The 72,089-nt window shown below is 45.4% G+C and overlaps 1 protein-coding gene across 1 annotated transcript; it reads right to left on the bottom strand.

Annotated features, from left to right (window-relative positions):
- Window positions 1-22,859: 22,859 nt before the first annotated feature.
- LOC146356817 (uncharacterized) lies at window positions 22,860-44,937 on the bottom strand. The gene is made up of 3 exons (XM_084833646.1): window positions 44,400-44,937; window positions 39,615-39,724; window positions 22,860-26,713 (listed from the first exon to the last, which is right to left on the bottom strand). Exon 3 carries the CDS (start codon window positions 26,213-26,215, stop codon window positions 24,842-24,844), a length of 1,374 nt encoding a protein of 457 aa, XP_084689772.1. The 5' UTR covers window positions 26,216-26,713; window positions 39,615-39,724; window positions 44,400-44,937; the 3' UTR covers window positions 22,860-24,841.
- Between the last annotated feature and the right edge of the window lie 27,152 nt (window positions 44,938-72,089).

The raw sequence follows: 72,089 nt of genomic DNA, 5'->3' as shown, positions 1-72,089 counted from the left end.
AGAATACCTCTGGATTAGATGGACCCTTGGTCTGATCCAACTTGGCTCTTATATTCTTAATGCATGGACCTATCGCACACTATGCATTTGCCTAATCCCCTTTTAAACCATCCAAGTCAGTGGACATCATCATGTACAGCATTGTTGCAGCACATTCCAGAGGTCAATTATGTACTGTGTTTCTCTGTTCTGTTCTAAATTTCCTGCCAATCAGTTTCCCTCAGTGACCATGAGCTCTCGTTTGAGAGACGGAGGAACAAAGCACAACACCAAGCTCTCTGTCCACTTTCTGTGCACCATGCAGCATCATTACACTTCATGAGTTTAATTAAAAGAATGTTCCTGGAAAATAACAGAGGCTGTGGAGGGACAGATCTATGCAAGGGGAAAAGATCCATGAGAGTGACTGTCAGGGTTCCCCTTATGACCTGGACCCCCTGAGCAGCCCCTTAAAGCTCTCTGGCCTCCTTAAGAGTCCCACCTTCCGTCTTTTACCTTCCCCTTTCCTAGAACATAGGGTTTAGGCTGTAGACATGGGGTGATTGCCACTCTAGACCCAGGGTTTAACCACAACAGTTTACTGGTAAATTAAAGCAAGCAAATCACAACTAAAGGCATTTACACAATAGGGCTGAGCGATACAAAAGGCATTAAGAGAAAATAAAAGTTACAAAATGCAAGTTCCTTTACCCTAGCTGCAGTTAGATTTCTCCAGGCTGCTTCTTCTTGCTCCCTCCTCATGCTCTGATCTTCCTGACTCTGCTCATACTGCTCTGGTCTTTCTGACTCTCTTTTTTTATACCCTCCTTCCCCAAAACCAAAAGTACTGCTTCAAACCTGAATAAATGAAACTTAACTGGGGAAATGAAAGTGAAACTTAATGGGGAACATGAAACTACTCCTCTCAGGAATACCTCCTCTCAGGGATACCCCCTCCCAGCAAAAAACTCCAGGCCTCTAAGCCTGACCCTTTTTCCCTTTGCCTCTGTAGGCCTCAAACCTTCACAGTGACCTTCCTGGGGTCATTGGTAGAATGGGCACAAGGCTGGAGCTGTTCCAGGGCTGAGTCCTGGCACAGAAAACTGGGTCTGGCAACTGCAGCACATTAAAGGTTTCTGCTCTGGGTTTGCCACTTGAAGGTCTGTGGTGCCCATATGCAAGCTTTGCTATTGCCATACAGACACACACAGAGCCACCAAACAGACAAAATGGCAACATTCCATGTCAGACTTCATCAAAGTACATTTTGCACTCCACGCTGAGTTTTCTGTTTCATCAAAGCAAGCAGTATGTTGTTTGTGAGACATACACTACTTGTATGTCTCTCTCTCTCCCCCACCATCCACTATATGTTTAGGTGTGATTATGGTAAAACTAACATTTACTGATAAGTGCTCAATTCTACCAGAGCCATAAGTAACCTTCTCTGAGTGTGAGCCTCTTCCACTCAGACTGTTGGATCCAAACTGACAAATGGCTTTGCTATCAGATAAGCCTTTAGAGGGGTCGGTGAAACTGTGTACCTACCTTTGCACTCAAGTAGAACCACTCCAAATTCCAGTGGCAGCCTCAAAGCTTCAAAGCAATCAGTCCCAGTAGATTTGGTCTGCTCACGTGATGGAAGGTGCATCAAAAAGTTCAACATGTCTCTGCGCTTTGGTGGAATTAGGCCAGATAAGATGTTGCAGCACTGTGGTGATGTCCATCCTTCTCCTCGATAACATTTAACCCAAGCAGACTTGGGGGTGGCTGAAGGTGGATATAAATATTGCAATAAATGAGACAAATGGACATTTAATGCAACGTATCTGTATCCTGGCAACATCACATGGTGAACTTTCCCACCTCTGGACAGTGGCAGCCAATGATGTGAAGTGGGGCATGAAACTGCATATCATCATCACACCGGTTTTAAAATCTTGACACTGACTGCCAATTTGTTTCCGGGCAAAATATAAAGTGCTGGTTCTTGCCTTTAAGGCCTTACATGTTCTAGGTCCAAGGGACCTTAGGGAGCGCCTTCCCCCCTACATCCCAGTCTGCCCCTAAGGTCCTCTGGGGGCTCTCTGCTGCAGCTGCCTCATGTGAGACTGGCAGCCACACGCAAGAGGCTCTTTTCCTTCCTCAGTTGTGGAACTACCTGACGGTTGAAATGCACCTGCTGACCTCGTTGAAGGTTTTAAAGTGGGAATTACAGGCTCTATTATGCCGGCAGAGCTTCCCTTTTGAGAACTCTCATTCCTCCTTGTCGATTGTTATAGACTGTTTCTATGCTGTACTGTTTTTATGGAAGGGTTTCTTGTTAAATTGTTTTTAAATTTGTACGCCGCCTAGAGTGTTTTGTACATAGGCAGGCTGTAAATTGAATGTAAGAAGGAGGAGGAGGAGGATGTTGGGACATTAACAAGACCATAGAGTATAGGATGTAGAACATGTAATGTGACTAATGGGAGTTGCAGTCCTAAACATGACAGATGGGGTCTATACCATTCCAGTCTCTCTCCTTTGAGTCACAGAGTGTCAGGGCCAGGCCATGTTTACTGACAGACAGCCATGCTCATATCTAGACCGGGAAGGTGCATTTTCCAGCCCAGTAACATGGGGTTTATTGAAGGTGCAAATATTTGTGTAGCCTATTGCGTGAAGGTGCAAATATTTGCATAGCCTATCGTGTGAAAAAGCAGGGACGCAAATAGCGTCCAGTACATTATTTGCAGCCATAAAGGTCTTTTGTTGTTGTTGTTCAGTCGTTCAGTTGTGTCCGACTCTTCTTGACCCCATGAACCATAGCACAGCAGGCCTTCCTGTCCTGCGCTCTCTCCCGGAGCATGCTCAAGTTCATATGCATTGCATCGGTGATGCTATCTAGCCATCTCATCCTCTGCCGTCCCCTTCTCCTTTTGCCTTCAGTCTTTCCCAGCATCAGGGTCTTTTCTAGAGAGTTTTCTCTTCGCATTACGTGGCCAAAATATTTGAGCTTCAGCTTCAGTATCTCTCCTTCCAATGAGCACTCAGGGTTGATTTCCTTTAGGATGGACTGATTTGACCTCCTTGCAGTCCAGGGGACTCGTAAGAGTCTTCTCCAGCACCATAGTTCAAAAGCATCAATTCTTCGGCGTTCAGCCTTCCTTAGAGTCCAGCTCTCACAGCCATACATTACTACTGGGAAAACCATAGCTTTGATTAGACGGACTTTTGTCGGCAAGGTGATGTCTCTTCTTCTTACTATGCTGTCTAGGTTTGCCATAGCTTTCCTCCCAAGGAGCAAGCGTCTTTTAATTTCATGGCTACAGTCACCGTCTGCGGTGATCTTGGAACCCAAGAAAGTAAAATCTGTCACTGCTTCCATTTCTTCCCCTTCTATATGCCAGGAAGTGATGGGGCCAGATGCCATGATCTTCATTTTTTTAATGGTCAGTTTCAAACCAGCTTTTGCACTCTCCTCTTTCACCCTCAACAAGAGGCTCTTTAGATCCTCTTCGCTTTCTGCCATTAGGGTGGTATCGTCTGCATATTGGAGGTTGTTGATAATTCTCCCAGCAGTCTTAATTCCGACCTGTGATTCATCCAACCTGGCATTTCTCATGATGTACTCTACATATAAGTTAAATAAGCTGGGTGACAATATGCAGCCTTGTCGTACTCCTTTCCCAATTTTGAACCTCTCGGTTGTTCCATGTCTGGTTCTTACTGTTGCTTCTTGACCCTCGTACAGGTTTCTCAGGAGACAGGTAAGGTGTTCTGGTACTCCCATCACTTTAAGAATTTGCCACAGTTTGTTGTGATCCACACAATCAAAGGCTTTAGCGTAGTCAATGAAGCAGAAATAGATGTTTTTCTGGAATTCTCTTGCTTTCTCCATGATGCAGCAAATGTTGGCGATTTGATCTCTAGTTCCTCTGCCTCTTTGAAACCCAGCTTGTACTTCCGGTAGTTCTCGGTTCGCATACTGCTGAAGCCTAACTTGTAGGATTTTGAGCATCACCTTGCTGGCATGTGAAATGAGTGCAATTGTGCAGTAGTTTGAACACTCTTTGGCGTTGCCCTTCTTTGGAATTGGAATGTAAACTGACCTTTTCCAGTCTTGCAGCCTTTGTTGAGTGTTCCAAATTTGTTGGCATATTTAATGCAGCACTTTAACAGCATCATCTTTCAGAATTTTAAATAGCTCAGCTGGAATACTGTCATCTCCGCTAGCTTTGTTGTTACTAATGCTTCCTAAGGCCCACTTGACTTTACTCTCGAGGATGTCCGGCTCAAGTTCAGTGACCGCACTATCATGGCTATCAGGGACATTCAGATCTTTCCTGTATAGTTCTTCTGGGTATTCTTTCCTCCTCTTCTTAATCTCATCTGCTTCTGTTAGGTCCCTGCCTTCTTTGTCCTTTATCATGCCCGTCTTTGCACAAAATGTTCCCTTGAGATCTCCGATTTTCTTGAAGAGATCTCTAGTCTTCCCCATTCTGTTGTTTTCCTCCATTTCTTTGCATTGTTCATTTAAGAAGGCCTTCTTGTCTCTCCTTGCTATTCTCTGGAACTCTGCATTCAGTTGGATACATCTTCCCCTTTCTTCCTTGCTTTTCGCTTTCCTTCTTTCCTCAGCTACTTGTAAAGCCTCATCAGACAGCCACTTTGCTTTCTTGCATTTCTTTTTCTTTGGGATGGATTGAGTTGCTGCCTCCTGAACAATGTTACGGACCTCCGTCCATAGTTCCTCAGGCACTCTGTCTATCAGGTCTAATCCCTGAAATCTATTCCTCACCTCCACTGTATATTCATATGGGATATGATTTAGGTCATACCTGAATGGTTTAGTGGTTTTTCCTACGTTCTTCAATTTAAGCCGAGATTTTGCAACAAGAAGCTCATGATCTGAGCCACAGTCAGCTCCAGGTCTTGTTTTTACTGTCTGTATAGAGCTTCTCCATCTTTGGCTGCAAAGGACATAATCAATCTGGTTTCGATATTGACCATCTGGTGATGTCCATGTGTAGAGTCGTCTCTTGTGCTGTTGGAAAAGAGTGTTTGCTATGATCAGCGTGTTCTCCTGGCAAAACTCTATTAGCTTTTGTCCTGCTTCATTTTGTACACCAAGGCCATGCCTGCCTGTTATCCCAATGATTTCTTGACTTCCTACTTTAGCATTCCAATCCCCTATGATGAAGAGGACATCTTTTTTTGGTGTTAGTTCTAGAAGGTGTTGTAGGTCTTCATAGAACCGATCAACCTCAGCTTCTTCGGCATCAGTGGTTGGGGCATAGACTTGAATTACTGTGATGTTGAATGGTTTGCCTTGGATTCGTACTGAGATCATTCTATCGTTTTTAAGATTGTACCCCAGTACTGCTTTTCCCACCCTTTTGTTGACTATGAGTGCTACTCCATTTCTTCTAAGGGATTCTTGCCCACAATAGTAGATATGATGGTCACCTGAATTAAATTCACCCATGCCTGTCCATTTTAGTTCGCTGATTCCCAAGATGTCGATGTTCAATCTTGCCATCTCATGTTTGACCACCTCCAGCTTACCTTGATTCATTGATCTGACATTCCAGGTTCCTAAACAATATTGTTCTTTACAGCATCAGACTTTCTTTTCACCACCAGACACATCCACAGCTGAGTGTCCTTTCAGCTTTGGCCCAGCCACTTCAATCTTTCTGGCGCTACTTGGAAATACCCTCTGCTCTTCCCCAGTAGTATATTGGACACCTTCCGACCTGAGGGGCTCATCTTCCGGCGTCATCTCTTTTAGCCTTGTGATAGGTTCCATGGGGTTTTCTTGGCAAGAATACTGGAGTGGGTTGCCATTTCCTTCTCCAGTGGACCACATTTTGTCAGAACTCTCTGCCATGACCTGTCCGTCTTGGGTGGCCCTGCATGGCATAGCTTATGGCTTCACTGAGTTACACAAGCCCCTTCACCACAACAAGGCAGTGATCCATGAAGGGGATAAAGGTCTTAGTTTAAGCCAAACACAGCCATTTACAGCTGCATTTACCTTAATCTAAGACTTCTACGGCTGCAAATGGCGTACTGGACGCCATTTGCGTCCGCAGTCAATACCCCTCAGCCAGCGATACGGCAATGGCGGCCATATTGCTGGCGCTTCGGAGCCGGCTGGCGGCTCTGCAATATCGTCTCGGAGTGGAGCTGGCTGGCCAGGATTCCGGGGGGAGGAACGGATCACCTCCCTGGAAGGGAGGATTCCTGGCTGGAAAGACAGGTATGGAATCCGCCCATCCCTACCCCAAACTTGCAAAAATCTGTTAGCCAAAGCTACAGCGATGCAAAACAGAACAAACAACAGAAAGAACTGACTGAACACAAAAGTCCTTCCCCTTGGAGTTCAGTCACTTTATTAAAAAATTCACTGACTCCCCTGAACTTTCCTTGCTTTCTGATTGGCCTTTTTCTCTATTTTCAGTTGTCAGCTAGAAATTTGGTTCTGGATTGATGAAAGACATATTGAGTGGGTGGAGACCTGCAAAATCAGTGCTTCTTTTCATAGTTTTAGGCAGCTGATGTTACCTAGGGCCTTTTCAGGGTATACAGGAACATTCCAGACTCATGGAGCTGCTAGCTGTGAGAAGTAACAAGCATTGCAACTTCTTCACATAGTGGCTTATTGTTCCACAACTTCACCACTGCTCTGTCAGCATGATTGCCTGCATCTCAGACTCCAGGAAGCACAGGTCTCTGCCCTCAAGGAAAGACAGACCTGCTTGTGAATCAAAGTTTCATCCCATTCCATTCCAGGGCTTCCTTCTAAGCCCTCTGTTCCCAGCACTTGAGGAAAGAGTGAGTGTTGTACACAAATAACAGATAACCAACCTGACATCTTACATCACCTCAATAATAAAAACAAAATCTCTAAAGATATTTCACGCAAAAGTAAGGATACCTTTGCGGATTGGCTGAGTTCCTGGCTTCCCTCTACTGCTTGGGTAAGAAAACTAGTCATTGCAATTATTATTATACTTGTGTTGGTAATTGCCATTTCATGCTTTGTGCAATGTTGTATAAGCCTTGTTTCTCCATTATATAAGCGCTGTCAACTTCCTACAGGCCAGGATGTGGCCGTGCCTGTAAACGAGTCTCCCCCTATTGAAATGTCCAGCTATCCAGTCCATCGCTTAAAACTTAAAGAATTCTCTTCATGACCAAGAATGTTCAAAGAGCACTATTTGGATCAAAGGGAGGGTTGTGGAAAGAATCCTTTAACCTCACCCCTAATGTGTTGTGTATACAACATAGTATAGTCCAGGGCTAGCCTGCTTTGCAAGGCTACCAGGCACTAGGGATGTCAGAGAATTCCACCACAGAATCCGTGGCGGAATGGCCTACCGCCCCCTGCCCCCCCGCGGAATCCTCCCGGGACAGAGCTTGCCCGGGATGGAGGCAGCGGCGGTGGCTCCAGCAGCAGTGGCAGCGGCAGCAGCTCTGCCTGGTCTCCCGGCCGGCCACTGCTGGGCTGCTGCAGCTGCAAATGGCAGCTGTCGTAGCGGCCACCATTTGCGTCTTGCAAGCAGCTGTGATATGGCAAAGAGCAGGGATGCAAATGGCGGCCGCTATGCCATTTGCACCCCTGCTCTTTGCTGTGATAGGCTACGTAAGTATTTACGTAGCCTATCACAGTAAAGGCGGCCACACAAATGGCGTGGTGCAAATTTGCATTGCTGCCTTTACCGTGATAGGCTACATAAATACTTACGTAGCCTATCACGGCAAAGAGCAGGGGTGCAAATGGCGTAGCAGCCACCATTTGCATCCCTGCTTTAGCCGGGCTACCTACGCAGGACGCCATTTGCGTCTGCACCAGCCCGGCAGCAGCTGGAGGCCTTGGTCCATGGCCACAGAGCGGAGCCGACCAGGCAGGATTTCGGGGGGGGGGGGACTGGATTGCCTCCACCCCAGTCGAGGATTCCGGGGGGAGGAACGGATCTCCTCCCCTCCACCCAACAGATGCCCCAACCGGACCCAGGTAAGGGATTCATACATCCCTACCAGGCACACATCTTTTTTTTTTTTTTTGGTCCTCTTCATCTTAGGGGATTGGAATGCTAAAGTAGGAAGTCAAGAAATCACCGGGATAACAGGCAGGCATGGCCTTGGTGTACAAAATGAAGCAGGACAAAAGCTAATAGAGTTTTGCCAAGAGAACATGCTGATCATAGCAAACACTCTTTTCCAGCAGCACAAGAGGCGACTCTACACATGGACGTCACCAGATGGTCAATATCGAAATCAGATTGATTATGTCCTTTGCAGCCAAAGATGGAGAAGCTCCATACAGTCAGTAAAAACAAGACCTGGAGCTGACTGTGGCTCAGATCATGAGCTGCTTCTTGCAAAATTTCGGCTGAAATTGAAGAACGTCGGGAAAACCACTAAACCGTTCAGGTATGACCTAAATCATATCCCTTATGAATATACAGTGGAGGTGAGGAATAGATTTCAGGGATTAGACCTGATAGACAGAGTGCCTGAGGAACTATGGACGGAGGTCCGTAACATTGTTCAGGAGGCAGCAACTCAATCCATCCCAAAGAAAAAGAAATGCAAGAAAGCCAAGTGGCTGTCTGATGAGGCTTTACAAGTAGCTCACGAAAGAAGGGAAGCGAAAAACAAGGGAGAAAGGGGAAGATATATCCAACTGAATGCAGAGTTCCAGAGAATAGCAAGGAGAGACAAGAAGGCCTTCTTAAATGAACAATGCAAAGAAATGGAGGAAAACAACAGAATGGGAAAGACTAGAGATCTCTTCAAGAAAATTGGAGATCTCAAGGGAACGTTTTGTGCAAAGACGGGCATGATAAAGGACAAAGAAGGCAGGGACCTAACAGAAGCAGAGGAGATTAAGAAGAGGTGGCAAGAATACCCAGAAGAACTATACAGGAAAGATCTGAATGTCCCTGATAGCCATGATAGTGCGGTCACTGAACTTGAGCCGGACATCCTAGAGAGTGAAGTCAAGTGGGCCTTAGGAAGCATTAGTAACAACAAAGCTAGCGGAGATGACAGTATTCCAGCTGAGCTATTTAAAATCCTAAAAGATGGTGCTGTTAAAGTGCTGCATTCAATATGCCAACAAATCTGGAACACTCAACAGTGGCCACAAGACTGGAAAAGGTCAGTTTACATTCCAATTCCAAAGAAGGGCAACGCCAAAGAGTGTTCAAACTACCGCACAATTGCGCTCATTTCACATGCCAGCAAGGTGATGCTCAAAATCCTACAAGCTAGGCTTCAGCAGTATGCGAACCGAGAACTACCGGAAGTACAAGCTGGGTTTAGAAGAGGCAGAGGAACTAGAGATCAAATCGCCAACATTTGCTGCATCATGGAGAAAGCAAGAGAATTCCAGAAAAACATCTATTTCTGCTTCATTGACTACGCTAAAGCCTTTGATTGTGTGGATCACAACAAACTGTGGCAAATTCTTAAAGTGATGGGAGTACCAGACCACCTTACCTGTCTCCTGAGAAACCTGTACCAGGGTCAAGAAGCAACAGTAAGAACCAGACATGGAACAACCGATTGGTTCAAAATTGGGAAAGGAGTACGACAAGGCTGCATATTGTCACCCAGCTTATTTAACTTATATGCAGAGTACATCATGAGAAATGCTGGGTTGGATGAATCAGAGGTCGGAATTAAGATTGCTGGGAGAATTATCAATAACCTCCGATATGCAGACGATACCACCCTAATGGCAGAAAGTGAAGAGGATCTAAAGAGCCTCTTGTTGAGGGTGAAAGAGGAGAGTGCAAAAGCTGGTTTGAAACTGACCATTAAAAAAACTGAGATCATGGCATCTGGCCCCATCACTTCCTGGCATATAGAAGGGGAAGAAATGGAAGCAGTGACAGATTTTACTTTCTTGGGCTCCAAGATCACCGCAGACGGTGACTGTAGCCATGAAATTAAAAGACGCTTGCTCCTTGGGAGGAAAGCTATGGCCAACCTAGACAGCATAGTAAGAAGCAGAGACATCACCTTGCCGAGAAAGCTCCGTCTAATCAAAGCTATGGTTTTCCCAGTAGTAATGTATGGCTGTGAGAGCTGGACTATAAGGAAGGCTGAGCGCCGAAGAATTGATGCTTTCGAACTGTGGTGCTGGAGAAGACTCTTACGAGTCCCCTGGACTGCAAGGAGGTCAAATCAGTCCATCCTAAAGGAAATCAACCCTGAGTGCTCATTGGAAGGACAGATAATGAAGCTGAAGCTCAAATATTTTGGCCACCTAATGCGAAGAGAAAACTCCCTGGAAAAGACCCTGATGCTGGGAAAGACTGAAGGCAAAAGGAGAAGGGGACGGCAGAGGATGAGATGGCTAGATAGCATCACGGATGCAATGCATATGAACTTGAGCACGCTCCGGGAGAGAGCGCAGGACAGGAAGGCCTGGCGTGCTATGGTCCATGGGGTCACAAAGAGTCGGACACGACTGAACGACTGAACAACAACCAGGCACACCTCTGTTAGTTCACTGGAGAGGGATTTGGTAATTGCAACACTTTCATTAATCAACTGAGTGAGGGATTCAGATAGAGCACGGATGTCGGCATAATTCTTTGCAACTCCATACGCAGGTATGAGGCCATGACCGAACCCAGCCCAACTGCGTTTATTGTGTTGGCAGCCTTGGGGAAGGTCTGTGACAATTTTGCATACCTGGCACAACAAAAGTCCTGGGGCATATCGCCATGGAGCACTCAAAAATGGGAGCGCAAGCGCTGTAGTGTGCCCACATAGCCATCAAACTCCCACTGGCAGCCCCAGAGTGGAGATGGTGTCATTCTGCGTAAAGGGATTAAAGAGGTTATGAGAAACAGTTGGTCAACAAATCTCTTCTTAACAAATTTACAGGACTATGGTCCATTAGTATAAAAGCATGGTCTGTTTTAAAGGGCCCTGCAGACACCATGACTTCTTTACTAAGGGGTTGGTAATTTGGAATCCTATCAGTTCCCATCACCCGCTCTCGGCAGCCTGAGAGGAGAAGTTCTTTGGTATTTAACATAAAAAAACAACTGCTGCCAGTATCAACTAGACAAGAGTACTCATTTTTTTTCCTAATCTTTATGTTCAAGAACAGGGCATTCAATTTCAGTTTCCAACTGTTGGGTGTCCGGGCAGGGTTTTTTGGCTTTTATGTGGAAATCTCCCTGGGACTGTCATTGCCTACTTTCTTCTCCTTCTGCACTTGCTCACCTTTCAAACTCTTTTTCTTTCAGTCTGAGGTAGGGATGTACGAAAGTCACTTACCTTTTCGTGGATTGATTCGTGGGGGGGGGAGGTGCTCCGTCCCTCCCACCGGAATCCTCAACGGGGGGAGGCGATCTGGTCCTCCCCCCCGGAATCCTGCCCGGCTGGCTCCGCAGAGCAGCCAGCCAGGGACGTCCACAGCCGGAGTTCCGGCCACGGACTGGCTGGTGCAGATGCAAATGGCGGCTGCCATAGCGGCCGCCATTTGCATCCAGCCAGGTTGCTATGATAGGCTGCATAAGTATTTATGTAGCCTATCACGGCAGGCAAAAAAAAAAAACGGCATACGCAAATGGTGGCGGCTACGGCAGCCGCCATTTGCGTTCCCTATTCTTTGCCATTTTAGCTACGTAAATATTTACGTAGGCTAAAATGGCGGGGGGAAAAGGAACGCAAATAGTGCCCACTAGGCTATTTGCGTTCCCCTTTTTTTTCGCCGTAGTAGCCTACGTAAATATTTACGTAGGCTAAAACGGTGAAAAATAGGGAACGCAAATGGCGGCTGCTGTAGCCACCGCTATTTGCGTACACCGTTTTTTTTTTTGCTTGGCTTGCCATGATAGGCTACGTAAATGCTTACGTAGTGTATCATGGCAAAGACCAGAATGCAAGTGACGGCTGTGGCAGCCGGTCAAAAGACCAGCAGCCGGAGCCGCCGCCGGAGCCGCCGCCAGAGCCGCTGCCGTCTGGAACATCCGCCCCAGGTAAGCTTTGTCCCAGGGGGAATCCACGGGGGGGTGGGGGGTGGCAGGCCATTCCGCCACGGATTTCAGGGGGCCGAATGCCAGTGCATTTGGCCTCACTGAAATCTGTGGCGGAATTCTCCGCCATCCCTTGTCTGAGGGGACACTCACGCTTCCAATGTCCTGCTTGTTTACAGAAATTACAGATGTTGTGGGCATTTTGAGGCAGCTGCCAGGGCCCCTGTGACTGGCCTCCTCGGCTTCTTCCTCACCCACATCCTCTCCCTCGCGTCTTGTAAAATCTTCCCTCAGAAATTGCTGCGGCCTGCATTTTCACACTATCTACTGACTCTTTCTTTCTTTCTTTCTTTCTTTCTTTCTTTCTTTCTTTCTTTCTTTCTTCCTTCCTTCCTTCCTTCCTTCCTTCCTTCCTTCCTTTTCTCTCTCATCTTTACCATTAAAAACACGTGCTGCCAAACTCAGAACGTTTGACACAGACTTCCCTTGCCATCCTGGAACATGACGAGTAAAGTGCTCTTTAATGTCTTGAGGATTAAATGGGGCATGATTGTAAGTGACAAATAAGCCAGTTCTGGTGGGGTCACCAAGAGCTCCATCTCCACCTGGGACAGCGGGGGTTAAAATTGTTATAGTGGAACCCAAAAGGGGATACAAACCAGGCAGGGCAGAGCAGAGGTGGATAAATAACCAGGTGGAGCCGTTAGGGGAACTAAGGCTCTCTGGGGCAAAAACCTTTCCCCCTTGGCTCCGTTTATAAGCCTCATTTGCCCACAGATACCAATAATCTATCTGGCCAGGAAATTTTATCTCTAAGACTAGTCTCAAATCTCTTAAAACTTGTTGGTTAAAGGATCCAATATTTGGCCAAGTGTGAGATGTTGCTGGCCACTCTTCCATACAAAGATGACTCATCTTTGACTTTTTAAAAGTAATCAAAAAGATGACTTTTTAGACAAGCCAGCAATACCAGACAGAGTATTCCATATTTTCAACACTGCATCCAGAGGTGACCCCGAAGGAACATTGATTTCCCATATCAACAGGTTAATAACTTCTAATACACGTATTTAAAACCACAGTATCTTAATATGAATAACAATTAGAGCCATTAACGGAATACTCACTGTGCACAACCAGAACCAGACCAGAATCCACTTACCTTTTAAAAAAGACCTGGCCTTATCGAAGTCCCTCTATCCCCAAACTCCTCCAAGTAACCCGAAGGTGAACTCACCTAGTGCCGGCTGGGTGTTGGTGAGGCTGGGGGGACAGAAGGAGCAACGAGCTACGCCAGTCCTGCCACGGTCACAAAATTGTGGTGAGGGGCGGGGAGGCCCCTCGGTTCGTTGGCTAGCTGATGGTCCAATAAATCAACTACACACCGGTAAGCTTCTGGATCAGACATGTGTTTATTACAAGGCTGGCAGGCACTCTGGCAGCAGAGAGGGGCAGGTTTTTATACAACAAAATACATCACATATAGGGAAGAACTCTAGCCATGCTCTACTAGACACATTTCTTGGATCCCTTGGAGGCATATACACACTGTTATCTGGAAAGGAGCTGCATGTTCCTCCCTGGACAGGGTAGACGTTTGCCAGCTACTGATACTGAGCTGCTGCATGGAGTATAATGCTTATCGATGACTCCCTGGGGAGAAACCTACACTCCCTAGCAATTCCCAGAGAATAGCAGAGGCTATAATCTGCTTCTAACAGACTGTGGTGCCAAAACAGGGTAAGCATGTGAACAAACATGAAGTTACTCTGATTAAGACTTAACATAAGCACAAGCATCTGTTGAACACTTTAGGAGATGCCAACGGCATTCTTATGACTGAGTTGCCATTCTGGGGTATACACAACAAATTAGGGGTGAGGTTAAAGGATTCTTTCCACAGGGGAGACATGGCTGCTAGAAATGCATTAAAACTAATGTCTATTATACCCACAGACTGTCCCAAGGAAGGAGGTGGCCAATCCAGTTCCATTAATTTTTGATCACCCTAACAGGAGTGTTTTCCTGCTGCACTTACAAGGCCTCTGTTGCCAAGGAGACACTGTTATGTTCAATGTCAGATGACAGATCTCTGATGGGAAACGACTGTGCACTGCCATTTATTCAGCCTAACCTGACATCTAGCCAGCATCTTTCCAATAAATTTTTACTTTAAAGTCATTACTTATGATATCCAGCATCACCAAGAAAATTATAAATCTTGCCCAAAGCCAGCCATAATGACAATAACAGTTATTTATTTTTCCTCTCAGGGATATGTTGGTCCTTCGGCCAGGCAGCAGTCAGAAAAGAATGGGTTTTACTCTGAAACAGGAGGGTATCTTTGTTAAGAACATAATGAGAGCCCTGATGCTGGATCAGACCAAAGGTCATAAGAACAGAAGAAGAGCCATGTTGGATCAGGCCAAGGGTCCATCTTGTCCAGCATTCTGTTCACACAGTGGCTAACCAGCTGTCGACCAGGAACCCTCAAGCAGGGCATGAGTGTAACAGAACCCTCCTGCCCATGTTCCCTAGCAGCTGGTGTTCCTAGGCATACTACCTCCAATACTTAAGGTAATATATAGCCATCGTAACTAGTAGCCACTGTATTGTACATGAATTTGTCCAATCCCCTTTTCAAGCCATCCAAGTTTATGGCCATCACTACATCTTGTGGTAGTGAATTCCACAGCTTAACTATGCACTGTGTAAGGAGGTACAGACTTTGTTAAATCTGCTCTATCTGTGTTTTGCAGATTGTCAGGTGTCTTTTGTTCCATTGGCCACTCTGTCACATTCCTCTGTCCTCTTCCTTTGCAATCAACACACTCCAGGAGTGTGTTGGTGACTTTATTGGTTAACAACTAGCTTCATTACAAATGCAAATTCTAGGAAACTCTCAGACTGCAATGAACCAGCTAATCCACACATCTATGAATTTCAATACAGGATATGAAGTGGAAGTGAGGAAAGTTTCCAGCAGTCTGGGCAAGAACTTCATGGCCAGACTAGCTTCACAGGGATGCCCCTCCCTTAGGGTGGCTCCTTCCTGCATTGGCTATCACGAGTGGCCAACCTGGTGGAGGATCTTAGCTCTGCCCCTAACTTTTCCCACTTCACTCTGCGATGGACTCTCGCATCCCTCAAGTCATGCCCTTGTCCCCCCTCCTCCTGCAAAACTTGCATTCTTGTGGTGGAAGAATGGGGGAACCATTCAGCCTGTGCCATCTGTGTGTCAAGGTCCTGGGAAGAAAGTCTCGCTGTATCTGGGCTCACTGGGGAGGTTGCCTGGATGTTCCCATTCTGATTCTGTTCTGGATGTTCCCATTCTGATTCTGAATCTGAGCTGCCAGACATCTCCACATGCTCAGATTCATTCCTGACATCCTCATTGATGGAACTGGTATGGGTTTTTTTAAGGGATGCATGAGAATTTAATTTCTGTTTGCAAATCCACACTTGCACTAATGAACATTTGTGCAAATCCCCACCCCCCAGGTTTAAAAAAAAAATGGTCCGCAAGTCCATGGAATCCGTGTGACTCAGAAGAAGCCAGTACACTGTGGAATTTCGCAGGACAGATTTAGGGATGAGTGAACTTCCCTGGTTCGGGTCATGCGCCGCTTGCTGTACCCCCACTGGCCAACCACCCCTGCTCACCGCATGCGGCGAGTTGCCAGACGGTCTGCGAGTGGCCAGTGAGTGGCACGCAGCCATCCGATCCCTCGACGAGCCTCCATGTAAACCTGCAATCGTTCATAAATGGTCACTTTAAGGCAGCCTTTTGTGTAAAATAACAAGATCCCTGCACTTTCCCAGCTCAGAGCCATGGCCTGGATTTCTCACTGGGCCTTGAGCCCCAGCTGTATACTGACAACATCCCTAGTTGGTTTCATAGAAATCCAAACTGCTTTGAATCTGTTGCAGATTTCTCCAGTATCCCTAGTGCTGTGTGAAGACATCCTTCCTCTCCTCTGTCCTGAACCTGCCACCAATCGGTTTCTAAGAATGTTGCAGGCATCCACTATGGGGGTGGAGTCTGATGGCCTCCCCACCGCTCGGCTCCCCAGATTCCCATTCATGGACCGCATGGCCCATTCATGCCTGTAATGTTCCATAGATGGGCCTTTTCGGCCGCAATCCATGCAACATTCCCTTCCTGGAATGCCTAAGCCCCCTTATTGTACAAGATGGCAGTTCAGGGAAGGAGCAGGTGGGTCCATGGTGCTTGTCAGTCACTTGCTGAGCCATCAAGGAGCTTGCATGGTGCAGCAAGAGGGTGCGGGCCGCAGCAGCTTGGCAAGTGACCCTTGGCATCAGAAGGAGGTGTGTCTGTCCATCCCTATCCATTTCATGGGATGGCCCCTTTGGGTTCTAGTATTATGGACAAGGGAGAAAACCTCTCTGTCCACTCTCTCTACATCATGCGTAATTCTGTACACCTCTGCCATATCTCCCCTTAGTTCCTTCTCCTCCTAAGCTAAACAGTCCCAGACATTGTAACCTTTCCTTATAGGGGAGATGCTCCAGCTCCTTGATCACTTTGGTTGTTCTTTTCTGCCCCGTTTCCAATGCTACAATATCTTTTTTATGGCGACCGGAACTGTACACATTATTCTAAGTGTGGGCACACCATAGATTTGTATAGGGACAGTATGATGTAGCTAGTTTTATTTTTTATTTTATTTGCCTTTTTCACAGCAGCCACTCACTGGGCTCCCATTTTCATCAAGCTGTCCACCACAACTCCAAGATTTCTTTCTCAGTTGGTCACCACCAGCTCAGACCCCATCAGCTAGGGATGACGGAGAAATCTGCCACGGACTCCAATGAGGCCGGATTCTTTGGAATCCAGTCCCCAGGAGTCCGTGGTGGAACGGACTACCCCCCCGCCACCCCCTGAAATCCCCCCAGGATGGAACCTACTTGATGGCAGCTGGTCCGGGAACCCTTTTTTCCTTCCCTTTGATGTTGCCATCCTTCTCCTTAAACACGTTGTGCAGGTCCTCAAATATTGTTGGTATTCTCTAATCCATAAACACTAAAAAAACTACATTTGGAACTTGTCAGCCCTGTGTTCTCCTAATTAGATAGGAGTTTCAAAACAGCTTTGAGTAGTTGTCTTTGCTCCGGAAAACTAACCTTGGAGTCCAGCCCTTCTGCTGCGTCGCAAAATGAGCTACCCTTCCAAGATTTCATCCAGATGGTACTCTTGCTTCCCCTTTTAGTTCCAGGGGAAGATAAAAAGGGTTTTCAACCTTTTAAAAGCCATTTGAGATAGTGTCCCACAGAGCCTCCGCAGAACGCTGCCAGGGCGACATTGGCTCTAACCAGAAGTCTGTTTTCTTTTTTTCTAAAACCTCAATTTATGCAAATTGTAGCTGCAATTTGCATAATTTACACAAATTGCGCAAAAGTAAGCATATTACAGACACAATTTGTGCACATTAAGCAAATAACCACTGGAACTTGCATAAATTATGCAAATTGTGGCTGAACTTTGTGTAAATGGTGACTTTAGAAGAAGAAAAAGATACCAGATTTTGGGAAAAAGCCCACAGCTTGGCTCCCAGATGCAAGCCGAGCCAGGGGCTCCAGGGAAATCTGGCAAGCCACAAAAGGGCGGGATTTCCCCATGATGACCATCTATAAACCAGATGGACCCTTAGTCCTATCCGTGGCTGTTCTGATGTTCTTATACATGATTCCACTGGCATAATGAAAACCAACTACTTAAAATTCATGAGCAAATAATGATGTCTTTAAGCCAAAAAAGCAGCTCTGTCATGGGGAAATTTCTTGGTGGGAGGGTCAGAGTCCATTTCAGAGAAGCTCTCAGGAGCCCCATTCCAGTGGCAGGTGAGGCCCAAGGCCAAATGGGATGGGGCCAAGACACCACACATACCACAATTACCAGCAGATTTTTGCACAGCGCTCTCTCTGCTAGCATTTCAGCCTGAGGCTGAAATTTCAGCCAGCATCTAGACCTTTCCAAAGGGGGAGAAAAACACACAAGAAACAGGCACCCACCCAAATGAGTGGTGGTTGGGGGAGGGCCAGGAGAAAGGGCTGTGACCTCCTGGGAAACCTGAGGGTCAGCTTTGGACTCCACATGAGCTGGATGTGGCCCACAGGTCTGAGGTCCAACACCCCTGGTGTATGTTATCTCCCCCAGCCTTCCACACTTCTTTCCTTAGGTCCTTGCCTCCTACCTGTGACCCCAATCAGTGGGGGCCATACCTATTATGTGTGAGACAGCTACACAACCATCCCCGCCCATGTGGTTGTGGGCCTTGAAACATTACAGCAGTGCTGTGGGATGACTTCCCTGGGTGCTGCCACAACATTCAAATGAGGGCTAGGAAGCTGAGTTGTAAGGGACCCTCAGAGGTAAGGCAGAAGCTGGGCAACTAAAAAGTGGGTATCTACAGGAAGGGGAGTTCCAACACAGCTGACAGAAGAGGAGGACGTCTTTGGATGTTCTTCTTTGGACAACTAGCAACCTTGATTAGGAAAGATGCTCTTCTTTTTTCATCAGCACAACTCATTGAGTCTTGCATCTATCACAACCAGGCATATGCTATGTTTCAGAGACTAATTGGGCATATTTCTCTCTTGGAAAGAGATTGTCCATTGCATAGGATGAATTATGTGTAATACACCAGTCACATTCAGAATTCCTTATGCTTATGAAGGTTAATGTATTCTTAGAAGACCAATGTTGCTTTTGGTTTCTTTTGACCTCCTTTCATCTTCATTGAGTTAGACATCTAAATTAGTTCCATTTGTTTTGTGAACAGACAGCTGGGCTTTTTGTTTTGTTTTTAATTTTGATTCATACAAGGAGCCAAATCCAGTACATCATGTTTGATGATCCTCAAACTGAAGCTTAGTCAAATTGATCAAACCTTTCCTGGGACATCAAACAACTTGTAGTTGTTTGAAGATGGATTGCACTTGGAGTTGGCACAAGTTTGGACTCTGTAATAATTTAGAGTCAAACCCATGTTCAGCCATTCATGGGTGATCTTGGGCTTTTAGCTGTTGATCCCACCACATAAGAACTTAAAAATAACCCTGGTGGATGAGGCCAAAGGCCCATCTCCTCCTATTCAGTTCCAAGTGGTTGAACACTGAATTGACATTTCACTGAGACCTGGGCCCAAATTCCCCCCTCAGCTACCAAGCTCACTGATCCCCAACCCTATTCCCACTATGTGACACCCACACACCCCAGTGGCAACTGATTCAAAGGGATATCATGTATCTGAACATGGGGAATCCATTTAGCTGTCATGGGCATGGCTAATAGCTGTCAGCAGACATGTCTAATCCCCCTTTGCAGCCATCTAAGCTACACAACACATAGTTAATGCAGGAAATTCAGAGCCAAAAGGTGTGTTGATGACCTCAAACCACTGCCAATTCATTTCAGTGGGTGACCCCAATTTTCTAATACTATTGGAGTGGGGAGAAAGTTTTTAAACTACTTTTTCCACACTGTGCAAACTTGTATAAATCGCTATCATATTTCCCTTATTCATCTTTTTTTAAACTACAAAGCCCCAAACACTTTAGCTTTTCTTCGTATGGAAAGTGTACCAACCTATTAATTAATTTGGCTGCCCTTTACTGTACTCTGCTAATTATAATAGTCTGCGGGAAAATGAGAATATATTTATTTCCATTCATTTTTAAAGGAAATAAATAAAGCAATTCCAACAAGAAGAAAAGGTGGAAGACAACAGAAGAAGCCAATGTGGCTTCACAAAAAGCTTAGGGATGACTTGAAAACAAAAAAGGACACATAGGAAGTGGAAAGAAGGCCAAGTAACAAAGGAAGAGTACAGGCAGTTAGCACAGAATTGCAGGGATGGCGTCAGGAAGGCTAAAGCGGAGAATGAGCTGAGGTTAGCGAGGGATGCTAAAAGCAACAAAAAGGCTTTCTTCAGCTACGTGCATAGTAAAAGGCAGAGGAAAGAAATGGTGGTTCAGCTATTAAATAAGGATGGCAAAACGATAACAGATGACAAAGAAAAGGCAGAGGTGCTCAATTCCTACTTTGGCTCAGTCTTCTCCCAAAAGAGGGTCTATGACCCCCCTGGCAAAGGCGAAGTACAGGCTGAAGGGGCAGGATTGCAGCTTGAGATCGACAGGCATATGGTCAAGGAAGACCTAATTCCTTTGAATGAGTTCAAATCTCCAGGGCCAGATGAACTGCATCCTAGAGGAATAAAGGAACTGGCAGAAGAACTCTCAGAACCGCTGTCTATTCTCTTTGAGAAATCATGGAGGACGGGGGAAGTGCCAGATGACTGGAGGAGGGCTAACGTGGTCCTTATCTTCAAAAAGGGTAAAAAGGAGGAACCTGGGAACTACAGACCAATCAGTCTGACATCAATCCCTGGGAACATTCTGGAGCAGATGATAAAGCAATCCATGTGGAAGCACCTTGACAACAATGCCGTGATTACTCGAAGCCAACATGGATTTGTCAAAAACAAGTCCTGCCAGACAAATCTGATCTCATTTTTTGATCAAGTCACCTCCCTTGTAGACCGTGGGAATGCTGTAGACATCATATACCTCGACTTCAGCAAAGCTTTCGACAAAGTGCCCCATGATATCCTGATGAGCAAACTAGCTCAAAGTGGGCTAGCTGAAACAACGATCCGGTGGATCCACAGTTGGCTACAGAATCGGACTCAAAGAGTGCTTCTCAATGGGACCTTCTCAAACTGGGGAGAGGTAACGAGTGGGGTACCGCAGGGCTCAGTCCTGGGCCCAGTGCTCTTCAACATTTTTATTAATGACTTGGAGGAGGAGGTGCAGGGAATGCTGATCAAATTAGCAGATGACACAAAATTGGGAGGGATAGCTAATAATTTGGAAGACAGAAACAAAATTCAAAGTGATCTGGATAGACTGGAGCGCTGGGCAGAAAACAACAGAATGACATTTAATAGGGACAAATGCCAAGTTCTGCACCTAGGAAAAAGAAACCAAATGCACAGTTACAAGATGGGGGATACGTGGCTCAACCACACTACAAGTGAGAAGGATCTTGGAATTGTTGTCGATCACAAGCTGAATATGAGCCAACAATGTGATGTGGCTGCAAAAAAGGCCAATGCTCTTTTGAGCTGCATTCATAGAAGCATCGCTTCCAAATCCCGGGAAGTACTAGTTCCCCTCTACTCAGCACTGGTTAGGCCTCATCTGGAGTACTGTGTCCAGTTCTGGGCACCACACTTTAAGAAGGATGCAGACAAACTGGAGAGGGTTCAGAGGAGGGCAACAAAGATGATCAGGGGACTGGAAACAACGCCCTGTGAAGAGAGACTGAAAGAACTGGGCATGTTTATCCTTGAGAAGAGAAGACTGAGGGGAGATAGGATAGCGCTCTTCAAATCCTTGAAAGGTTGTCCCAGAGAGGAAGGCCAGGATCTCTTCTCCATCATCCCAGAGTGCAAGACACGGAATAATGGGCTCAAGTGATAGGAATCAGATTCCGGCTGAACTTCAGGAGAAACCTCCTGACTGAGAGCAATACGACAATGGAACCCATTCCCTAGGGAGGCGGTGGGCTCTCCCACACTGGAGGCATTCAAGACGAGGCTGGACAGCCACCTGTCAGGGATGCTCTGACTTGGATTCCTGCATTGGGCAGGGGGTTGGACTCGATGGCCTTGTAGGCCCCTTCCAACCCTACTATTCTATGATTCTATGATTCTAAGGGTTAAAACAATGTATTTGGTTAAATAAATCACCAGAAAATAGAGCAAATGTGATTTTGGGTTACTTTTGACTGCAGCTTATATAGTCACCAGAGGGACTGTGAGTTCTGCATAGAATTGCATTTACTGTTTGATGGCCTGGTAACTTTTGAATAGTCTTGAACGAGCATTTAATTTAGATTTAATAAGGCAGCTAGTCTATTGCAATTAAATATCAATTGATTGCTTTTAAAGAATCACTTTCTGAGGTTTAATATATGAGATAAACCTGAGTTGGTATGTAATTAAAGCACAGGAGTAAAAGAAAAATGAGATTGCAAGGCTTGGAAAAGTGGCTGATTGAATTGTGAGATATCATGGGAACAGCACTGAAATGAGATACTTAAAAAATGCAAATCATTCCTAAGATGGACATTGAAGACTATGAGCCTAGTGGTTTGCTTATAAGCATTAATATTTGCAAGAGTGATTGATGTGTGAGTCAAAAACAAAGACAAGGTGGTCCTGAAGGAGGCTAAATGAGCCCCACGGCACGGGTAAAGTATTGCCATGTGAGCAAAAAGTCTTTAACCATTTTCACCTATGGCAATAGCTCATGCCACCATCTCCCCCCCCCCATTTTTATTGTGAGATTTAACAAAACAAAACAAAAACATAACAAAACAAAACCAAAAAAGAACAAAATAAAAAATACAACAGCATATTCTAAAATCCTCAGTTTCAAATATTACAATATTCAAGAAAGAAAGAAAGAAAGAAAGAAAGAAAGAAAGAAAGAAAGAAGAGAGAGAAAAATAGGTTACACATACACTTCAGTAAAAGCAGACCAAATATCCAGATATAAGTCCATCTGCAAGTTACGCCTATATACCACTCTTTCAAATGTTGCTAGTGTTGTTAGGTCTTCAGTCCATTGCATTATAGGCGGTGGGCTTTTATCCTTCCAGTATCATAATATCAGTCTTTTAGCAACCAAAAGGGCATGAAAAATCCATTTACGCTGACCATGTGTTACATTCCAAGAAGCAGGTAAGTAATTTAAAAGAACATTTACATCAGTAAATATTAAAGAACTTTCCAATACAAAATTTATCTGTATAATAACTTCCTCCCAAAAGGAGGCGGCTCTTGGGCATTTCCAAAACATATAAATAAGAGAAGTATGGACTGCATTACACCTCCAACAATTAGCTGGATTTGACAAGCCTTTATTAAAAAGACGTTGTGGCATCCAATAGACCTGAAACAAATGTTTTTGCTGAATAAAGTGTTGCCAAAGGTCCATTGAAATGTCTGATACAGACACCAAGATGGCGATCCATTGATTAAACAAAACAGGATATTCCAGTTCCCTGTTCCATTCCTGCTGTAAACCAATTGTATCATATTTATTCATTGATAATAAATATTTATAAACATGAATTGTGGGTCAATATATCTGATCAGCTTCGATAAGTATTTCTAATAGCGAAGGAGACTCCGAAGCAGTAAAAGCAGCAGGACTGAATCTAGATACCAACAAATGTTTCCATTGCAAATACTGCCATTCCGCTGTAGCAGGCAAATCAAATTGATCTCACAAAATCGAAAATAACAAAAACTTGTCATCAACCCCCACCAATTGATCCAGAGTAAAGATCATTTTATCTGTCCAGGTCCGCCATAAAAACATTTTCTTACGAATTCTTAAATCTGGATTTCCCCATAAAGTCAATTTAGCATGGGAAAATGGATCAAACATGACATTATACTCCAAACTTCTCTAACTGCCAAAATTGTGGGAGGAGCTCCATCTACCTTGATATGCTGAGAACCTAATGCCATCCATTTAAAGAGAGACTCCAGACAAGAAGATTCCAGCACTGACGAAGGTGGAAAATCTAATCTGAGTGGAAAAGACCAAAATTTAGTTGTTGTTGTTGTTCAGTCGTTCAGTCGTGTCCGACTCTTTGTGACCCCATGGACCATAGCACGCCAGGCCTTCCTGTCCTGCACTCTCTCCCGGAGTGTGCTCAAGTTCATATTCATTGCATCGGTGATGCTGTCTAGCCATCTCATCCTCTGCTGTCCCCTTCTACTTTTGCCTTCAGTCTTTCCCAGAATCCCAGCATCAGGGTCTTTTCCAGGGGGGGTTTCTTTGCATTAGGTGGCCAAAATATTTGAGCTTCAGCTTCAGTATCTGTCCTTCCAATGAGCACTCAGGGTTGATTTCCTTTAGGATGGACTGATTTGACCTCCTTGCAGTCCAGGGGACTCGTAAGAGTCTTCTCCAGCACCACAGTTCGAAAGCATCAATTCTTCGGCGCTCAGCCTTCCTTATAGTCCAGCTCTCACAGCCATACATTACTACTGGGAAAACCATAGCTTTGTTTAGATGGACCTTTGTCAGCAAGGTGACGTCTCTGCTTCTTACTATGCTGTCTAGCTTTGCCATAGCTTTCCTCCCAAGGAGCAAGTGTCTTTTGATTTCATGGCTACAGTCACCGTCTGCGGTGATCTTGGAGCCCAAGAAAGTAAAATCTATCACTGCTTCCATTTCTTCCCCTTCTATATGCCAGGAAGTGATGGGGCCAGATGCCATGATCTTCATTTTTTTAATGTTGAGTTTCAAACCAGCTTTTGCACTCTCCTCTTTCACCCTCAACAAGAGGCTCTTTAGATGCTCTACGCTTTCTGCCATTAGGGTGGTATTGTCTGCGTATCTGAGGTTGTTGATAATTCTCCCAGCAATCTTAATTCCGACCTGGGATTCATCCAACCCGGCATTTCTCATGATGTACTCTGCATATAAGTTAAATAAGCAGGGCGACAATATACAGCCTTGTCATACTCCTTTCCCAATTTTGAACCAATCGGTTGTTCCATGTCCAGTTCTTACTGTTGCTTCTTGACCCTCGTACAGGTTTCTCAGGAGACAGGTAAGGTGTTCTGGTACTCCCATCACTTTAAGAATTTGCCACAGTTTGTTGTGATCCACACAATCAAAGGCTTTAGCGTAGTCAATGAAGCAGAAATAGACGCTTTTCTGGAATTCTCTTGCTTTCTCCATTATCCAGCGAATGTTGGCGACTTGATCTCTAGTTCCTCTGCCTCTTCAGAACCCAGCTTGTACTTCCAGTAGTTCTTGGTTCACATGCTGCTGAAGCCTAGCTTGTAGGATTTTGAGCATAACCTTGCTGGCATGTGTGAAATGAGCGCAATTGTACAGTAGTTTGAACACTCTTTGGCATTGCCCTTCTTTGGAACTCGAATGTAAACTGAACTTTTCCAGTCTTGTGGCCACTGTTGAGTGTTCAAAATTTGTTGGCATATTGAGTAGAGCACTTTTACAGCATCATCTTTTAGGATCTTAAATAGCTCAGCTGCAATACTGTCATCTCCGCTAACTTTGTTGTTACTAATGCTTTCTAAGGCCCACTTGACTTCACTCTTGAGGATGTCCGGCTCCAGATCAGTGACCGCACTATCATGGCTACCAGGGACATTCAGATCTTTCCTGTATACTTCTTCTGTGTATTCTTTCCACCTCTTCTTAATCTCATCTGCTTCTGTTAGGTCCCTGCCTTCTTTGTCCTTTATCATGCCCGTCTTTGCACAAAACGTTCCCTTGAGATCTCCGATTTTCTTGAAGAGATCTCTAGTCTTTCCCATTCTATTGTTTTCCTCAATTTCTTTGCATTGTTCATTTAAGAAGGCCCTCTTGTCTCTCCTTGCTATTCTCTGGAAATCTGCATTCAGTTGGATATATCTTCCCCTTTCTCCCTTGCTTTTCGCTTCCCTTCTTTCCTCAGCTACTTGTAAAGCCTCATCAGACAGCCACGTTGCTTTCTTGCATTTCTTTTTCTTTGGGATGGATTGAGTTGCTGCCTCCTGAACAATGTTACAGACCTCCATCCATAGTTCCTCAGGCACTCTGTCTATCAGGTCTAATCCCTGAAATCTATTCCTCACCTCCACTGTATATTCATAAGAGATATGATTTAGGTCATACCTGAATGGTTTAGTGGTTTTCCCCACATTCTTCAATTTAAGCCGAAATTTTGCAAGAAGCAGCTCATGATCTGAGCCACAGTCAGCTCCAGGTCTTGTTTTTACTGACTGTATGGAGCTTCTCCATCTTTGGCTGCAAAGGACATAATCAATCTGATTTCGATATTGACCATCTGGTGATGTCCATGTGTAGAGTCGCCTCTTGTGCTGTTGGAAAAGAGTGTTTGCTATGATCAGCGTGTTCTCTTGGCAAAACTCTATTAGCTTTTGTCCTGCTTCATTTTGTACACCAAGGCCATGCCTGCCTGTTATCCCGGTGATTTCTTGACTTCCTACTTTAGCATTCCAGTCCCCTATGATGAAGAGGACATCTTTTTTTGGTGTTAGTTCTAGAAGGTGTTGTAGGTCTTCATAGAACCGATTAACCTCAGCTTCTTCGGCCTCAGTGGTTGGGGCATAGACTTGAATTACTGTGATGTTGAATGGTTTGCCTTGGATTTGTACTGAGATCATTCTATCGTTTTTAAGATTGTACCCCAGTACTGCTGGGTTTGGCCCAGCTGCTTCACTCTTTCTGGCGCTACTTGGAAATTCCCCCTGCTCTTCCCCAGTCCATCTTGGGTGGCCCTGCACAGCATAGCTTATGGCTTCACTGAGTTACGCAAGCCCCTTTGCCACAACAAGGCAGTGATCCATGAAGGGGTAATTAGTGATATAGGTCTGTAATTAGTACAATAGGTATGTATGGTTCTTTTCTGGCTTAGGAATCACAGTAATATAAGCATCATTTAACGATGAAGAAAGGGAGCCAGCTTCGAAAAAATTATTATAGAGGCAATACAACTTTGGGGCTAAAAAACTAGAGAATGTTTTATACCATGCAATTGGAAATCCATCCAGTCCAGGTGATTTCCCGGTATTTGTGTTCATTATTGCACTCATAATTTCTTCTAAACGCAGAGGAGCTAAAAGGAGCTGTTGTTGTGAAGAATCCAAATGTGGAAGATTAATCTGAGAAAAAAAAAGCATCCATATCTAGCTCTGATATTTTATTACCGGTACTATACAGATCAGAATAAAACTTTAAAAATTGTGAATTTTTATCTGAAGAAGTATATATTTTGCCACTCTTGTCTTTAATCGCTGAAATGACATTCTGATGTTGATGCTGTTTAAGCCGGTGTGCAAGGATCTTACTAGGACATTCACCACTTCCCTGATATTTCTGTCGTAGACAGGATCAGAGCAAATTCCACCTGTTGTGAAAGAATATTATTCAACTCATGCTTAGTATTCTGTAGCTCTTGATAAAGTTGTGCTGTGGGGAAGTGGCAAAATGAGTTCTAAGAGATTTCAGCGTCTTATTTAAGTACGTCTGTTGAGTTTTTTTAAGCTTCTTTTGATAAGAAGCATAAGAGATCATTCAACCCCTTATAAAAGCTTCACTAGCCTCCCATTCAGTGGTGCACGAACCTCTGTACCCTCGTTAATATTAAAATATGCTGTTAGTTTAGCTAACATCTGGGTTTTAAACTTCTCATCGTTAAGAAGAGAAACATTAAGACGCCAAAGACCAGGGGCCCTAGGAGTATCAGAAAATAGCAGTTCCAAACATATTGGGGTATGATCCGACACTACAATGTGTCAATCTTGCAATCTTTTAATCGGCATACTAAAGTCGTAGAAATCAAAAGATAGTCTAATCTAAAGCAGTTATGGTGAACTGGTGAAATAAAAGTGTACTGCCATCTTGGGTGCTGCCCCCAGCCTGTCAGTGGTTCTCAGAGGGTGCCAGGGGCTACAGTGGGAAGGGAAGAGCTAAACATTTCTGGTACATGTGTGGGGAAAAATTGTCTGTAGCAACCCTGGGGATCCTACCCCATATCTTTTATTACAGTTAAGTTGGCGGGGCAGGTGAATATTCTTCTTCAAGCTTGAGATCCTCAGCTGCAGGGAGCTGAGCTGTCCCCAGCAGCCAGGAGAGGAGTGGAGCAGGGAGAACGTTGTACCACCTAGCCCTTGTTCATATCCAGTACTATTGCCATGGTGTGGAGTGAAGGCAATGGTGCTATGCTATCTTCATTTGAAGGGACAGAGAAAAAGGAGACTACACTAATGACTTCCCTGATGAGAGGGGGAGAGTAAGGGTGCTTCCAGACAAGGCTTTTGTAGTGCATTGCCCTGCCTCAAACACAAGAATTTATGGAAGGTCTGGATGACATCGTTTTCCACTTATAAGCCTCCTGTAGTTTCCTACTGCTTGCTTCCTCCATTGTTTTTCTTTCCACAAAAAGTCTGTTAAGGTTGAGGAGGGAAAGACAGAATAGCTGCACCATGTTTTTTGATTGGTAGCACTAGGAGGCATCCATCTGGAAGTACCCACCCACACTTTGGTTAATTAGAGGCCTGATATGATCTTGGAGGGTACAAGGCCTGGTTGGTCTAAGGCTCTAACCAAGTGTGATTTAATTTTTGGAGATTCTTGGACTCTGTGGTGATGGCCCCTCTGCTATTGTTAAGTAAGATTGTTTTGTCAGCTCTGCATCATGTGCTTTTTATATTGGCAGTTGTAAGAAATATGTCTGTTTCCTAAATTTGGCATTTTTGAGGCTGCGACTGGTGATAAGGTTAGATTATTAATATCTGACTGCACTGAAAGGTTTTGTTCTAGCTGACTCTGGCTTATGCTTTTTAACGATGAATAATATCAATTGATATTGTGTTTTAATGATTAATACTGTCTATTCTGTACCAAATTTAAAAAGTTATAATGTTAATATAGAACTAAAATGAACTGCTGTTTGTTTGGATTGTTATATTTTGAAATTAATTGGCAGTAGTCTATTTTTGGTGATGATGGCTTGATACTGTATGTCTTACTGCTCTTGTGTTGTTCTTTGGGGCTGCTTTGGGCTCATCTTTGTGGAAAAGTGGCATGGAAATTGAAGTTTTTATCACCATCATCATCCCCTACAATGCTCATGATGTAATAGGAGTGTTTAAAGCAGCCCTCTCCCACACCCTTGGAACCCATATGCCTTGAAGGCCCAGTGACATTTCAAGCAGGGACCAGGGTGCATGGGGAGGGAAGATAGGTAAACTTCGCAGGGAGCCAGGGAGCCATCCCAGATTCTAAACCCTTTACTGTGAAGGAGAAAGAAATGAGGCTGAATTGCACATCATGCCTGAGGACGCTTGCGCATACTGATTTGTAGTATGTCTGACCTGCCTCTTTCAGGAGCAGACCTGGATTGTAACAGGAGCCAGTCCCCTTCCTCAGGTGGGTGTCCTTGTCTTCAGGATCCAACTAGAGCTCTGTCTGTGTTTGGGTGTATTAGTCTCTATAGGTATAGCAAAAACAACCTGCTGGGTTCCTGTGTTTGTGTGTGTTGTTCCTAAATAAATAAAGGTTTTGAAGCTAGCCCAGTTCCTACTGCTTCTTGGCCTTAAGGCAAGCACGTTGGACAATCTTCTCACACAGTGAGTGCTTGTACAGTCTCATGCTCTCCCGGCCCCCCACCCCTCTTGTTTGGAGGATGGACTGGGCTCGTAGCGCACTATGTTGCTTGTTCGAGGATTGATTCGAGACACAGAGAGAAGGTAATTCTAGGACCCTTGTTTGAGAGGCAAGGAGAAGTGAGCCACCCTTTGCCCTTTCAAGAACTGCACCTCCCAGAATGCCTTGATTCCTGCTGCTTTTTCCTGTGCACTGCTTGGAGGAGCCGCAGGATCTGGAAGCAGGAGTGAGTGACCAGCGCTGTAACCATCAGGGCTTCCCAGGAGCAGTGGGAGGGGGCCAGCCAGCTGATGGAATTTCACAGGCCGCAGGACGTATGGGAGCGAAAGAGCTTGGCCTCTGATCACCAGACTGCATGGAGGAACTGACACCAAATCCCAGGGTCTCAGGGCCGCGCGTGCCAGTGCATTGCTTGTAGGCAGCCAGAAACATACAGAGCTGGGGAACTAGAGATGCTAAAGGCTGCCAATTTACCCTTCAGGTTTTCAAAACAGGCAAGGAAATAACAAATGGGGAATTGGGCCATGTTCTGAGTTGCTCCTGGGCCCAGAGAAATGCTGCTTGGAGACTGACGATGAAAATGTTGCTTTTGGAATGAGCGCCACAGATGCAAAGAAGACAAGAGATAAAGCTAAAATAGCTCTCTTTTTAAATATGTGGAACTGCCTTTGAAAACGTTATACGTGGGTTGCCTTTGAAAACAGCTTCAGCTATTGGGTGCTACAGAAATGTACTGAATAAAAAAACAAACAAACAAACAAATGAAATTGATGAGAAATGGGTTTGTGGCTAGTGAACATGTGAAGAGGCAGAGGGCTAGGCCTGCCTCCTCAACAATGTGCGCACAGGCTACTCCCGCCCCAGCAAAGTAGGCTTGTCATGAGTCAGAAGTGGATCTACTGGTACCTGCACACAGTTGCCTCCACAGGGACCATCAGCAACTGCCCCCGCTGGCGGAAACCCTCTGTGCATAAAAGTGGCCCCTTCCTGACGGATGCTGATCAGATGTCAGCCAGGGTGTGCAGTTGGCACAGGTGGTAGCACTGAGGGCCTGGGGTGAGCCTGTTCCCACAGCCCTCTTCATGGATGTGGTATCCGTGGGTGCCAAAGGGCTGAATAGGGCTAGCAAAGTTGAAATGATACTGAGTGGGTTTGTGGGTACTTGAGACCAATTTAATGAGCCAGTGTAGCGTACGTGAGGACATAAGAAGAGCACTGCTGGATCAGACCAAATTTCATCTCGTTCCTCACCCTTCCTGCCTGCCATGTCCAACCAGGTCTCAGTCACAGAAGATCTGGCTGGCTGGTTCGCTCACTCATCCAGGTTTAAATGCCACTCACCAATCGCATTTAACAGCAGCACCTCAAGAAAGACCTGTTGTGTTATTGACATGGCCACCAATATATCCTCAGATGTGGGGAAGTCCAGAAGGGGAATACATCAGGAAGAAGTCTAACTTCCATCCCCAACTTCTGGCAAGTCCTTCTATCACTGCCATCTCAACCCAGCAGAGTTCTAACTGTGGTGCAAGCTCAACTCCTCTCCGCTTCCCACACACATCATAACCCCAGCAACACAATTGAAATTTTAACAACCTTTCAACCTAGTCAAGGAGTGTCCCAGAATAGTGAATTTTCACCACAGTTCAGCTGCCCCTCCCCACAATCTTCCTCCCCTCATACGACAAAAAATGCTTGTTGTTATTTGCTGTGTGTTTGCAACAGCCTGAGCTAGAACATGTAAGGACATCCTAATTCATACCCCCCTAAAATATTTAAAAGAAATCCAGGTCCTAAAAATGAGTGAATAATTCATTAATGTTGACTCTATTTCCACAGCCCATTTCTTTGCCAATTAAGTTACTAATGAAGTTTGCAACACAGCTTGGAGCTTCTGGAGTTTTAAGCCCTCTCTAAGTATCTTTGAGGGATCCTGAGCAGAAGGGAAAAAAGACACAAACAGCAGCAACAGCAACAATGACAACAACAAAATGTTACAAGGGCCTGGCTTATTTCTGTGTGGATTGCTATGCATTTCCCACTGCCCATCAAGTTCTTAGATCAATATGATGGATGACAGGCCTGTCAGTTCTTCAGTTCTGACCATTTTTACCTGGAGGAAAATGAGGGAAGGTAGCCTGGAGATGCGAGATTCAGGGCAGACCAGAGAGATCCCCTCCTCACACAGTGCATCATTAACTTCTGGAATTCCCTGCCACAGACTGTGGTGGTGAGGCCTGCTGATGCTCTGAGAGGTACGCTGTCTCTGAATTTGGAGGTGTCACTTAGCTATCAAGCCTAATAGCCAATATTCAACCCCTTGTACATGAGTTTGTCTCATCCTCAGCTCTTACGTGGCAGGGAATTCCAGAAGTTAACGATGTGCTTCTTTTGTCAGCCTCATTCATTCAGCTCAGTCGGGTGACTCCATTGTGGGAGATGAGCCCTTTTCTGAAAGCACTTTCTCAACAGCTGAAGTATCTAATTAAGGCTGTGATCTCATGAACATTGATTGAGGAGTAAGCCCTACTGAACATAGTGGGACTTCTGAGTAGATATATAAAGGAGTGGTATGTGCGGAAGTAGCTGCCTCATACCATGTCAGACTATTTCAAGGGATGTGTGGATCAGCACAACTCAAGCTCATTGAGGTTCTCTGAATTCCACCTTGAAACATATACATGTTTGTATCAAATTGCAGCCTTTGGGTTTTTTTTTCATTTTGCATCCTCATTTGCATTTTTCCAAATGTATGCAGTAATTCGAACTGTGGTGCTGGAGAAGACTCTTATGAGTCCCCTGGACTGCAAGGAGGTCAAATCAGTCCATCCTAAAGGAAATCAACCCTGAGTGCTCATTGGAAGGACAGATACTGAAGCTGAAGCTCAAATATTTTGGCCACCTAATGCAAAGAGAAAACTCTCTGGAAAAGACCCTGATGCTGGGAAAGATTGAAGGCAAAAGGAGAAGGGGACGGCAGAGGATGAGATGGCTAGATAGCATCACCGATGCAATGAATATGAACTTGAGCACACTCCGGGAGAGAGCGCAGGACAGGAAGGCCTGGCGTGCTATGGTCCATGGGGTCATGAAGAGTCGGACATGACTGAACGACTGAACAACAATGCAGTAATTGTGTCCATTTTTGAAATATACACATTTTCTCCCATTAATCAAATTTGTGCACAATTTTCAGAAGTACGCATTTTTCATATGCACTTTTTCATAAACGTATTTTTTCAAATGGACACGTTTTTCAACTACATTTTTGTTGTTGCTTCAAGAATTGCATCTCAAGCTTGAAAATGTATGGACTTTGACCACAGATTGCATTTGGGTCCATGTTTGGTTCCAGGAGGTGTGAATTGGGCAAATGATGGTCAAGCACAAACCGAAACAAATCCCTTATCCATCTGTAACTATTTGTCCCATCTAGTTAATGTTGTCCACCCTGAGTGGTAGTGGCTGTCCCGGGCCTTGGACTGAGGATCTTTCACATTACCTCCTACCTCATCCTTTTTAGCTTGGCATGCTGGGGATTGAATCTGGGACCTTCTGCATGCAAGGCAGGGGCTCTGCTCTGCCAATGAATTATGGCACCTTGCCAAGCTATAAACGGGACTCACGTCTAGGTTAAGCATGCACAGATATGCAACTTTGCATGTAGTCCGTTCCTGGGAGACAAGGGATGCATGGAAGAAGAGCGAGAGGAAACACATGCACTCACCTTCTAGGCACTCATTATAAGCTCTGAAAGGGCCCCAACATAGATCTATATATACAAAAAGAAGTGTTTGTTTGTATGCCTTCGATGAACTTGAAAACCATACATCTAATTGTTCTGAAACTTTTAGGATTTGTTCTACCTCTATCTGGGAGGGTTTTAGCATAGTGAAAATTTCATCTGCCATCTTGAAACAAAATGGTGGCCAATCCAAATATTTAAAGATTTATAGAATCATAGAATCATACAATAGTAGGGTTGGAGGGGGCCTACAAGACCATCAAGTCCAACCCCCTGCTCAATGCAGGAATCCAAGTCAGAGCATCCCTGACAGATGGCTGTCCAGGCTCGTCTTGAACGCCTCCAGTGTGGGAGAGCCCGCCACCTCCCTAGGGAATTGGTTCCATTGTTGTATTGCCCTAACAGTCAGGGATGTGCCTGATCTCGTCTGCTCTTGGAAGCTAAGCAGAGTCAGCCCTGGTTAGCACGTGGATGGGAGACTGCCTGGGAATCAGGCTTCCAGCATTGAGCAGGGGGTTGGACTCGATGGTCTTGTAGGCCCCTTCCAACCTTATGATTCTATGTTTCTTCTTCAAGTTTTTCCGGATGTTCAGCCATAATCTGGCTTCCTGTCACTTGAGCCCATTCTTCCGTGTCCTGCACTCTGGGATGATCGAGAAGAGATGCTGGCCTTCCTCTCTGTGACAACCTTTCAAGGACTTGAAGAGCGCTATCATATCTCCCCTCAGTCTTCTCTTCTCAAGGCTAAACATGCCCAGTTCTTTCAGTCTCTCCTCATAGGGCTTTGTTTCCAGTCCCCTGATCATCCTCATTGCCCTTCTCTGAACCCTTTCCAGTTTGTCTGCTTCCTTCTTAAAGTGTGGTGCCCAGAACTGGACACAGTACTCCAGAGGAGGCCTAACCAGTGCTGAGTAGAGGGGAACTAGTACTTCCCGGGATTTGGAAGCTATGCTTCTATGAATGCAGCCCAAAATAGCATTTGCCTTTTTTGCAGCCACATCACATTGTTGGCTCATATTCATCTTGTGATCGACAACAATTCCAAGATCTTTCTCGCTTGTAGTGTTGTTGAGCCACGTATCCCCCTTCTTGTAACTGTGCATTTGGTGTCTTTTTCCTAGGTGCAGAACTTGGCCTTTATCCCTATTAAATGTCATTCTGTTGTTTTCTGCCCAGCGTGCCAGTCTCTCAAGATCACTTTGAATTTTGTTTCTGTCTTCCAGGATATTAGCTATCTGGTTTCAACCAAACTCGGTATGATGATTCAGCACTGCAGCGAGCAAATTTTAACCATACAAAAAATTGCATCTGCCATCTTGAAACGAAATTGGGCTAACAAAAACTTTCAAAAACTCACTGCCTCAATACCATTGGATTGAAATAATTTAGTAATAAATATTGTCTATTCATGTTATTCATGTTTTTTAGACATTTAAAAAAATAATCAAGCCCCAAATATTGGGGACAAAAACACTGTTCAAGTATGAACAAAAGAAGAAAAAAAATCAGTTGTGGCCTGAGTGCTTTTCTCATGGGCATTTATGTTGCATGTTCCTGTGTAAGTTCACCTCACAATGTGCTTATTTTATTACCCAATGGAAGAACAGCCAACACAGTGTACAAAGCAGCTCTCTAAATGTTAATTTGTTTGTAGGGATCCAAAAAAGGGGATTGACTGGTAAATGTAATTAATTACAACAGACTAACTATGTGGCATTGCCCAGTTATACAGAACAGCACTATAAAATTAATAGCAATTAGGAAACAAAAACTGAAATTGGCTGTATAGTAATATAATTACAATACACTGGTAACTTCTTAAAGTGAAATTAATCCTTTTTTAAATATTGTACACCCATCTCCGTCTCCATTAAAACCAAATACACCGTTTAGTGCACAGTTCCAGGAAGAAAGGGAACATTTGAAACGCCTGCTCCCCTCACACCCTCCTCCCCATGTGGATGCCTGAGTTGCGTCCAGTTCAGTTAATCCAGGCAGCACTGACTAGTTCAGCTGGTCTAGTTATGATAAATGTGTGGCCATCAGGCACATTCACTCTTGCTTCCCACCCCCACCCCTTGGGCTTTCCTATACTATCTCAGTAGCGCCATTCTCCAGAGTTAATCATCAGCAACATTCTGCTCCAAATATTGTGTTTGTTCCTTGGAGTAGACCTCACCTACCTGGAAGGCCTCTTTCCCATCTGGAGGTGGGCTCCTGAAGCAAAGACCTTTCTCCCATGTGCTTTTCCTCATATAACCCCCAAATTAACTTGCAAATAAAAAATTAAATTAAAACATTCAAGATCACACCATTTATTAAGGATGTTCTGTTCTGTCAGGACTCCTTTCAAGTGGGAACATTAGAACACTTTATGGCTTCTGGCATTTGATCCGCACCAAAGTTAGCTCAATAAGTGCCTTTTAAAATGCAAATGTGATTCCCTCTCCAACACTTCACTTAACAAGGTGCATTGATATTTCTCACAGGGGCCGAACCACAAAACACAGGATGGCAGCAAATGAAGGGTGCTGTGGGTGCTCTGAAACACTGCAATGACTGCCCGTGTCAAGCTGTTCCAGAATGCAACCTGACACAACGGACCCGATGGAAGTCGTTCAGCAGGGCTCCCACACTACTCCACACCACCACAATCCACCCACAGTCTGCATCATTTGTCCATCTTCCATGATAAAGCTCCAAAAATACTTGCATAACAAATAGATTGGAACCTCGTGAAGCAGCGTTCCCCAATCTGGCACCCTCCAGATATGTTGGACTACAACTTCCAGCATCCTCCAGCCAGCAGTGCTGGGAGTTATAGTCCAACACCTCTGGAGAGCGCCAGAATGGGGAAGGCTGATGTGGCGTGTCAGCAAGACTTCTGAAGTTCAGTTTCACAAAAAGATGATTGACTGTAGAATTCCACCTCTGAGACCTTCTGTGATGTGTGAACAGAGGGACTGTGACATCTCTGTCTACCACGTTCCACAGTGGTAGCAGAGAAAGTCAGCTGGTTGCATTTAGAGTGGTGGGACAGGGAGAGAGGTCAGAGTCCAAGGGAGATATTGCAAGACTGAAGAGGTTATGTGACAGAGGGAAGAGCACAGAACCTGCAGGAGTCTTTCCAAAGGTGCGTGGAGCATTCTACTGTTTGGCATAGTGAGATACTTGTCCGATGCCACTGGGCAGGTCCCATCTCTGAGCCCAGCTGTCACATGTGGTGACTGAGCCACCAGGACTGCAGTCTGGAGCTTCTTACTGGGCAATAAGGTGTTCTTGGGCTACATTGTGCCCTCCCAGGAAGAGCTATAAAAGACTTGGTTTGGGACTTTGACTGGGCTGTCTGGGACCTTCTTCCGGGCTTTAGCATGTGTGCCTTGTCTGACTTCCTGTCACAGCTCCTGACTCCACTCTGGCAACTGCCCAACCTGGACACCTTTGATCTGTTCGCATGGAGCAGAGCTGTAGCTCAGTGGTAGAGTCCCTGCTATACATGCAGAAGCTCCGATCCCAGCATCTCCAGTTAGGTAGGGCCAGAAAAACTCCTGCCTGAAACCCCTGAGAGCCACTGCTGCCAGTCAGGGTCAACAATACTGGGCAAGACGGAGCACAGGTCCCACTTGATATAAGGCAGCTTCCAGTGTTCCTATGTTCTGTTCAACCAGTGAGCTCTGATTAGGGCAAGTTAGGGGTGTGTGCAAATGTAAACTCACGCCAATTAAATTCCACACTCTGCCTCAAGATGAAATGCTGCCTGATTCAGTGAGAAGAATCTTTGTGAAATGCCACACATTTTCACACACTTGACAATTTTGCCTAATGGTCTGGATCCAAAGAATCATATGCCCAAGAGGGCTTTGGGCTTGAGTGTCCTATACAGCATTCCCCCCTTCGCCCCTCCCTGCCCCAGCCACCCCTCCTTTGTGGGATAGAGACAGGGCATTTCCTCTCTTAAGATGTTGCTTGCCAGCTGCAGTTTTTATAAGTACATGTATTTGCAATATCATTGACTACGCTAAAGCCTTTGATTGTGTGGATCACAACAAACTGTGGCAAATTCTTAAAGTGATGGGAGTACCAGACCACCTTACCTGTCTCCTGAGAAACCTGTACGAGGGTCAAGAAGCAACAGTAAGAACCAGAGATGGAACAACCGATTGGTTCAAAATTGGGAAAGGAGTACGACAAGGCTGCATATTGTCACCCTGCTTATTTAACTTATATGCAGAGTACATCATGAGAAACGCCGGATTGGATGAATCACAGGTCGGAATTAAGATTGCCGGGAGAATTATCAACAACCTCCGATATGCAGACGATACCACCCTAATGGCAGAGAGTGAAGAGGATCTCAAGAGCCTCTTGTTGAGGGTGAAAGAGGAGAGTGCAAAAGCTGGTTTGAAACTGACCATTAAAAAAACTAAGATCATGGCATCTGGCCCCATCACTTCCTGGCATATAGAATGGGAAGAAATGGAAGCAGTGACAGATTTTACTTTCTTGGGCTCCAAGATCACCGCAGACGGTGACTGTAGCCATGAAATTAAAAGACGCTTGCTCCTTGGGAGGAAAGCTATGGCCAACCTAGACAGCATAGTAAGAAGCAGAGACATCACCTTGCCGACAAAGGTCCGTCTAATCAAAGCTATGCATTACCAGTAGTAATGTATGGCTGTGAGAGCTGGACTATAAGGAAGGCTGAGCGCCGAAGAATTGATGCTTTCGAACTGTGGTGCTGGAGAAGACTCTTACGAGTCCCCTGGACTGCAAGGAGGTCAAATCAGTCCATCCTAAAGGAAATCAACCCTGAGTGCTCATTGGAAGGACAGATAATGAAACTGAAGCTCCAATATTTTGGCCACCTAATGCGAAGAGAAAACTCTCTGGAAAAGACCCTGATGCTGGGAAAGACTGAAGGCAAAAGGAGAAGGGGACGGCAGAGGATGAGATGGCTAGATAGCATCACGGATGCAATGAATATGAACTTGAGCACGCTCCGGGAGACAGCGCAGGACAGGAAGGCCTGGTGTGCTATGGTCCATGGGGTCACGAAGAGTCAGACACGACTGAACGACTGAACAACAACAACAAATTTGCAATAATTATATCTTAAAAAAATGTGATTCCATTAATTAAGGTACCTTTTTAGTCAAGAAAAATGGGTGTTTGTTTTAATCACTTTAACTAATTTTGAAATTTATACTTACTTAGTGCAATAACTGAGATCCAACCTTTCTACAGAAATTGTTCCCGTGGCTCTTTGATTAAATGTTGCAAAATGAAATTACATTTTTAAAAATCCCACTGGGCAAGCCTAAGCCCTTGGGTGCTTTTTAAAGTAGCTTTTAAAAAAATAAAATAAAAAACCCATAAAAATTGGTCATGGGGTACCCATACACATTCCTGGGTACCCCATGACCAATCAAGCAGATAAAAGGCCTGGAGGTGGTTCTGAGTGTTACATCTGCATTTGGCAGCTGTTCACTGCAACTCCCAACATGAGGTCCAAAGAGGTGTCTATGCGAGTGAAGGAGGCCATCATTAGGCTGAGGAAACAACATAAACCCATCAGAGAGATAGCAAAAACAGTGGGAGTAGCCAACACAACAGTTTGGAACATCCTGAAAAAGAAGGAATTAACTGGCAAGCTCAGCAACAGCAAAAGGCCTGGAAGACCACGGAAGACAGCTAAAGTGGATGACCGCAGAATTCTGCTCATGATGAAGAGGAACTCTTTCACAACATCTAGCCAGGTCAGGTCAAGAACGCTCTTGAGGAGGTAGGCATGTCAATGTCAACATCTTAGGGATGTCAGAGAATTCTGCCACCGATCTCGGTGAGGCCAAATGCCAGTGCATTCGGCCCCCCGAACTCCATGGCGGAACGGCCTGCCACCCCCCCGCCCCCCACGGATCCCCCCTGGGATGAGACTTACCTGGGGCGGATGTTCCAGACGGCAGTGGCTCCAGTGGCGGCAGCAGCAGCTGGTCTTCCGAAGAGCTGCCGCCGCCGCTGCCATTTGCAGTCTGTTTCCCCCCCCCCCATTCATGATAGGCTACGTAAAGACTCTGGGTTAAAAAACAAAACAAAACGCGTACGCAAATGGCGGCGGCTATGGCCGTCTTAGTCTACATAAATATTTATGTAGACTAAGATGGTGAAAATAAAGGGGAACACAAATAGCATCCGCTACGCTATTTGCGTTCCCCCTTATTTTCGCCATCTTAGTCTAAAAAAACAAAACAAAAACCAAGATTAACTTGTACCAGAATGATGGGAAGAGAAAAGTATGGAGAAGGAAAGGAACAGCTCATGATCCAAAGCATACCACATCATCTGTCAAACATGGTAGAGGCAGTGTTATGGCATGGGCAAGTATGGCTGCCAATGGAGCCGGGTCACTGGTGTTTATTGATGACCTGACTGCTGATAAAAGCAGTAGGACGAATTCTGAAGTGTATAGGGCTATACTTTCTGCTCAGATTCAGCCGAATGCTGCCAAACTGAGAGGACGCTGCTTCATATTTAGGGATGTACGAAAGTTCCGCCACGGATCTCGGGGAGGCCGAATGCCAGCGCATTCGCCCCCCCGAAATCGGTGGTGGAACGGCCCGCCACCCCCCGCCACCCCCCAGGATGAGACTTACCTTGGGTGGTTCTTCCTGGCAGCGGTGGCTCCGGCAGCGGCTCCAGCGGCGGTGCGGTTGGTGGCGGCTGTGGCGTCTTCCGACCGGCTGCCGCCGCCGCCATTTCCAGGCTAAAAAAAAAAAAGAACCGTGATAGGCTACGTAAATCTTTACATAGCCTATCACGGCTGACTTTTAAAAAAAAAAGTACGCTATTTGCGTACTATGCTATTTGCGTTCCCCTTATTTTCGCCGTCTTAGTCTACGTAAATGTTTACGAAGACTAAGACATGCCAAAATAAGGAACGCAAATGGCGGCGGCCATGGCCGCCGCCATTTGCGTACACGCATTTTTTTTGTTTTAAATCAGCCATGATAGGCTACGTAAACATTTACGTAGCCTATCACAGCTGACTGCAGGGACGCAAACGGCGGCGGCTACGGCCGCCGCCATTTGCATCTCTGCTAGCCAACAGCGGGATGTCCGGCTGCTGGCGGAGCTGGCCGGCGGCTCCGCAGAATCGCTGTGGAGCACAGCCGGCCGGCCAGGATTCCGGGGGGAGGAACGGAGCGCCTCCCCCCCACCATCAACATAATCCGTGGAAAGGTAAGTCACTTTCGTACATCCCTATTCATATTGCAGATGGATAATGACCCAAAACATACAGCAAAAGCTACCCAAGAGTTTCTGAAGGCAAAGAAGTGGGATGTTCTTCAATGGCCAAGTCAATCACCTGATCTCAACCCACTACAGCATGCTTTTCACTTACTGAAGACAAGACTGAAGGCGGAAAGACCCACAAACAAGCAGCAGCTGAAGGCAGCTGCAGTAAAGGCCTGGCAAAGCATCTCGAGGGAGGAAATTCAGCATTTGGTCATGTCCATGGGTTACAGACTTCGGGCAGTCATTGACTGCAAAGGATTTTCATCCAGGTATTAAAGGTGAACCTTAAGTTTGAAATGATGTTGGTTTGTTCCATTACTTATGAGCCACCAAAGCTGGGTGCGTGTGTATGCCACTGGCTGTACTTCCTGACTGGTTAGTGCCCCACTTTTGTCAAGCCCATTGAATTACAGCTGAAAGTCCAGACTTTGCTCCCATCTGGGTGTGTTTCCTTTCAGCTTCAAGTGGTGGTGTACAGAGGCCAACTGCCAAAACAGTTATCCTTGTTCCAGTATTTCTGGCCCTGACTGTATATGTTGTGTGAGAAATATTTCCTTTTATCTGTCCGGAATCTCCCACCAGTCAGCTTCATGGGATGACCCCACTGTGTTCTAGTATTATGAGAGAGGGAGAAAAAAGTATCCGTATCCACTTTCTCCACACCATGCATAATTTTGTACACCTCTATCATATCTCCCCTTATTCACCTTTTTCCCAAACTAAATAATCCCAGCCGTAATAACCTTCCCTCATAGGGGAGATACTCCAGCCCTTTGATCATTTTAGTTGCCCTTTTCTGCACTTTTTCCTGCTCTACAATATCTTTTTTAGGTGTGGTGGTCAGAACTGGACACAATATTCCAAGTGTGGTCGCACCAGAGATTTGTATAAGGGCAGTATGATGTTGGCAGTTTTATTCTCAACTCCTTTTCTAATTATGCCTAACATGGAGTTTGTGTTTTTCACAGCAGCCACACAACGGGCTGACATTTTCAGTGAGCTGTCCACCACAACCCCAAGATCTCTTTCTTGGTCGGTCACAACTAGCTCAGATCCCATCAGGATATACTTGAAGTTAGGAATTCTTGCCCCAACGTGCATCACTTTACACTCTTCTGTCCATCCTGAATCTATTGCCAATCAGTTTCACTGGGAGACAATCAGGAGTCTAAGTGTCAAAAGAGAAAGAGAGAAAAATTCCCTCTCTCCCCACCTGAGCTTCTGCCAGGGCTACAGAGAAGTAGGTGATATACATGGATATGCTGCTGCTGCCGCTGCTGTTTACATTTCTATAATGCCCAGTAGCCAAAGCTCTCTGGGTGGTTTACAAAGATTAAAAACTTTAAAAATACAGTATACAGAGGTTAAAAGCCATTTACATTAAAAAAAAAAAAAACATGAACAGGCAATATACACAAGACAACATATATCTAAAACCATTTCAAGCACGCAATCTCAAGCAACGAATCATAACCATAAACCAATCCAAGATTGATTAAAATTCATCATATGCTGCCAAATGCCTGGGAGAAGAGAAAGGTCTTAACCTGGCTCTGAAAAGATAACGATATTGGTGCCAGGTGGGCCTCATTGGGGAGATCATTCCATTATTGGAGGGGCATCACCAAGTAGGCCCTCTCCCTTGTTGCTGTCTTCCAAGCTTCCCTTTGAGTAAGCAGCCAGAGGAGGACCTTAGATGTTGAGCATAGTGTATGGGTAAGGTTCGTGTCAGGAGAGGCACTCTGTGAGGTACTGTGGTCCCAAGCCATGTAAGGCTTTATAGGTTAAAACCAGCACCTTGAATTGGGCTTGGAAACATACAGGCAGCCAGTGCAAGTGGGCCAGAGTCAGTCTTGGAGTTTCTGGTCCCTGTTATCAATCTGGCCGCCACATTTTGCATGAGCTGTAGCTTCTGAACCATCTTCAAAGTCAGCCCCATATGGAGTGCTTTGCAGTAATCTAACTTCGAGATTTCTTGTTGTTCAGTCGTTAAGTCGTGTCCGACTCTTCGTGACCCCATGGACCAGAGCACGCCAGGCCTTCCTGTCCTCCGCTCTCTCCCGGAGCGTGCTCAAGTCCATATTCATTGCATCAGTGATGCTATCTAGCCATCTCATCCTCTGCCGTCCCCTTCTCCTTTTGCCTTCAGTCTTTCCCAGCATCAGGGTCTTTTCCAGGGAGTTTTCTCTTCGCATTAGGTGGCCAAAATATTTGAGCTTCAGCTTCAGTATCTGTCCTTCCAATGAGCACTCAGGGTTGATTTCCTTTAGGATGGACTGATTTGACCTCCTTGCAGTCCAGGGGACTCGTAAGAGTCTTCTCCAGCACCACAGTTCGAAAGCATCAATTCTTCGGCGCTCAGCCTTCCTTAGAGTCCAGCTCTCACAGCCATACGTTACTACTGGGAAAACTATAGCTTTGATTATGCAGACCTTTGTCAGCAAGGTGATGTCTCTGCTTCTTACTGTGCTGTCTAGGTGTGCCATAGCTTTCCTCCCAAGGAGCAAGCATCTTTTAATTTCACGGCTACAGTCACCATCTGCGGTGATCTTGGAGCCCAAGAAAATAAAATCTATCACTGCTTCCATTTCTTCCCCTTCTATATGCCAGGAAGTGATGGGGCATAAACAACTGAAGCCAGGTTATCCCTGTCCAGATAGGGGCATAACTGGGTCACCAACTGAAATTGGTGGAAGGCACTCCATGCCACTGAGGCCACCTGAGCCTTGAGTGACAAAGATGGCTCCAGGAGATGGCTCTCTCCCCCTGCCCCAGCTTATATCTCTTATTCTCTCCCAGCTCCCACCAATCAGGAGGATAGTTTCTTGTTCATTTTGGCAAACTAAGTTTCTATTTCCTGAGTTTAAAATGTCCTCTCTCTTCCCCTGACCTTCTGTTGAACTTTATAATCTCCTGCCTTCCTGAACAAACTTCCTGACCATATCCTGATTCATATTAAACTTTTGAAGTGTAAACTATTAACATTTTGCTGAAACTGACTAGCGCACACACATGCACACACACAAGATTTAACACCATAATATCCTAAAACAAAACAAAATAAAATACAAAAATTGAGGGCAGTTGCATTCCTACACACAAGGACATTTAATATATCACAAGGTTTCTGAATATCGGAGCATCAGAAGAAAGAATGTTTTAAAATTAAATGTTAACTATCCATTACCTAGCAGTTTCACACTGACCATTTTCCAAATTGGTTTTGTTGTCTGTTTATATTTTCTTTCTCTCTCTTGATGCAGCTTACGTTTCCTAATATATGGCATAAAATACACCAGATATAAAGGCTGTCTGGGGGGATAGATACTGTGGCAGAAATCATCATTTCCAAGACAACTTACTTCAGAGACTTTCATTTATTGTGCTACTTATGAATTCATGGTACATTTTGTGTTCACTCATGGATCCATTTTGTTAAACTGTAAAATTCTGTGGATTTACATGCAACGTCAAGGACTTAAAAAAAATCAGACACACAATAAAATCCCAAGGACACCTGCATATAGTGAAGGAGTTCTCATCTGATCTATTATACAAATAAATAGATGAGATGAAAAATGAGACAACACTGTTGAACATATAGAAAAGAAACGAGGAATCCAAGCCCTGAAATTTTCCTGCTCTTCCTCCAAGGAGTTCAGCAATTCTTTTTCCAGTTTATCCTCATAACAATCTTTTAAGATTGGTTAGGCTGAGAGAGAGAGCATAATGAGTACATGTTCACAAATCTCCAATTTTCTTGAAAAGATCTCTAGTCTGTCCCATTCTATTGTTTTCCTCAATTTCTTTGCATTGTTCATTTAAGAAGGTCTTAAAGATAAGAAGGCCTTCTTGTCTCTCCTTGCTATTCTCTGGAAATCTGCATTCAGTTGAACCTATCTTCCCCTTTCTCCCTTGCTTTTCGCTTCCCTTCTTTCCTCACCTACTTGTAAAGCCTCGTCAGACAGCCACTTGGCTTTCTTGCATTTCTTTTCTTGGGGATGGATTGAGTTGCTGCCTCCTGAACAGTGTTACGGACCTCCGTCCATAGTTCCTCAGGCACTCTGTCTATCAGGTCTAATCCCTTAAATCTATTCGTCCCCTCCACTGTATATTCATAAGGGATATGATTTAGGTCATACCTGAATGGTTTAGTGGTTTTCCCTACATTCTTCAATTTAAGCTGAAATTTTGCAATAAGAAGCTCATGGTAAAAAATGAACGGAAATGAATTCCTGCTGATCTGGGCTCCAGTCATGAGTTCTGTCGCTGGCACTCACATTACATTGGTAGAGATTAGGCCCTCCACTTTCCTTTAGCCACTGTCTGGGAGAAAGGGAATAATGTTTCCTGGGATTGTTGACAGAAGCCGCATCCTGCTTTAGTTATGGTGAAGATCAGACAGCAGTGTGAAAATCCCAAGCAAATTCCTTTAAACTGTCAAAATAATGGGCATACTGGAAACAGCAGCTGGAGAGACCTCATTAGATAAAAGTGCTCCTCCAAAGTGTAAGCTTTTCTCAGATCAAAAACTGTGTGCTGTTGAATGCACTACTTGGAGACACTAAGTGCATAGTAGGCCAGTCAAAGGAATGTGGGATAATAAACTGGTGTCAAAGAGAGAATGCTATTAAAAAAAATACACTTCCTCTTTCAGACGTGTCATCTTAGAAAGGAGTGGAATGAAAAGCCTATTGTTTGTGGAGTAAAGTAGGCGTTGTATTGAATGCCTGAATCAACACCATATTTCATTGCACAAGGCAAGAGGCAAGGACAGGCTCCACAACCCATTTATCTCCGCCAGAGGAAGAGACAGAACTGCTCTCACCATTTGATTTTCCTTTCCTTTTTTTGTTTTGGTTTAGGACAAAGCAGGCTTTCTTTCCATTTAATTTTGCATTCTGTTTTCTGAAATACTCTATATATTTGTTTCATTGTTTGAAAGTGATTCCTTCCCGTGCCCTGATGAATCTGTGGGTGCCTTCACCAAAGCATTTACTATACAATAGCCACGTGTTGCTCACTCACTCTTTAAGGGGTCCCTTCCTACATGACGTTGTCATCAAACCCTCCACTTCCTATATCTCCCCATCCTCCTTCCAGTAGTAAAAGAACATTTATTTAAACCAGGGGTGGGCATACTACCAGGCAGCAGTAGAGGTAGCGGGGGGGGGCAAGAATGGATAGGACCACTGTAATGTACGGGGATGGGGGGTGACTTTCCCTACTGGTAGACCGCTTCTTTACAAGAGCCCCCCCCCCAAAATAAAGTATTACTGATAGGTTGCCACAAGTCAGGATGAACTTCTTGACACACCCTAGTCTGTTGAACTGCTCGAGGAGTTTCTGGGCCCTAATGCCAAGTGGCCCTACCTTTAGCCCTTTAGCCTAGGAACAAATACAAAGCCAGAAATGGCGTATTCCTAAAATCCTAACAACAAACAAGCAGTACTGTTGTAACCACATGGTCCTTCACATGGGCAAGAGTTTTAGTGAGAAATTCCCTTTTAAAACAGTGCAGCCAAATAGATAGCCATCAGTGATGCTATCTAGCCATCTCATCCTCTGCCATCCCCTTCTCCTTTTGCCTTCAGTCTTTCCCAGCATCGGGGTCTTTTCCAGAGAGTTTTCTCTTCGCATTAGGTGGCCAAAATAATTGAGCTTCAGCTTCAGTATCTGTCCTTCCAATGAGCACTCAGGGTTGAATTCCTTTAGGATGGACTGATTTGACCTCCTTGCAGTCCAGGGGACTCGTAAGAGTCTTCTCCAGCACCACAGTTCGAAAGCATCAATTCTTCGGCGCTCAGCCTTCCTTATGTTCCAGCTCTCACAGCCATATGTTACCACTGGGAAAACCATAGCTTTGATTAGACGGACCTTTGTTGGCAAGGGGATGTCTCTGCTTCTTACTATGCTGTCTAGGTTTGCCATAGCTTTCCTCCCAAGGAGCAAGCATCATTTAATTTCATGGCTACAGTCACCGTCTGCGGTGATCTTGGAGCACAAGAACATAAAATCTATCACTGCTTCCATTTCTTCCCCTTCTATATGCCAGGAAGTGATAGGGCCAGATGCCATGATCTTCGTTTTTGTAATGCTGAGTTTCAAACCAGCTTTTGCACTCTCCACTTTCACCCTCAACAAGAGGCTCTTTAGATCCTCTTTGCTTTCTGCCATTAGTGTGGTATCATCTGCGTATCTGAGGTTGTTGATAATTCTCCCAGCAATCTTAATTCTGACCTCTGATTCATCCAACCCGGCATTTCTCATGATGTACTCTGCATATAAGGTTGACAATATGCAGCCTTGTCATACTCCTTTCCCAATTTTGAACCAATTGGTTGTTCCATGTCTGGTTCTTACTCTTGCTTCTTGACCCTCCCTCATACAGGTTTCTCAGGACACAGGTAAGGTGGTCTGGTACCCCCATCTCTTTAAGAATTTGCCACAGTTTGTTGTGATCCACACAATCAAAGGCTTTAGCATAGTCAATGAAGCAGAAATAGACGTTTTTCTGGAATTCTCTCGCTTTCTCCATGATCCAGCGAAAGTTGGCGATTTGATCTCTAGTTCCTCTGCCTCTTCAAAACCCAGCTTGTATTTCCGGTAGTTCTCGGTTCGCATACTGCTGAAGCCTAGCTTGTAGGATTTTGAGCACCACCTTGCTGGCATGTGAAATGAGCGCAATTGTACGGTAGTTTGAAGACCCTTTGGCGTTGCCCTTCTTTGGAATTGGAATGTAAACTGACCTTTTCCAGTCTTGTGGCCACTGTTGAGTGTTCCAAATTTGATGGCATATTGAGTGCAGCACTTTAACAGCATCATCTTTTAGAATTTTAAATAGCTCAGCTGGAATACTGTCATCTCCGCTAGCTTTGTGGTTACTAATGCTTCCTAAGGCCCACTTGACTTTATTCTCGAGGATGTCCGGCTCAAGTTCAGTGACCGCACTATCATGGCTATCAGGAACATTCAGATCTTTCCTGTATAGTTCTTCTGGGTATTCTTTCCACCTCTTCTTAATCTCATCTGCTTCTGTTAGGTCCCTGCCTTCTTTGTCCTTTATCATGCCCATCTTTGCACAAAACCTTCCCTTGAGATCTCCGATTTTCTTGAAGAGATCTCTAGTCTTTCCCATTCTGTTGTTTTCCTCGATTTCTTTGCATTGTTCATTTAAGAAGGCCTTCTGGTCTCTCCTTGCTATTCTCTGGAATTTTGCATTCAGTTGGCTATATCTTCCCCTTTCTCCCTTGCTTTTCGCTTCCCTTCTTTCCTCAGCTACTTGTAAAGCCTCCTCAGATAGCCACTTTGCTTTCTTGCATTTCTTTTTCTTTGGGATGGATTGAGTTGCTGCCTCCTGAACAATGTTGCGGACCTCCATCCATAGTTCCTCAGGCACTCTGTCTATCAGGTCTAATCCCTTAAATCTATTCGTCCCCTCCACTGTATATTCATAAGGGATATGATTTAGGTCATCCCTGAATGGTTTAGTGGTTTTCCCTTCGTTCTTCAATTTAAGCCAAAATTTTGCAACAGAAAGCTCATGATCTGAGCCACAGTCAGCTCCAGGTCTTGTTTTGACTGACTGTATAGAGCTTCTCCATCTTTGGCTGCAAAGGATATAATCAGATTTCGATATTGACCATCTGGTGATGTCCATGTGTAGAGTCGCCTCTTGTGCTGTTGGAAAAGAGTGTTTGCTATGATCAGCATGTTCTCTTGGCAAAACTCTATTAGCCTTTGTCCTGCTTCATTTTGTACACCAAGGTCATGCTTGCCTGTTATCCCGGTGATTTCTTGACTTCCTACTTTAGCATTCCAGTCCCCTATGATGAAGAGGACATCTTTTTTGGGTGTTAGTTCTAGAAGGTGTTGTAGGTCTTCATAGAACCAATCAACCTCAGCTTCTTCGGCATCAGTGGCTGGGGCATAGACTTGAATTACTGTGATGTTGAATGGTTTGCCTTGGATTCATACTGAGATCATTCTATTGTTTTTAAGATTGTACCCCAGTACTGCTTTTCCCACCCTTTTGTTGACTATGAGTGCTACTCCATTTCTTCTGAGGGAATCTTGCCCACAGTAGTAGATATGATGGTCACCTGAATTAAATTCGTCCATGCTTGTCCATTTTAGTTCGCTGATTCCCAAGATGTCAATGTTCAATCTTGCCATCTCATGTTTGACCACCTCCAGATTACCTTGACTCATTGATCTTACATTCTAGGTTCCTAAACAATATTGTTCTTTACAGCATCGGACTTTCTTTTCACCACCAGACACATCCACAGCTGAGTGTCCTTTCGGCTTTGGCCCAGCCGCTTCACTCTTTCTGGCGCCACTTGGAAATACCCTCTGCTCTTCCCCAGTAGTATATTGGACACCTTCCAACCTGAGGGGCTCATCTTCCGGCGTCATATCTTTTAGCCTTGTGAGACGTTCCATGGGGTTTTCTTGGCAAGAATACTGGAGTGGGTTGCCATTTCCTTCTCCAGTGGACCACATTTTGTCAGAACTCTCCGCCATGACCTGTCCATCTTGGGTGGCCCTGCACGGCATAGCTTATGGCTTCACTGAGTTATGCAAGCCCCTTCGCCACAAAATGGCAGTGATCCATGAAGGGGAAGAGGTTCAGCAGCCCTGCTTGAATGGCTGGCCAAAAGCAAAGTTCAGGAGATGATCCAAATATTTGGTAGGCCATGTAGGATCGACCTCATGGGATGCGCCTCCTCCGAGAGGCACATAGAGCAGAGGTGTTGAACCACTTTCAGCCCAAGGGCCAAAGTCCACTTAGATCTCAAAGTCCCAAAGAATACACAGAAGAACTATACAGGAAAGATCTGAATGTCCCTGATAGCCAGTATAGTGTGGTCACTGAACTTGAGCCGGACATTGAGAGTGAAGTCAAGTTGGCCTTAGGAAGCATTGCTAACAACAAAGCTAGCGGAGATGGCAGTATTCCAGCTGAGCTATTTAAGATCCTAAAAGACTATGCTGTTAAAGTGTTGCACTCAATATGCCAACAAATTTGGACCACTCAACAGTGGCCACAAGACTGGAAAAGGTCAGTTTACATTCCAGTTCCAAAGAAGGGCAACGCCAAAGAGTGTTCAAATTACCGTACAATTGCGCTCATTTCACATGCCAGCAAGGTTATGCTCAAAATCCTACAAGCTAGGCTTCAGCAGTATGCTAACCGAGAACTACTGGAAGTACAAGCTGGGTTTCGAAGAGGCAGAGGAACTAGAGATCAAATCGCCAACTTTCGCTAGATCATGGAGAAAGCGAGAGAATTCCAGAAAAACGTCTATTTCTGCTTCATTGACTATGCTAAAGCCTTTGATTGTGTGGATCACAACAAACTGTGACAAATTCTTAAAGAGATGGGGGTACCAGACCACCTTACCTGTGTCCTGAGAAACCTGTACGAGGGTCAAGAAGCAAGAGTAAGAACCAGACATGGAACAACCAATTGATTCAAAATTGGGAAAGGAGTATGACAAGGCTGCATATTGTTGCCCTGCTTATTTAACTTATATGCAGAGTACATCGTGAGAAATGCCGGGTTGGGTGAATCACAGGTCAGAATTAAGATTGCCGGGAGAATTATCAACAACCTCAGATACGCAGATGATACCACCCTGATGGCAGAAAGCGAAGAGGATCTAAAGAGCCTCTTGTTGAGGGTGAAAGAGGAGAGTGCAAAAGCTGGTTTGAAACTCAACATTAAAAAAACGAAGATCATGGCATCTGGCCCCATTTTATTTATTTATTTCATTTCTATCCCGCCTAATAGCCGAAGCTCTCTGGGTGGTTCACAAAAAATCAGGCACTCTGAAAAACCCATCACTTCCTGGCATATGGAAGGGGAAGAAATGGAAGCAGTGACAGATTTTACTTTCTTGGGCTCCAAGATCACCGCAGATGGTGACTGTAGCCATGAAATTAAAAGACACTTGCTCCTTGGGAGGAAAGCTATGGCCAACCTAGACAGCATAGTAAGAAGCAGAGACATCACCTTGCCGACAAAGGTCCGTCTAATCAAAGCTATGGTTTTCCCAGTAGTAATGTATGGCTGTGAGAGCTGGAGTATAAGGAAGGCTGCGCGCCAAAGAATCGATGCTTTCGAACTGTGGTGCTGGAGAAGACCCTTACGAGTCCCCTGGACTGCAAGGAGGTCAAATCAGTCCATCCTAAAGGAAATCAACCCTGAGTGCTCATTGGAAGGACAGATGCTGAAGCTGAAGCTCAAATATTTTGGCCACCGAATGCGAAGAGAAAACTCTCTGGAAAAGACCTTGATGCTGGGAAAGACTGAAGGCAAAAGGAGAAGGGGACGGCAGAGGATGAGATGGCTAGATAGCATCACCGATGCAATGAATATGGACTTGAGCATGCTCCGGGAGAGAGTGCAGGACAGGAAGGTCCATGGGGTCACGAAGAGTCAGACACGACTGAACAACTGACCAACAACAACAGTGAACCTCTTTCAGCCTGAGGGCCAAATTCAGTTTTGGAGAAACTGGAGAAACTCTGTGGGTTCACCACAAATTCCAGCAGTGGGCAGGGCCTCAGGCAAAGGGCCTGGGAGAAAATGCCCAAATGCCAAGAACGCTGCTCTATTGCAGCGGAAAGCTCTTGCTGCCAGACTGTAACCAGGTCATAGGGGAGGCATTTCAGCCTTTCAAGAGCAAAAACAGGGAAGCCACCAAATGAATGGCAGATGGGCCAATCCAGAGGGCTGGACTGGGATGCCAGGTGGATCGTATTTGGCGAGGCTTGATGCCCCTTTATTAAAGCTTCACCCTGGCAGGTAATTCCTGGCAGGATGAAATTTCTACAATTTTAAGCCCAAACTGTGTCATCTCATCTTCCTTCAGACAGGGGAGAGGCCATGGGAATACCAAAAGACTTGCTGCCATTAGCTAGGTTGAACCATGATGCAATTACCACTGAAGCTTGGCCGAGGCTGTGAAATTAAAGGCAACTTGATCCGTAAACATTTTGCATCTTGATTCTGGCTCTGCTGTTCTAGTGGCTTGTGGCAAAGGACTTGTCAGTAGCTTATTGTATAACCCTTTTGGCTGTGACAGCATCTTGTACGAATAAATCACGCGCTTGACTAAGCACCAGGCAGCGGTGAAGTGAAACCGCCGATGGAGTAAGCTATGAAGTACCATTATGTGTGCCTCTTCTCCTCTCATGGGTTGACATTGCCTCCTGATTTAATTTCCTCCTTGCCACAGAGCGTCATGCTGCACTGCTACTTTTTTAAAAAGTGGGGCCCGCAAATACACAAGCACAGATGAAAAGGGAGGGGTACTTGCTGGGTTGCAAATTACTTATCTGAGCAATTGTGGTGCCTTGCCCATCATGATTAGCTGCCTTGAGTGCCACTTTTGGTAGAAAAGCAGGGTACAAATCAATCAATCAATCAATCAATCAAATAAATAAATAAATAAATAAATAAATGTAATTATTATTCTTTTCTTTGAATGCTCCAACTTTCAGGGAACAAGCTCAAATACCTGTGACTGCAAAGACTGACATTCCATCCCTTGTTACCCTTGTTACCCTGATCTCTTCCTTCCCTCCTTCTGTTGTCCTCCAAAGCAAGCTGTCAGCTGCTTGGGGCAGGGAGCTTGCTTCTTTAAGTATGTTTTTCTGTAATGTGACTTGTCTAATGCAACATGTTGCACATGGGGCTGCCTCTGAAAACTTCTTGGAAAGAACAACTCATTCAAAATGCAGCTGTAAGGGATGTATGGGAATTTAGTTTCAGTTCACTCAAAAATGCCCCATTCATAACCCTGAACAGAATGTGAACAGGAGCGCATGTTCTCCAAAAATGTTCGCAAACTCCCAAACTTGCATTCACATTCACAAAATGCGCACTTTTTAAAATGCACAACTTTAAAAATGCACAACCTTAAAATGCACAACTTTAAAAATGTACAGTGTTTGAAAAATGCATACTTTTCCCATTCAAACAAACAAAAAAAAATGGTTGCAAATGAGGATGGGAGAGACCCAGTTTGGAAAGCCAGTTTGGATCTCGCAGCCCTAGGTAGATTCTCAGTCAGATCAGCTGTGGAAAACACTTGCTGCTGATTCTTGAACAACTTCACTGATGGGCAAACTAGATGTGACACCCTTTGCACAATTAGCCATTGCGTGGATGGTTTTTGTAGTGTAAACAGCAGGAGCAAGAGGCTGATCCAGATCAAGATCTTGGTGGCAGAGACAGGGGCCTTTTAGCCTTTGCCCCATCATCCACTCTATGATCCCAATCCAAACTGCGTGACACACAGCTGCTATTTGCCCTGTAAAGAAATTTACTTTCCTCCCAATGCAAACTGAAGGCTGTGTGTGTGTGTGTGTGTGTGTGTGTGTGTGTGATCCAGATTGGGACCATAGCAGATGGCAAAGGGTTAAATTCAAGGTGATCTGGACAGGCTGGAGCGCTGGGCAGAAAACAACAGAATGGCATTTAATAGGGATAAATGCCAAGTTCTGCACCTAGGAAAAAGAAACCAAATGCACAGTTACAAGATGGGGGATACATGGCTCAACAACACTACAAGCGAGAAGGATCTTGGAATTGTTGTCAGTCACAAGCTGAATATGAGCCGGCAATGTGACGTGGCTGCAAAAAAGGCATATGCTATTTTGGGCTGCATTAAGAGAAGTATAGCTTACAAATCCTGGGAAGTACTAGTTCCCCTCTACTCAGTACTGGTAGGCCTCATCTGGAGTACTGTGTCCAGTTCTGGGTTCCACACTTTAAGAAGGGTGCAGACAAGCTGGAGAGGGTTCAGAGGAGTGAAACGAAGATGATCAGGGGACTGGAAACAAAGCCCTATGAGGAGAGACTGAAAGAACTGGGCATGTTTAGCCTTGAGAAGAGAAAACTGAGGGGAAATATGATAGCACTCTTCAAGTACTTGAAAGGCTGTCCCAGAGAGGAAGGCCAAGACCTCTTCTCGATGATCCCAGAGTGCAGGACACAGAATAATGGGCTCAAGTGACAGGAAGCCAGATTCTGGCTTAACATCAGGAGAAACATCCTGACTGTTAGAGCAATACGACAATGGAACCCATTCCCTAGGGAGGCGGTGGGCTCTCCCACACTGGAGGCATTCAAGGCGAAGCTGGACAGCCATCTGTCAGGGATGCTCTGACTTGGATTCCTGCATTGAGCAGGGGGTTGGACTCGATGGTCTTGTAGGCCCCTTCCAACCCTGCTATTCTATGATTCTATGAAATGCCTAGGGATGTACGAAACACTTAACTGTCTCTGTTCCGGAGCATCCGTGGTGGCAGGGAGGCGCTCTGTCCCTCCCCCCAGAATCCTCCCCAGCCGGCTCCACAGCAACTCCGTGGAGCCGCCGGCCAGGGCCAGCTGCAGCCGGAATTTAGGGATGGACGAAAGTCCCTTACCTGGTCCTGCAGCTTTTTTTGGGGGGGAGGCGCTCCGTTTCTCCCCCCGAAATTCTTGGCGGGTGGGGAGGCGCCCCATCCCTCCCCACCAAATTCTGGCCAGGGAGCAGCGCCCCGCCTCTCCGGCCACGAAAGAAAAAAGTAAAGTAAAAAAAAAAACGTGATAGGCTACGTAAATCTTTACGTTAGGGATGCACGAAAGTCACTTACCTGGTCTCGCAGCTTGCTTCGCGGTGGGGGGGAGGCGCTTTGCTGCTCCCCCCGAAATTCAGGCCGGGGGGGGGCTTCCCGCTTCGCCTGGCCGAAATGCAGGCCGGGGAGAAGCGCCCCGTCTCCCCGGCCGCGAACTTCAAAACAAACAAAAAACAAAAAAAATGCCCCTGTGATAGGCTACGTAACGATTAACGTAGCCTATCACAGCTAGATCTGCAAAGTCAGCCGTGATAGGCTACGTTAATCGTCACGTAGCCTATCATGGGTGACTTAGGAGGGAAAAAAAAAAGCGCGTACACAAATGGCAGCCCCCGTAGGGAGCCGCCATTCGCGTTCCTTATTTGGTCCCTGTAGTCTACGTGAAGATTTACGTAGACTACGGCGAAAATAAGGGCAACGCTATTTGCGTTGTCCTTATTTTCGCCGTAGTCTACGTAAATCTTTACGTAGACTACAGGGACCAAATAAGGAACGCGAATGGCGGCTCCCTATGGGGGCCGCCATTAGCCATACGCGCTTTTTTTTTTTAAGTCACCCGTGATAGGCTACGTGACGATTAACGTAGCCTATCACGGCTGACTTTGCAAATCTAGCCGTGATAGGCTACGTTAATCGTCACGTAGCCTATCACAGGGGCGTTTTTTTTTTTTTTACTTTTCTTGTAATGGTGGCGGCGGGAGCCGGTCGAAAGACCGGCTGCCACCCCCGCCCCTGACGAAGACCTGCCGAACCGCTGCTGGGAGGGACATTCGTGAAAGGTAAGTCCCATCCCTGGGGGGGGCGGGGGGCGGGGGGGCGGAGAATTTCTCCCTGAACAACCTTCGGAGGACCGAATGCGTTGGCACTCGGCCCCCCGAAGTTTCAGGGAGAAATTCTCCCCCATCCCTACTTTACGTAGCCTGTCACGGCTGACTTCGAAAAAAAAAGCGAGTACACAAATGGCAGCATCCATTTGCATCCTCACCAGCCCGGCAGTGGCTGGAGGCTCCGCTGCAGATCGGCCCAGCCGGCGGCTCCGCAGCATGGCCACGGAGCGGAGCCGGCCAGGCAGGATTCTGGGGGGGAGGACCGGATAGCCTCCCCCCCCGTCGAGGATTCCGGGGGGAGGAATGGATCGCCTCCCCCCCGCCAGCGGATGCCCCAACTGGAACCAGGTAAGGGATTCGTACATCCCTATTCCATTCAGTCAGCTCCCTCCCACGGCGGTTCCATTGTTTTCTGATCTCTGTGCTATATATGGCGAGCAAGTTTGCAACATGGCTGCTCTCTGTAGGATGAGCAAGGCAGATGAGGCTTTCACGTTTTTGCAGGCAAGTGTCCAGAGCTCTGGCTGTGAATCTCCATTACGCATGGCAACTCATCCTTTTCTCTGTTCAAAATCTCTGGAAACACTGTAGCCCTAATACGGTTGCTACCATTTTATTACCCCCTTAAAGTTTAATTTTCAAGGTCAGTTTGGAGGTTCCTGCTCTGACAAAGCATCTGAGGAATCTCAAGGGAAATAAACAAACAAACAAACCCTGAGAGGCTCACCTGGCACCTACATTGTGGGCTTTTCTGTGCCAGGTGAAACCTTCTTAAAAAAATTTCCCCGGTCTCTTTAGTCCTTCAGTTTAAAAAACTGAACAACTGAAAAAAACTGAAAAAAACCAACAGCACTATTACGTTAAAGTGCTTCTAGACCTTTGCAGCGCTGCTGGCTTTTACCTTGGTTCCTACTTTGGTTTTATTCTGTTTTAAACTTCTGTTTTTTACATTATATTTTACTAGATTATTGTATGGTTTTGAGTTTTCTTTTGTGAACTGTCAGAGATCTTTGGCTAATGGGAAGTATAAAAATGCAATAAAATGAATGAATAAGTAAATAAATGTTTTGATGTGCCATGATGCAAGTATGTTTCCTAGAGGTGAGCTGAAATTTATTTTCAGAAGAAAAAAGTGGGGGCTCTGGGTGGGGGAAGACAGAGGATTGCATGAAACCACCGTTCATAATTTTTGCCACCACTGCCTGTTTTGTAGTCCTACTGGTGAGAGGCTTGGGGGTGTGAACAGGGGAAAATGTGTGTGTCGGGTGCGGGGGTGTTACCTGTGGTGGCAATTATGCCCCCAGCTACTGGTGAGTTTGGGTTCTTTTTTACCCACCAGGCTTCCAGGGGACAGTAAGCATTGCCCTCATTCTGAAGTGGCTTTATGAGGACACCATATTACCACATGGTATCACCATGAAGCAATCCAGGTGAGGGCAAAGTGTCCTGCCCTCACTCTGGAGCCTGGTGACTTGAAGTTGGAGGTGTGAGCACCGCCACTGGGAAATTTGCTTCCCATGTTGCCTCAGCTCATACCCCTGCTCTGAATTGCTGAAATGCCCTCCCCTGCCTTGCAGCCTGTGGGGTCAAAGTTCACAATGTGCTCATTTTGCCAGCGTGGCGTAGTGGTTCAAGTGTTGGACTGGGAGTCGGGGGATCCGGGTTCTAGTCCCCACTCGGCCATGGAAGCTCATGGGTGACTTTGGGCCAGTCACAGACTCTCAGCCCGACCCACCTCACAGGGTGGTTGTTCTGAGGATAAAATGGAGAGGAAGAGGAGGAAGAGGAGGAGAATGTAAGCCGCCTTGGTTCATTGCAAGAAGAAGAAAGGTGGGGTATAAATGTAATACATACATACATACATACATATGCTAGTGGGGATTTCAGCTCAGCACTAGCATTTTCTGTGTACCCTTCAGGTGTAGCCCAACAACTGACCACTTTATGCAAATACTGTTGACACAGGTCAGTTCTGCTCCGAGAGATGGTTCTCATTTTAGGTGTTCTAAACCTTCACACTTTTTCTCAAGGCAACCAGGTCTTGTATTTGTTTCCTGCTCCCAAGGCTGACTTAAGACTAGCAAATGCCACACACACACACACACACACACACACACACCATCCAATTGGGCTGCTGCAGCACTGATGCCCCCATTCCCCCTGTCCAATGCTGCCACCTCTGCCACCCCCAGTCACTCCCACCTTCCCACCACAATGAGTAGAATACCTGTTCCCAGTGGTGGCAGGCATAGGATGGCACTTTGCAGTAGCTTGCATCCCAAATATTATAGCGGTGGCAGGCAGGTGGACGGGCACAAGCAGCAGGGGACAGGCAGGCTGGTGGACGGGCACGTCCTCTCCTGCCCTCCCCACAGCCTTTCAATTTGCCACCTGAGCCCAGACGTTCCCTGTCCTCATGCTAGAGCCTGCCCTGTCTCCCCACACACACACAACAATTTGATCCATTTTCCAAGACTGTTATCCAACAGGTTGCTCCACATTATGCAATGCAAGGGAACTTTTGAAGTAATCCAGAAAGAACTTAAGCAAAATGAAAAAGAAAAGAGGAGTTTGAAAGTATGGTGGTACAAGATAGTTCAACAGACCAAAAATAAACAAATGAAAAATTAAAGCCCAAACTGCTCTGCAATTCAGAGCAATGAACTGGGCGCACAGCTTTTGAGGGTCAGCTTCTGGAGCACTGGAGGGTTGCAAATCACACTGGTAAATTTTTTAGAGGTCGTCTCTTATAGTTGAGAGATTTGGAACATGGAAAGTCCATCTTATGGCAGTCCCACGGATGTCAGTAAGATGTTAAGGATGATCAAATTGGACATGCATTTTTCCGCCTACTGTTTGCTGCAGAAGTTTTAAGCATCGTAAGAAGGCAGGGAATCTGGAAAACATGTTTGGTTCCCCTTTAAACAAGCAATTAAGATATGGTTGTGGGGGGAAACACCACCACTACCACCACTACTACCACCACCACCACCACCTCCCAGACATGTTGTAACATGAAAGAAAAGAGCAAAGAGATGTTCTTAAAGTGAGAAAACAAGTGACATTGGTAAACTTCAAAGTCATCCCATTCCAATTTGCATATAAGGGGCACAATCCAGTGAGAAAATTTTCTGCGCTGCCTGACTGAAATGAAAGGAAGTTGCACGAGAGCCCCAAGAGAACGTCCTACTGGATTGTGCCATCAGATCCACTTGTACGTTCTTCTCTCCAAAGTAAGGGACAGCTGAAGTCCCACAGAGGAAAGAACTCTGGAGTCCACATGGAAATGGGTTGCCTGAAGATTTTTCACTATGTAATGGACTCTGATATCTCTGAGGCTTTCACCTAGCTAGATTTGTCAAATTTGTCAAATAAATGAATGAATAAGCTGCAGTGTTTGCAAAAGACTGGAGATAATCTGTTGTCATCATAATACACTTGTCGAATGCCAGTCAACCTTTCTGGAAACGGTGCCACTGGTATGAGGTAGTGCTACTCTGTTATAGGGAGGTGTGAATCAGCAAAACTTGAGCTCACGGAGGTTCTCTAGATTCCATCTTGAAGCTCGTTCTGACTTGCGTCTGAATCAGATTGCAAGCTCTGGTGATGGTGGTGGTGTGTGTGTGTATACACACACACACATACACACAGACAGACTCTAGAAAAAAGAGCCAGAATCTGGGAGGAACCATCCTAGTCAGAAGAACTTGGGTTTGTGGGAGGCCTGTAGCTCACTAGGTAGATCACAGACTTTGCATGCAGAGTGTCTCAGGCTCACCCAACAGGATCTCAGGTAGGAGGTGCTGGGAGGGGACCTGGAGATAGGGATGTACGGACTGTGTACAATGCATTCTGTCTGTGCTTCGTGGATTGTCGGGTGCCTTTTGTTCTGTCATCCGCCCACAGACGGTTACGAATATTTTTTTTTTCGTCATATGGAAAATACGCAAATGACTTCCGGTTGGAACCAATGTTGCCCTCGCAGCATCCCGCAAAGTCTCTGCAGGAAGCTATCTCAGACAGCTTTTTAAAAGGTTGAAAAACCTTTTCATCTCCCCCCTGGAATTAAAAGGAGGGGCAAGGCAGCATCTGGTTAACATCTTGGAGAAAAGTACTCCCCACGAGGCGGGGGGGGGGGGGGCTGGATTCCAGGATTATCTTCCCAGAGCTTAACCATTGCAAAAAGCTGTGCTGAAACTCCTATTTAATAGGAGAAAACAGGGCTGACGTGTTCCATTGTAATATATGAATTAAGAAATATCAACAACATCTGAGGGATGGTTTAAGAATATCAACAACATTTGAGGATATTTGAGGACCTGCAAGATTTATTTGAAGAGAAACATGGCCACACCAAGGAGAAGGAAGGGGATTGAATCACCGCCCACTCCTCCCGTACCTCCTTTGCCAAAAGCTCCGAGAACAGAAGATATAGGGGAATTATTTACTTTGATAAAAACTTTATCTTCGCAATTTGCAGAGCAAGCCAAGAGGTTGGATTTAATCCAAAATTCCATCATGGCCCTGCAAGGAGCTGTGGATTTAATTAATGCTTCCTGGCAAAAAAAATGGAGATGAATGTTAATGAGCTACAAGATAGGCTCACAACGAATGAAATTACGACACAAGCTCTTTTCAAAAATATCTCTGCCAGAATTTCCCTTCACGCGCAGATCCAATGTACATATTATTGGGATTAAAAATTTCCCTACCGATGTAAATTTGCCTACCTTTGTGGATAAGCTTTTGCATGAGATACTCCCTGTGCCATCTGATTATTTACTTGATACTGAGCAGGCACTTCGTGTGCCAAATGCTAAAGGGACTGACCATATGATTATAGTCCAGTTTGCAAGAGTCTCCACAAAGAATTGTATTCTGTGTTTGGCAAGAGCGGGTGGAAGTCTTTTTTGGAAACAAGATAAAGTTATGTTGTTTCCAGATTACATCAAAGAGGTGGTGAATAAAAGAAGGCAATTCATCAAGGCAAAGAATATGGCAAAACAGATGAACATACAATATTATTTAAAATATCCTGCTACATTTTGCATTGTTTCTGAAGGTCAGACAAGAAGTTCCTAAACCATGAAATGGCGGAGGCATGGCTGAACGTAAAAATGCATGAGATTTCTGTCCCAGCCCCGTGAACTGGAATTTTTAAATAAGCTTTGTTAACTGTTTATGTTTAGTCTACATGATTCAGGCTAGGCCAGAAGATAACTGATTATACATATATTCGTTTACTTATTTCATTTTTCTTCTCTTTTTTATTTTTCTTTAAATTCTCTTTTTCCAAAATAGATATTATATGCTGTATTTAAACATATTGTTTGAGGGTGTATTGTGCACACTCATTTATATATCTAGTATAAAATATATCACTGATTGTTATAAGGTTGCTTTCAATTTTTTATTTATTTTATTATTTATTACATTTATATCCCGCCTTTTTTCCTCCAAGGAACTCAAGGTGGCGTACATAATCCTCCTCCTCTCCATTTTATCCTCACAACAGCAACCCTGTGAGGTAGGTTGAGCTGAGAGTCTGTGACTGGCCCAAAGTCACCCAGTGAGCTTCCATGGCCGAGTGGGGACTAGAACCCGGATCTCCCGACTCCCAGTCCAGCACTCTAGCCACTACACCATGCTGGCTCTCTTCAAGTTTTATTATTATATAACATTATAATTTCATCTTTTTAAATCATTATTATTATTATTATCATTACTATAGGATTACTCAGTAAGATTTTTGGTTGGTTGAATTGTCAAGCTTTATTATTACTATTATATTTTAACTTAAGGGCAATATATGGTTACTGGGAATGAATTGTAGGCTTGCTTTCTTGTTATAAGATTGATGATATGATATTGAAATGTAAGGTTGATTATTAAATTGTAATATTGCTAGTGATATAGGTATAGTTTTTAAAATAGAATGGCATCTGAAGCCTGAGGGGATTGGAGTTTAAATTTAACCCTTTAAAAGAGGAGAGGGAAGAAAAGAGAGGAAAAAGGAAAATTTCTTTTTTCTTTTTCCTTTTCCGTTTTCCTTTTCCTTTTCCTTTCTTTTCCTTTTTGTTATTGTTGTGTCCTCATAAGAATATTGCATTGTTGGGAAACTGTAGTTATTGATCAGGTTGTTTGGTACTGTTTATTTCATTTATAAAGACAAAATAAAGAAATAATATTTTTTTTAAAAAAAGGAAAATACGCAAATAATCACTGGAATCCGTGGCGGAATTCTCCACCATCCCTACTCTCAAGCCAGGCGCAAAACCAGACTGCATCCCCTCCTTGATTCCGACTGTCCACTTGAGAATTAGCTTCTTCCTGTGGAAGCCCTGAGAAGGAGGCAGGCGTTCTGGAACTTCAGGTCGAACCCAGAGGCCCAGCAGCCAGACGATCCTTGGAAGCTCCCTTAGGCTGCCTTGTCTTGCCCAGCATTGTCTCCTCTGATTGGCAGCCCATCTCCAGCATCCCAGGCAGGAAAGGGACTTTCCGTCCTCTGCTGCCTGATCCTTTGAACTAGAGCAGCCAGAGCCTGAGCTTGGGACCACCTGCATGCAAACCATGTGCTCTCTCACTGAACTGTGGCCCTCCTCATGTGTAAGCAGAGCCAGGGGAAGTACTGGGATCGCCTACAGCCACTGGGGAATGAGATACACTCCGGTCAGGTGAAGCCCAGAGTCATCACCGGGAGCAAGATGCCACCCTGAAATACAGAAGGCAGCTCAGCGTAACAGCTCCTAGAACTGAGCTGCTTGACAGCGGGAATGCTGAGTGGAGCCTCTCGTCCGAAGAAAGTTTCCTCTCTAATTGTTCGTTCCAAGCGCACCAAATGAGACACACCAGGAGCATGTGAGACTAGCAGAAGTGTCACGTTCTTCAATTAACGCAAATGTACACGAACAACCCGTGTGCTGTTTGCATTATTGCTAATGCCTAACATTGCAGAGGCATGTTTGGATAGGAATCTAACATGATAGCTTTAGTAAGTTAATTGGATAATTGCTCAACATACTAATTGATTTTAATTAGCGAGAACAAAGCTTGCAGCCAAACCATGCCTGAAAGACAGCTTCCTCATTAGAAAAACAAAAGAGCACGCTGGAAAACTCTCCAGAAAATATGGAGAAGGCACCTCCTCAATACTTGGGCAAAGGCCCAGCGTTCTCAACCCTGTGGGACTGTTATAACAAACGTGTCACTTTCCTCCCCCAATACATCATTCAAAGGAGGCTAAGGCCAAAGATGCCATTCAGGCCACATATCCAACCATCACCGTACACATTTCTCTTCAAACTGTTCCAAGAGACCTGCCCTTTGCCTACAGAAGCATAACAACCTGTGTACATTATGGGGGCTGTCTCCCTTCAGCTCAATCTGGAACTGGCTCAACATTTAGGAGCTTTCTCAGTGCAGGTTTGGGACGGGGGGAGCTCATCTGGTTTCCAAACATTCAGCATGTGGAAGCTGATGGTGTACTGGATGTTGTTGTTGTTGTTCAGTCAGTAAGTCGTGTCCAACTCTTCGTGGCCCCATGGACCATAGCACGCCAGGCCTTCCTGTCCTGCGCTCTCTCCCGGAGCGTGCTCAAGTTCATATTCATAGCATTGGTGATGCTATCCAGCCATCTCATCCTCTGCCATCCCCTTCTCCTTTTGCCTTCAATCCTTCCCAGCATCAGGGTCTTTTCCAGGGAGTTTTCTCTTCGCATTTGGTGGCCAAAATATTTGAGCTTCAGCTTCAGTATCTGTCCTTCCAATGAGCAGTCAGGGTTGATTTCCTTTAGAATGGACTGATCTGACCTGGACATGCACCTTATCAAATTGCCCCTGGGAAGTTAGTTTGCTACCACAAGTACAGCCCAGACTAGAGATGGATGAATCTGCCAGTGTTGGTCACTGCCACATTTGAATTGGTTTAAGGACTTTTTTCTGTCCTGTCTCTATGAAAACATGTCAGTTTTGGATACACACACAAATAAAATTCTCACCCCTCTGCACAGGCCAAATTCAGCAGGTATGGCTGCCCCGTGCATGGGAAGACCATGCAGTACCAGCCAGCTGCTGGACAGCAAAAGCCTGTCAGAAAAAAGAGATGGGGACGCTAATTCAGCTCCACAAGCATGATCAAACGTACACAGATTTTTAAGAGCTAAGCACTCAAAGTCTTGACTGAATGGATGAATTTGCTTTCTCTCACATTTGATTTTTTAAGGGCTCAAGTTCTTTCCATCCAGTTTATGAAGAAATTTGTAAATTCTGGTAAGGCCTTTTCTTTTGTAAGTTTGGTAAGTTCTTATAAATATGTATTTTAATAAATAAACCAATGGAAATTCCCACCTATACCTAGCTCAGGTATCCCCCACCCCCCACCCTGACTTCTATCTTCATGCAGCACAATATTGTCCTGTAAGTGACATGCCCGTTTCAAAGGTCCAGGCAGCGCCACAGTAATCAACAAGAGATTCAGTGAGAGCGAAGAGTTGTCATTAAAGAACCTCTGCGTGCGCACCCACAAAGCCTCTGGCTTATGCACCTGGTCTTATAGCCAGCGTCTGAGATCTCCAGATCTCGTCACCAGGCAAGGCGTTGCAAAAAGCGAGTGGGGGTGGAACTGGAGTGGGGAAAGGCTGAACAGACTTTATTTCTTTAGTTTCTCTTGTTGTTAGCCAAATTGAGAAGGGGTGAGGCATCGGTGAAAATAATAATGGGAAATGCAAATACAACTACGCCAGAGAATGAAGCAACCATTATTTACCTTTTTAAGCCAACCAGATCCTCCACCACTCAAAGTTCATATTGTGACATTATGCGGTATGGCGTAAACTCAGCGCTGGGGGAGAAAGGTAGGGATGGGCCATCTGGAAAAAAAGTTTCATCCCTCCCACCACCACCACTTTCTTCTGAGTCCCTACCCTAAGAACATCAGAAGAGCCCTGCTGGGTCAGACCAACAGTTCATCCGGTCCAGCATTCTGTTCACACAGAGACTGACCAGCTGTCGAAAGGAAACCCACCAGCAGGACATGAGTGCAAGAGCACCCTCCCACCCATGTTCCCCAGCAACTGGGATACAGAGGCATGCCACCTCTTGTACTGGAGGTAGCACATCGCTATCAAGACTAGTAGCCATTGATAGCCATTTCCTCCAGGGGTTTGCCTAACCCCCTTTTAAAGCCATCCAAATTAATGGCCATCACTATGACCTGTGGTAGCAAATGCCATAGTTTCACTATGCACTGTGTGAAGAAGTCTTTCCTTTTTCCTGCCTGAATCTCCCACCAATCAGCTTCATGGGATGACCCCGGGTTCTAGTATTATGAGAGAAAGAGAGAGAAAAGTCTCCCTATCCACATTCCCCACACCAGGCATAATTTTGTACACCTCTATCATGTCTCCCCTCACCCCCCTTTTTTCCAAACTAAACAATCCCAGCTGTTGTAGCCTTCCCTCATGGGGGAGTTGCCCCAGCCTCTCGATCATTTTAGTTGCCTTTTTCTGCACTTTTTCCAACTCTACAATATCATTTTTTAGGTGTGGTGACCAGAATGGTACACAGTATTCCGAGTGTGGCTGCACCATAGATTTGTATAAGGGCAGTATGATGTTGGCAGTTTTATTCTCAGTTCCTTTTCTAATTATGCCTAACATGGAATTTGCCTTTTTTTTTTCTTTCTTTTTTTTACAGTGACCACACACTGGGTTGACATCTTCATTGAGCTGTCCGCCACAACCCCAAGATCGCTTTCCTGGTCGGTCACTGCTAGCTCAGATCCCATCAGGTTATACTTGAAGTTGGGTTTTTTTGCCCCAACATGCATCACGTTACACTTGCTTACATTGAACTGCATTTGCCATTTAGATGCCCATTCTCCCAGTTTGGGGAGATCCTTTTGGAGCTCTTCACAATCCCTTTTGGTTTTAACCACCCTAAAAATTTGGTGTCATCTGCAAACTTGGCCACTTCACTGCTCACTCCTAATTCCAGATCATTTATGAACAAGTTGAACAGCATTGGTCCCACCCCAATACATTTCCCTGTGGGACCCCACTATTGACGGTAAGCAGAGAGTAAATAAATGGTAGATTCTCCATTGGGAGAATCTACCATACTGACCCATAAGAGGACCTGTCCTCTGATTCCATGACTGCTAAGTTTGCTCAGGAGTCTTTGGTGAGGAGGTTTGCCAAAAGGCTTTTGGAAGTCCAAGTAAACAAAGTCTACCAGATCACCCCTGTCTACGTGTTTATTGACACTCTCAAAGACCTCTGAAAGGTTAGTGAGACAGGGCTTACCTTTGCGGAAGCCATGTTGATAGGGCTTGTTCTTCTATATGGTTTCTAATTTTATCTTTAATAATGCTTTCCACCAATTTACCCAGAACTGCCATTAAACTGTAATTTCCCAGATCCCTGAGATTGTACTTAAGGTACTCCTAGAGTACCCTGTGATCATACTCTTTCCCCTGAGAAGGAGGCTGAAATGCTAAAAGTTCGGGTCAAATCCTATAACTGACAATCCGATGAGCCTTATTTCCAGAACCCCTGCATGGCTATGGACCTCTGCAGAGGGGGAAGGACTGTGCCCACTGCTTCTGCCCTTGGCCTCGATATGTCCATCTGAAGCTCTGTTCAGAGCCCTTTGGATGAATGAATGGAGGGTGGAGACAGGCCCAGTGGGCATGCTCCCCCCCTCCCTGCTCCCCCCCTCCATGCAGTCTCCACATAGACATAGCCTGGCTTGGCCTCATCTGCTCTCATTTGCCCAGCATGTGCTTATGGGAAGCTGCCCTTGGTAGAGCTTCACAAAGTCAGAATGGCTCTCGGTAAACCGAGTGGCCAAAGCAAATAGCCTCTCAGGTGAACGACAGTCCTTGATTCCCAGACTAGGAGGTGGCGGGGCAGAAGCTGCTTTCCTCCCACCTGGAATCAATTATCTCTCATCCCCGAGGTGCAGGAGACATCATGGTGGGGCTTCTATGGAGGGCAGATGCTCAGAGACATCTCCATGCCCGATGGGAGGAAGACCCCCTTCCCTAATCGGGTGCCCTCTGTATGTACTGGCCTATGATTCCCCCCACCCCCGACCAGCATGGCCATTTGTCACAGAGTCTGGGGATGACGGGAATTGTAGGCCAACCCATCTGGAGGACACCCCATTGGGTTAAGGTGTCCTATGACATAAGCTTGAAAAACTTTCTGCTTTGAGAGGATCCATTGAGGGGAAGTGCTGGTTTAATCTTTGACTGGCCACAATTCATCCCAGAAGTATATGTACTTACAGAGGCCGGGGGTCAGGACAAAGTCCAGGGCAGAGGACCACCAAGCCCTGAGCTTTGCCGGCCTTGCACGGCACCGGAGGCGGCGGCTTTTTTCCTCCCCACTTCTTTGTACAAGGACATCCTTTTTTATTTTCCCTCCCATTCACTGGGCCTCAGGATTACCCCTTTGGCTAAGCCTCGTAAGAAGAGCCCTGCTGGATCAGGCCAAGGTACATATACTCCAGCATTCTGTTCACCCAGTGGCCAACCAGATGCCCACAGGAAACCCACAAGCAGGACACGAGTGCAAGGGCACTTCCTGCTTCACCATCACCATCCGTGAGAAAGGCAATGTCTATCTGCCATTTTGAGACCATGTATGTATGTGTTTGAGAGCCACGCTTTTGAGGAAGGGGGATTACAGCCTTCAGATAGTGTCAGTTGATTTTGCTTATTTTGGTGTATCTATGTGTGCACGTGCATGTGCTGAGCCCACATTCTCCTGCTCTGAAGAGTGCAATGACAACTCTACCAGACACAATCCAGCAGCCGAGGTGTGTGGGGACATGGAGTGGGAGGGATTTTGTGGCTGAATCTATATACAGACCTAGACCTTTAAATGAAACCGGTCGAAGTGCTTGAATTATTGAAGCAGGCTTGCTTGGTGCTGGCCGACTGCCTCTGTGTTTGTGTCTGTTCTGTGTGCTTGCATCTGCTGAGTTCCTGAGTGTTTTGCATTTAGTTGGCCGTGCCCTCCAAACACACTAAATTATGCAAGAGAGGATGTCATGAATTATGGAAATGGCACTGCTGGTGCAAGGTGCAAAAATGGAAGCAAAGGTGGTAGTGGGGGGGGGGGAACGTTGCTGTTTGAAGCCTCCCTACTGTAGCAGCCAGGATGGGGGGGGGGGGAGAAAAATCCTTCCTAACGGACAAACCCAAAGATGAAGGCTGTCACCTGTGGATGGATTGTGCCAGGAATGACAGTGGAACTGGACAGCATGTGGTCAAAAATGGCAAACCCACCTTGAGCCCCTCCCCTCCCTTGGCCTTCTCTCGTGGTAAAAGGCATTTGGCTTTTTTTATCCTTCAGTAATTTCTCACCCACTTTTAAAGCAGAATTTCACATAAGGTGCTTATAAAAACAAATAGATAAAAACAACAAACCAGCTAAAAACAATGCAAAACAAACGTGTAGCGGAAGCACACTAAGGGCTTCTTTACATGGAGCTTTTGGATTGAGATTGCTCACTCACGGACGTTTGCGGGCCCTTTACATGATGTTATCAACCTCCAGGGAGGATCTTGCACTAAATGACCTTTATTCCATTTGTTACAAGATCAGAAATAATGAGATATCAAATTGCCCCACTTGTGTTCTGCTTGAGTTCCCTCCGTGAAAAAGGAAAAGCCGCAAGAAGAGGAGCGAGATCAAGGAAACATATGGAAGACTCAGATAAGGGAGAGAAGGCAGGGGAAAAGGAAGCGCGTGTCAAGAGAGTCTGGGGTGATCCTGCATTTAAAACAGAAGCAGAAAGCCCCGTTTTAAACGCGGGACTTTAGGCTGGTGTAGAGATGCTCTAAGACAAAACAGCACCTGACAATCCATTTTATTCCTCGGGAAATAAATGGCCATTGTCTGGGACCAAAAGCTGCCAGGCAAGCATGGGGGGAGTGTTCCACAGATGGGGTGCCACCACAGAAAAGACTGTTTCCCTAGTTGCCACACACGTCATCTCTGACAGCATAAGCAGCACTAGAAAAGGACGTCTGGCGCAGATGCACATGCGCAAAAGTCCCATAGCCAGGCACCCTCTCTAGGCGAGGCAGCAATGATTCTAGGTGCCCAACATTTTGTGCAGCAAGGCCATACGTGTGCTTTGGGGGCTGTCCTTAGATAGACGCGTGCCTTTTCACCCTTTAGTATCCTTACGTGCTCCTCAGAAAAGAAACACTTTTAGCCCCTGTGACTGCAAGATTAGCAGGGTGTTTTAAAAGAGTAATGGATAATGTAGCGTACATCTTTTGCAAGATCACTTTCAGTTCCTCCCCTGCCACTGCTTTCAGATCGGAATGGGAGAACCAGGGATGATGGAGCTCACCAGAATTCGCCAGACTTCACTTTGAAACTCGGTTTGACTCACTCCCGTTTTCTTTTGTGACATGTTTTTCCGCTCGTTCGACTGGGAAAAGTGTGCATTTCAAACAGGAGAAGTCCACATTCCTGTTCATATTTTTCAAAAGTGGCAAATTTTTCTCCATTGACTATGAGAATGCTTTTTTTTTAAAAGAATGTGTATTTCCAACTGCACCTTACAAAGAGAGAGAGAGAGAGAGAGAGCATCTTTTGGATGTGATTGCAAATTCAGAAACATGCAAACTTCTTTTGAAAAAAAATGAACTCCCATTTGTGTTCAGGGCTGCAAACAGAGCAATTCTGGATGATTTGCAAACTGAAATGAATTTCTCATACACCCTTACTTTCAGCACCCTGCTGTAGCAGAATGGCTAGGAGGGCGTTTTGTTTTGCTCTGGATCACTTAAGCAAACAGGGTGATTGTGATGCACCCTGAGCCAGGGGCAATCTTGAGCCTGCAGAGCTGTGTGGGGCGGGCGGGCGGCATTTGGCGCCAAACTGCCGCTTCAGGGAGGGCAGCAGCTGCTGTAGGTGTTGTGGGTTGTTGCTGTTTTTGCCAGAATTGTTCCTGTTCCTAAAATGAGGTCTTGTTCTTTAAACAGAGGCTGTCATGTCACTACTGAAAAAGCCAACCCCACCCCCTCAAAGGCTCAGGTAGGGCAGCCAGTGCCCCCACTGGCCCTACCCTAGCCACTGCTCTGATGTATGAACAGGATAATGTGGAAGGAGGCGGGCCTTCAGGTACTTGTGATAATGCGTGATGTGACCGGGCATTATGAGGACATCACACCAATGCTTCGCCACCTTCACTGGATCCCAGTCCATCTTTGGCCCCAATTCAAACTGCTGCTTTGACCTTTAAACTCTGTTGCGGCTTGAGACCAGGGCACCTGAAGGACTGCCTCTCTCCATGCTCCTGCCAGGATTTGAGGTCTCCTCTGGAGACCCTTTTCCTTGTGCCCCTTCCAAGTGAGGCACAGTGAGTAGCTGCAGGAGAGAGGTCCTTTTCAGTGGTGCCCTCCCGGCTTTGAGATGCCCTCCCAAACAGCCTTACCTGGCACCTGCTCCCGTGACATTTCTGCACCAAGTGAAGAATTTCCCATTTCCCCAGCCCCTTTAAGCTCTTTTAGCTTTCAGTGGTTTCTCCGCAACTGTTTTTATGCTCTATTTATACTTTCAGCCAATACATATGGTAAAGTACTACAAAAATGAATATCATGGTCTGCATTTCAGTGCTCCACCTCCAGTAGCCAATAGCCTGGACCAGGAGCAAGAAAGTGTAGGAAGACACCTTATACCTTTCCATCGCTACACTTCCCTGGCAGTGCTGCCAGTGTAAGAGGAGGAACGCAACGTGGCACAGCCGTTTTGGCTGACAACTTCAGGATCATGCTTCATTTCACCCAGAGCTAAGGACACAGAATGACTTCCGTTCATCACCGCACCCAACACTCTTTCATTTGCATTTGTAGAAGGCAAGCATCTATTGTTGATAGAAAGCCTATGGCTTTATTTCAGATCTTTATAGCCTGTTTGTCAATTTAAACTAACATTTCCAAAGCAGCTAACAAGAAAAGCAAACCAGTCAATTTAAATCAACATATTAAAAAAACACAACACAATCCAAAAGCTGCTTATTTGACAGCTAAAAAAATACATAGCACAGAAGTAGCTTAAACCAAGAAACTAGATAAAACAATTAAGACCAGTCTGTTAAAAAAACCCATCGGATCACTCCAACGATGATGATGATGACGACGTAGTAACATCATTGGTGGTTTGTGCGATCAAGGGAAACCGTCGCTGGCCTTTCCGCACACAGGACCCACCTTCAGCCTAAGCCTGCAACTCCAGACCCATGTTTCATTTTTTTTTCTTTTACTCTATATCTCTCTATTTTCTTTTTTACACAACTTGTGTCCATCTTCTTTCTTTCTTTCTCTAGGGCAACCAGAGGGCTTTAATAGTGGTATAAGAGAAAGCCAGTGCAGTGTAGTGGTCAGAGTGCTGGTTTGGGATTTGGAAGTTCTAGTCCCCCCTCGGCCATGAAGCTCACTGGGTGACTTTGGACCAGTCACTGACTCTCACCCTGACCTTCTTCACAAGGTTGTTGTGAGGACGTAGAGGAGGAAGACTATGTAAGACACCTTGGGTTCTTTGCAAGAGGAAAAAAGATGGGATATGAAACGTAATAATAGGTAAACAAACAAAAAGGAATCAATTTGACATACAGGGATGATGAGAAAAGCTTTTTCTGCTGAAAGTTCCTTGCATTAATTCATCCTCATTTATTCACTTATTACATTTCTGTGCCACCCAATAGCCAAAGCTCTCTGGGTTGTTCACAGCATGATAAAATATAATATAAGACCTTTAACGTTCAGTGTAGACAATAGAGATCTAGTTGGACCATTGCTCTGACTTGATATAAGGCAAAAACTATTAACAGTAAAACTACCAGGACTTGATTTAAAAAAAACCCAAAACACCCCAAACACCCCATCATATGTTGTCAAATGCCTGGGAGTAGAGGGAAGTCTTAACCTGACACTGAAAACATGACCATCTTGGTGCCAGATGGACCTCGCTGGGGGAGCTTTCAAATTCGGCCCTCTGTTGCATCCAGTCTCTCTTTGAGCATTATAGGTCTTCCACTGGATGGGCCAGTCAATGGGTTGTACTCTTATCTGAGTCACACAAGAGGCCACACCACCCTTGTCTTTTCTTTTGGAAATAGGAAACTGCCTTATACTAAGTCAGAGCAATGGTCCAGCCAGCTCAGTACTGTGTGCACTGACTGGCAATGGCTCTCCATTTTCAGTTTCAGACACAGAAAGGTCTTCCCCCACCTGCCCTGTCTGGTGATGCCAAGGATTGAACCAAAGCAATTCTGCATGCAAAACCAAGTGTTTTTGCTACTTCGTGATGGCCATTTCTTTAAGATCTAGAACCTTGCTCTGCATTCCCCCTTTGGGTATGTTCTGGTGGAAGATTACCTGGAACAGGGCTTTTTCAGCAGCAGCCCCAAGACTAAGGAGCCCTGTACTGGCTGCGGTCTCCTCTCCCCCTTCAGTGTTGCCTTTCCAGTGTCAAAAGTTTTGTAAGGTCTGTGTCCCCCTCCAAGGGCTCATTTGACTCTTTGTCCCTCTACTAAGTTTATGTATGCCTATTAATTGTAAGTTGACTTCTCAGTTTTTGGACCAAAAGGTGGGATAAAATATCATTTCATAAAATCAAATAGAAGGCAGTGAGACAAAGCAGATGGTGGAGACCCCAAACAAATGGGTTTTTGGAATATAGAGGAGTAAAAAAAGGTAAATAGGAAAGTGGGAGAGGCATCCTTGTATGGGTGGCTGACAAAGATACAGGATATCCTGTATGCCATATGGGATGTCCTTGTATCTGTTAGTCACCCATAGAGGGAGGACTCTCTCAGTGTTGGTCAAGTCCCTTTCTCATGCTGGGAGAACTCTGTGCCTCTTCCTACCTGGAGGGAGGCAAAATTACCATGCCCACTGATGTGACCCAGCTCACAGAGGTCCCACTGGGGGCTGATCCAGCCCCCACCCTAAAACAGTTCTGCCCCCCTGCAATCTGCAATTTTCTTGAATAGCAGGGCATCCTGGGGTGTTATGAATCCTACTGCTAGAGTTTGGGGCTCCAACATACTGAAGCAATTTATTATCAGCCACAACATTGCTGGTGATAAACTGCTTGACCACTGGCCTTTAGAGGAGAGCCTGAGCGCCTCCAGTTGCAGTGGCTTAAGATGGCGCGCCTTCTAAAATCCTCAGTTAAGAGCAGTTTGCTCCTTTGCTCCCTCAGTGTCAGTCATTTTATCAGCAGAGACATTTCTTGGTAAATAACAATGAAGAGGCAAAGCCACAAGCTACAGATGTGACCTCAACCTTCAAGGAACATCCACCTTTCAAGCCCAGTAAAAACTTGTTGCAAAGTCAGGAGATGGGGGG

This window comes from Heloderma suspectum, chromosome 1 (assembly GCF_057233095.1).
Source record: "Heloderma suspectum isolate Gila_16-S chromosome 1, 16-S_ref, whole genome shotgun sequence".
NCBI classification, from domain to species: Eukaryota; Metazoa; Chordata; class Lepidosauria; order Squamata; family Helodermatidae; genus Heloderma; species Heloderma suspectum.
The sequence above is the reverse complement of the archived record's forward strand: the minus strand, read 5'-3'. Positions and strand labels throughout refer to the sequence as shown.

Excerpts from the sequence above, each read along its gene's own strand:
- LOC146356817 (XM_084833646.1), bottom strand. The coding sequence starts at position 26,215 with ATGATCTCAGTACAAATCCAAGGCAAACCATTCAACATCACAGTAATT.